Raw genomic sequence first — 72,089 nt, forward strand, 5'->3', positions numbered from 1 at the left:
CTTTCATCCTCCACAAAGAGATGGGCAGTTCTAAAATCATTTTTGCAACCTCAGACAAAAGTGCCCAAATATTTGTCAGACACTAGGTGGGAGGCACATGCAAAAGCAACAGAAACTATTTTGGAAAGTTACAGTGCTATCACTGATGCCCTCAGTCATTTGTACTCTGATGTTAATGTGAAGGGTGATACCACGCTTCAAGCTAACAATCTTTTGCAGAAAATGGAAGAACTGGAATTTGTGTTTATGCTGCATTTTTGGACCCGTCTGCTAGGTCATTTCCACAAGGTCAACAAAGCCATTCAGAAATCCAAACTGTTATTGAATACTTGTACAAGTTTGTACAGTTCACTTCAGGATTTTGTAAGCAAAATTGGAGAAGATTTTGATGAGCTTGAGCAACAAGCAAAGGCCAACTTGCCAGATGTTAACTACAGAACTGTCACAGGGAGACAAAGAGTAAGGAAATGGCAAGGAAATGGTGGAAGTGCACCTGGTCCTGATGCTTTTGGTAAACTCTCTTCAAGAGATAAGTTTAGGATAAAATCCTTTATTCCTATAGTAGATGCACTTGAAACCAATTTAAAAAGAACAGGTACTGTGTACAGTGAAGTTGCACAACAGTTTTCCTTTCTTGCTAATCTGGTCGCATCTAAGCACGAAATTCAGCAAGGTGTTGAACTGTTGATGGAAGCATCCCCAGAAGATGTTGACCTGAAACTTACTGATGAACTTTTGCACTTTCACTCATACGTGAGACAAAGCCAAAGGTATACAGAAGAGCACTCTCTGTCTCATACAGACCATTATCAAATAATATACAAAGAAACAATTCAGATGGCCTTCCCTAATGTGGAAGCAATCTTGCAGCTGTTTCTTAGCTTAATGGTCACCAACTGCTCGAGAGAGAGAGGTCTTTTTCAAGACACAAAAGAATTTAAAATGAATTGAGGTCCACAATGTCTCAAGAGAGGTTGTCTGCAATGAGCATTCTGTGCATTGAGAGTGATAAACGTAGACAAACAGATCTTGGTGAACTTCTGGATGATTTTGCTATGAAGAAGGCGAGAAAAAAACATTTTTGCTCTTAGTGTATTTGTAGTATCTTTATTTCTTAATATTCCACATTCAATTCAAGAGACACTTATTGTCACATGCACCAATTGGTACAATGGAATTTGGGGTCACCAACTGACGTCGGAACGGGAGAACATTCTCAGCGGCTTGGACTTAAGAATCAGCCACTTCCTACCGGAGACCGCGGCTCCCGAAGTCCACAGGCTGAGCTGGGCGGAGATTCAGCTGGCGGCCCTCGGCAAATGGTTCCCAGGGCTCTGCGATGTTGAAATCAGCGCAGCCCGAGGCTGGGAGCTCCATGATGTTGAAGCAGCAGGCCCAACACTCCAGAGCTTCAAACGCCGATCCAGGTAAGGCATCGCCCGCTCCACAGTGAATCCAATATGTATTTTAAAACCAACTGTTTAATGACAACTTACAGTAGGATCTAAAAGTGCCACACTGTCACTGTCGGTAGTCATGGTCCTCTAGTCGTGGGGTGGGGGATTGGGGGGGGGCCTCACAAGTGAAATAGCTTAGGGCCTCTCTTCATCTAAATCCGGCCCTGCCTGGGCATTACAGTTTTCAGGCTCCTGTGCCTTTTTCCTGGTGGCAGGAGTGAAATGAATGTATGGCCAGGGTGGTGTGGATCTCTGATGATGCTGACTGCCTTTTTAGGCAGTGACTCCGGTAAATCCCTTCGATGGTGGAGAGGTCAGAGCTGGTGATGAACTGGGCAGTGTTCACAACTTTTTGCAATCTTTTTCGATCCTGGTTATTCAAGTTGCCGAACCAGGCCATGATGCAACCAGTTCATATGCTCTCGACTGCACACCTGTAGCAGATCAAGAGAACCCTCTCTGACATACTAAATCTTCGTAATCTTCTCAGGAAGTAGAGGCGTTGATGTGCTTTCTTTATAATTGCATCAGTGTGCTGGGTCCAGGAAAGATCTTCGGAAATATGCACACCTAGGAATTTGGAATTTTTGACTCTCTCCACCATCTGATGTTGATCTAAACAGGATTGTGAGTCCTCATCCTCTTCCAAAGTCCACAACCAGTTCACTGGTTTTACTGATATTGAGAGCCGGGTTGTGCTCTCAATATCAGCCATTTGGTCAATCGGTCGATTTCACTTCTATACTCTGACTCATCACCATCTGTAATTCCTCCAACAATGGTGGTTTTGTCGGTGAACTTGAAGATGGAGTTCGCACTATGTCGGCTACACATAGAGTGAGTAGAGCAGGGGTCTGAGCACGCAACCTTGAGGTGCTCCCGTACTGATTGTTAATGAGGAAGAAGTGTTTCTGCCTTGTTAAATTGCCCAACCTACTGAGTATTTCAAGTATTTTCATGTTACAATTGTAAGCAATGCCAAACTAACAAATTTGATACAACCTAAGTTAGAGCCGCAAGTGACTCTACACACAGTACAGCTCAGGAATAGGCCCAATGTCTGCTGAACATGATGCCAAGATCAACTGCCTGCACATGATCCATATTCCTCCATTTGCATCCTTTGCATCCACATGCCTATCTAAAAGCCTCTTAAATGCCATTATCACATCTGCTTCCACCATCACACCTGGCAGCGCCTTCCAGGATCTCACCACCTTCTATGTAAAAAAAATCTACCACCTCCCGTAAACTTTGTCCCTCTCACGTTAAATCTATGCCCTCATGTCTTTGACATTCTCACCCTGAAGAAAGGGTTTTAACTGTCAACCATACCTATGCCTCTCATAGCGTTGTATACTGCTCTCCGTTCCTCCATCAACCTCCAGTGTTCCATAAATCTGATGCCATCCAGACTTGACTTTCACCACATAAGAAAGAAAAAACTTTGACATATCTTCATGGGCCCCACATTCCCCCGCTGCATACCAGCCTTCTGTGAATCATGCACTTGATGTTCAAATCACTGTCTCTCAAATCATAGGGCTATCTCACAATTTGATGAATGTGCATCTTTATTATTTTTTCTTCTAAAATTGACAATTTTGCATATTTCTGCAGTAAACTCACTCTGCCAGATTTGGTCCGCTAACTTAGCTTATCTACATTCTTTTGGTGTCTCCTTATGCCCTCCTTACAACTTACTTTCCTAGGTACACAAAAATGCTGGAGAAACTCAGCAGGTGCAGCAGCATCTATGGAGCGAAGGAAATAGTCAACGTTTCAGGCGAAGAAAGGAAAAAGGAGGAAGAGGAGCCCGAGGGCTGAGGGATGGGAGGAGACAGCCCGAGGGCTGAGGAAGGGGAGGAGACAGCAAGGACTAACAAAATTGGGAGAATTCAATGTTCATGTCCCCAGGAAGCAGACTCCCCAAGCGGAATATGAGGTGCTGTTCCTCCAATTTCCGGTGTTGCTCGCTCTGGCCATGGAGGAGACCCAGGACAGAGAGGTCGTATACGGAATGGGAGGGGGAGTTGAAGTGCTGAGCCACCGGGAGGTCAGGTTGGTTATTGTGGACCGAGCGGAGGTGTTCGGCGAAACGATCGCCAAGCCTCCGCTTGGTCTCACCGATGTAGATCAGCTGACATCTAGAGCAGATCTCACCCAGACCTGCAACGGACCACAACTATACTTCATCCGCCGGAAGATCCACCTCTTCAATCAAAGATTACATAAAGATTCCTGGCCTACCTTTACTCCACCAAGGACTCTAATTTTTTCTCTGTAAAGCACTTTGGCTTCAACATGATTTGATTTAAAAGTGCTATATAAATAAAAATTACTTACTTACTTACTACTAAGACATAGGTTGGTGAAGCACCACAATTATAAACCAAAAGCAATTGGAATAATTGTTACTGGCTACTAGAGTGACTAACATTGATTAAAAGAAACAGCATGGAAACTGTCCATCATTGATCACACGGTCACACCAGTTTTATGTTACCCCACTTTCTCATCCACGCCCTACACACTATGGGCAATTTACAGAGCATATTAAATACAAATCCGAACGTCTTTGGGATGTGGGAGAAAAACGGATCACCTGGTAACAACTGCAATCAAAAGTTCAATGATCCTTTATTCTCACGTGTGCAGAGGTACAGTGAAATTTGATTTACCATACAGTCATACCAAAAAAGCAACAAGATACAAAACTACATAAAGATTAAACATAAACAGCCACCACAGCGGCGTGTGAGAATCCCCAGGGCACAGAGCATAAGCGGAGACCCACTGCCATCAGTTCAATGTCCGGGCCACACACACACGCTCCTTCACTGTGATGTGACCAGAGTTGTATCGACCACTGTCACTCTCTCTGCAGTCCCTGTCCACCCGACCAGTCAGAAAGCCGTCCACACTCGCACCAGACTCCAGGATGTCGTCATGGATGTAAAGCTGCTGGCCCTGACGGCATCCCCGGGCGCGTGCTCAGGGCCTGTGCTGCACAGCTGACAGATGTCTGGACTGACATCTTCAACCTGTCACTTGCCCAAGCAGTTGTCCCCACGTGCCTTAAAACCACCTCCATCGTGCCAGTGCCAAAACACTCCACTGCGGCAAGCCTCAACGACTTCCGCCCAGTTGCACTTACCCCCATCATCACCAAGTGCTTCGAGAGGCTGGTCCTGGCACACCTCAAAAGCTGCCTACCCCCCACACTGGATCCCTATCAGTTTGCCTACCGCAAGAACAGGAGTACGGAGGATGCCATCTCAACGGCACTTCACTCCGCCCTCTCCCACCTCGACAACAGAGACACTTACGTAAGAATGCTGTTCATCGATTACAGCTCAGCATTCAACACCATTATACCATCAAAACTGATCACCAAACTCGGTAACCTGGGCATCGACCCCTCCCTCTGCAACTGGATACTGGACTTTCTAACCAACAGACCCCAGTCTGTTAGGTTAGACAAGCACACCTCTTCAACCCTCACCCTGAACACCGGCGTTCCACAGGGCTGTGTGCTGAGCCCCCTCCTCTACTCCCTCTTCACCTATGACTGCACACCTGTACATGATACTAACACCATCATCAAGTATGCAGATGATACAACGGTGATTGGCCTCATCAGCAACAACGATGAGTCGGCCTACAGGGAGGAGGTCCAGCACTTAGCAGCATGGTGCGCTGACAACAACCTGGCCCTTAACTCCAAGAAGACCAAGGAGCTCATTGTAGACTTCAGGAAGTCCAGGGGCGGCACGCACACCCCCATCCACATTAACGGGACGGAGGTGGAACGTGTTTCTAGCTTCAGGTTCCTGGGAGTCAACATCTCCGATGACCTCTCTTGGACCCACAATACCTCAACTCTGATCAAGAAGGCTCACCAGCGTCTCTTCTTCCTGAGGAGACTGAAGAAGGTCCACCTGTCTCCTCAGATCCTGGTGAACTTCTACCGCTGCACCATCGAGAGCATCCTTACCAACTGCATCACAGTATGGCATGGCAACCGGAAGGCATTGCAGAGGGTGGTGAAAATTGCCCAACGCATCACCGGTTCCTCGCTCCCCTCCATTGAGTCTGTCCAAAGCAAGCGTTGTCTGCGGAGGGCGCTCAGCATCGCCAAGGACTGCTCTCACCCCAACCATGGACTGTTTACCCTCCTACCATCCGGGAGGCGCTACAGGTCTCTCCGTTGCCGAACCAGCAGGTCCAGGAACAGCTTCTTCCCGGCGGCTGTCACTTTACTCAACAACGTACCTCGGTGACTGCCAATCACCTCCCCACCCCCCGGACACTTATTATCACTTATTATTATTTATTCAAATCATTTGCTATGTCGCTCTTCCAGGGAGATGCTAAATGCATTTCGTTGTCTCTGTACTGTACACTGACAATGACAATTAAAATTGAATCTGAATCTGAATCTGAATGGAGCCATGTCCCGCAAACACCGAGATCAGTGGTCTTACGGCACTCCCTCCGAGTCCCCACCAGCACAGGCAGCACGTCCATCTTGTTTTTCAGCGACCTCACATTCCCCACTGTGATGGAAGGCAAATAACTTATACCTCCTTCCTCCTTTTCTCCCATGATCTGGGCGATCGAAACTTTCCGCAGTTGGGGCAATCGATGCTCCCGCTGTCAGCGGTCGAAGACCCCGCAACGGGGCGATCGAGGCTGCCGCGATCAAGGCGGTCGAAGCTCCTGCGGTTGGAGCTCCCGAAGTCGATCCCTAACAAAGGGACCGCCAGCTCCACGATGTTAAGGCTGCAGTGCGGAAGGAGATACGATATGGAAAAAGTTGCATCACCGTCGAGGGAAGAGATAACAAAAGTTTCCCCTAACCCCCACCCCCCGCATAATAAAGTATTAAAGATTCACTAAAACATACAAATAAAACAGACTAAAAACAACTAAAGAAGGGACGAGACAGGCTGTTGGCAGAGCTGCCACTTACGGTGATCACAGGAAGAATGTGCAAACTGCACACAGACAGCACCGAGGTCAGGATTGAACCCAGGTCTCTGGTGCTGTGAGGCAGCAACTCCACCACTGTGCTACCCTTGTTAGGCAAATAAAAACTGAAATTGCTGGAAACATTTGGATGATCAGGCAGAATCTGTGAAAGAGAAAATGTGTTAATATTTCAGGTTGAAGACTGCTTGTCACTGGGAAAAAGAGGTTTAAGGTTAGTTTTAAGTTGTGGGGAAAGTGGGGGAGGAATGAATAGCAGCAGTGAAATACGTCTGATAAGGTGGGAGGACTGCTGAGCATTTACTTTTATTTCACTTAGCTGCAAGTTTGACTAACAACATTTAAAAGACAAGAGGGGCGGTACTGGACCTCCTGTTAGGAAATGAGATGGGTCAGGTGGCAGAGGTATGCGTTGGGGAACAGTTCGGGTCCAGTGATCACAATACCATTAGTTTCAATATAATTATGGAGAGGGACAAAGCTGGACCTAGGGTTGAGATTTTTGATTGGAGAAAGGCTAACTTTGAGGAGATGCGAAAGGATTTAAAAGGAGTAAATTGGGACAGTTTGTTTTATGGGAAAGATGTGGAAGAGAAATGGAGTACATTTAAAGGTGAAATTTTAAGAGTACAGAATCTTTATGTCCCTGTTCAGTTGAAAGGAAATCGTAAAAATTGTAAAGAGCCATGGTTTTCAAGGGAAATTGGACACTTGGTTCGGAAAAAGAGGGAGATCTACAATAGTTATAGGCAGCATGGAGTAAATGAGGTGCTTGAGGAGTATAAAGAATGTAAAAAGAATCTTAAGAAAGAAATTAGAAAAGCTAAAAGAAGATATGAGGTTGCTTTGGCAAGTAAGGTAAAAGTAAATCCGAAGGGTTTCTACCGCTATATTAATAGCAAAAGGATAACGAGGGATAAAATTGGTCCATTAGAGAGTCAGAGTGGCCAACTATCTGCAGAGCCAAAAGAGATGGGGGAGATATTGAACAGTTTCTTTTTTTCGGTATTCACCAAGGAGAAGGATATTGAATTATGTGAGGTAAGGGAAACAAGTAGAGTAGCTATGGAAACTATGAGGATCAAAGAAGAGGAAGTACTGACACTTTTGAGAAATATAAAAGTGGATAAGTCTCCAGGTCCGGACAGGATATTCCCTAGGACATTGAGGGAAGTTAGTGTAGAAATAGCAGGGGCTATGGCAGAAATATTTCAAATGTCATTAGAAACGGGAATAGTGCCGGAGGATTGGCGTACTGCGCATGTTGTTCCATTGTTTAAAAAGGGGTCTAAGAGTAAACCTAGCAATTATAGACCTGTTAGTTTGACGTCAGTGGTGGGCAAATTAATGGAAAGAATACTTAGAGATAATATATATAAGCATCTGGATAAACAGGGTCTGATTAGGAACAGTCAACATGGATTTGTGCCTGGAAGGTCATGTTTAACTAATCTTCTTGAATTTTTTGAAGATGTTACTCGGGAAATTGATGAGGGTAAAGCAGTGGATGTTGTGTATATGGACTTCAGTAAGGCCTTTGACAAGGTTCCTCATGGAAGGTTGGTTAAGAAGGTTCAATGGTTGGGTATTAATGGTGGAGTAGCAAGATGGATTCAACAGTGGCTGAATGGGAGATGCCAGAGAGTAATGGTGGATGGTTGTTTGTCAGGTTGGAGGCCAGTGACGAGTGGGGTGCCACAGGGATCTGTGTTGGGTCCACTGTTGTTTGTCATGTACATCAATGATCTGGACGATGGTGTGGTAAATTGGATTAGTAAGTATGCAGATGATACTAAGATAGGTGGGGTTGCGGGTAATGAAGTAGAGTTTCAAAGTCTACAGAGAGATTTATGCCAGTTGGAAGAGTGGGCTGAAAGATGGCAGATGGAGTTTAATGCTGATAAGTGTGAGGTGCTACATCTTGGCAGGACAAATCAAAATAGGACGTACATGGTAAATGGTAGGGAATTGAAGAATGTAGGTGAACAGAGGGATCTGGGAATAACTGTGCACAGTTCCCTGAAAGTGGAATCTCATGTAGATAGGGTGGTAAAGAAAGCTTTTGGTGTGCTGGCCTTTATAAATCAGAGCATTGAGTATAGAAGTTGGGATGTAATGTTAAAATTGTACAAGGCATTGGTGAGGCCAATTCTGGAGTATGGTGTACAATTTTGGTCGCCTAATTATAGGAAGGATGTCAACAAAATAGAGATAGTACAGAGGAGATTTACTAGAATGTTGCCTGGGTTTCAGCAACTAAGTTACAGAGAAAGGTTGAACAAGTTAGGGCTTTATTCTTTGGAGCGCAGAAGGTTAAGGGGGGACTTGATAGAGGTTTTTTAAATGATGAGAGGGATAGACAGAGTTGACGTGGAAAAGCTTTTCCCACTGAGAGTAGGGAAGATTCAAACAAGGGGACATGACTTGAGAATTAAGGGACTGAAGTTTAGGGGTAACATGAGGGGGAACTTCTTTACTCAGAGAGTGGTAGCTGTGTGGAATGAGCTTCCAGTGAAGGTGGTGGAGGCAGGTTCGTTTTTATCATTTAAAAATAAATTGGATAGTTATATGGATGGGAAAGGAATGGAGGGTTATGGTCTGAGCGCAGGTATATGGGACTAGGGGAGATTATGTGTTCGGCACGGACTAGAAGGGTCGAGATGGCCTGTTTCCGTGCTGTAATTGTTATATGGTTATATGGTTATATGGTTATTTAGTCAAGTACATGGATAGGAAAGGTTTAGTGGGCTATGGGCTATGGGAGTAGTGGAGATGGGGCATTTTGTTTTGCATGAACAAGTTGGGCCGAAGGGGCTGTTTCCATTCTGTATAACTCTATGACTCTAAAACTAAAAATTAATTAGTCTTAAAAGGAAAAAGTCGGCGGTTTTTAACAGGTAAGAAACTACGCGTTTCGTGTGTTAACAGTGTATGCCGGAAGCTGCCATGTTCTCCAGACGGATTGAGCTGCTCCGTGCATCACGCCCTTTGACCCGATGACCTTACGTGCAATCCCCCTAAAGGAAGTATCGTGTGTGAGCAGAGTAAGCATAGGGATCATATAGGTGGTAGAGTAGATATGGGGTGTGTATAGGAAGTACAGAGAATAAAGAGTGTAAAAGGAGTTCTGGTGAGGGTATGAGGATTTATAGTGAGTGAAGTAGTGGTTGAGAAGGCGGGTAGGGGTCAATGATGTGAGTGCTGAGTGTTTCTAGTAGTGTGGGGGTTTAGCTGCAGTGGCCCATTAACAGCGGCCTGCCCGCTTCTGCCCAAAGATCATATGATCTTTGCTTCTGCCGCTTCACGTCAAAGATCCTATAGCAAGCAAGATAGACCACTCGACGAAAAAGACGTAGTACGTTCATGGGCAGATTAATGGATAATTTTCGGCCCCATTTCCAGGGAGGTTAACAATGTTTTTTTATTTAATGTTGTCCCTTGTCTAGTCCGAAATAAAGTTTATCATTGGATATAAGAATCAGGAGAAATATAAATGTGTGTTGTATGATTATATACATCTATATCTCATTCATATATGTGTGTAAGTGTGTTCTTTCCAGCACAATCTAATCAGTTGTATGCTCGCTGAATAAAACCATCCTTAAGTTATACATCATGTGTAAATCTTGCTCAAAACAAATTTTATTTTGTGAAATACTTCATTTAGATAACCCCACCATTACAGACAGATCTCTGGCTATTGGGAAGACCAGACCCATTTTATTGTTGAGAAACAACTCCATAGACACAAAAACATTAAGCAACATTCCAAGAGCAGAGCAACTGCAATCTTCATATTGCTACTATTTTCCCAAATACTGCAGTTGTGAACAGTGTGATTAGATGAATTACAGAGTGCGTGTAATACAAAATCAACTCAAACACAGAACATGAGCCATTTAAAAAGAAATGATGTAAAAAACATTTTAAAAAAAAGAAAGTTAACAGAATCAAAATTTATAAACATATTATTCTTTAACATATTACGCTTTAACAACAATTAACAGAATTATGAATTAACCCTATATCACACACACAAACTGTTCCCCGCAACGCTGATTACACTGTGAGAGGGTCCGGTTACTGAAATGGACGAGAAAATGCCCACGCTCCGCTCTGTAGCGCACTACACAACACGTCAGCCCATTGCATTGGGCAGGAGTGGCCTATCTTGCTCCGCTATTGGATCTTTGCTTCACATTGTTGCATCAGGTGCGGGGAAAGCCGCGATTGGTTTAGTGGTGCAGAGTAACGAGGCGGCGTGGTGACAGTAGAGGAACAGAAGTCGGCGGCCGGGACCGGGACCAGGACCAGTACATGTACAGCGGCCAGAACCAGCGTCTGTATCAGTCCCAGTACAGCGGCCAGAACCAGCGTCTGTATCAGCGTCTGTATTAGTCCCAGTACAGCGGCTGAACCAGCGTCTGTATCAGTCCCAGTACAGCGGCCAGAACCAGCGAGAGGCCGGCGGGGAGAGTCCACGGGTGCGGGTGAGTCACGGAGAGACAGACACGACGGTGTCCCCTGTACTGGGGAGCAGCCTCAGTAAGAGGATTTAAATGTGGCACCGGTAGTGTAGGCGTAAGGGGCGGTGAGCGAGAGGTTGTAACTTGGACTGAAGTGGTCACAGCGGTAGTCGGGTTGCCTGTACATGGAGAGGTAGCTTGGACTGGAGTGGTAGGGGTTGTCACTGGAGGGACTGGTGGTCTGGAGCTGTGAACACATGTGATGTCCCAGTCTTGTCAAAGTTTCTGATCTAGCCAGGTTAAAATGTACTAGTTACTTTTGTAAAATTAAGTTAAAAAAGTTGTTCTAATTTAAAATGTTATTATTTATTTTGGGTGACGTTCAAAAAGTAAACAGGTGAGAGTAACAGCTGTGATCATGTCTTTTTAAACAGATGACGTTGGGCTAATAAACTGATGTAGAATGTAGGCAATGTAGAACTGCAGTTTTCAAGGAAAGTGTATTATTAATTGTACAGCGTTTAGGTTTTGCAGTGAGCCATGCATGGCCTTAGTCATAGTGTCCGGTAATTGCTGTTGTGAACCCACTTGTGTGGGGTTTTCATTAGAAACGTAGAAAATAGGTGCAGGAGGAGACCATTCGGCCCTTCGAGCCAGCACCGCCATTCATTGTGATCATGGCTGATCGTCCCCAATCAATAACCTGTACCTGCCTTCTCCCCATCAAAGATTCTAGATGAGCCCCATATCCCTGGATTCAACCCCTAGAGCTCTATCTAACGCTCTCTTAAATCCATCCAGTGATTTGGCCTCCACTGCCCTCTGTGGCAGGGAATTCCACAACATCCCAGTACTTTCTTGTCGAACAGTGAAGTGCAAGAACTTGCCTGGGTGACCAAATTGTGCACAAGTTTGAGGGATACATTTTGACTGTAACACTAGAAAAAACAACTTTGAATGGTGTCATTGAATCTTGTATAATTAAGAAGGCAGACTGGCAGCGGATTACAGCTCTCGTTCAGTTATTCTAGTAGCAGTGATTAAGCTGCAGAAAAGTGGCATAATGTTTTGATGGAACATATATTAGGTTGGGAGATTCCTATGGCTGTTCACTCAACTCCCTACACTATTGCTATGTTTGTATATCAAAACTTTTGAACAGTTATAAATGAGTGTATATAATTATAAATTAATTATTGACCATTTATAAATGAACAGGTGTCTGGTTACAAATCCCAGTGCCTATAAATAGACTGATAATTCCAAGATTTCCCAAATAGTATTTTAATTGTAATATTAAATAGATAACTTAGATCAACACTCTGCAGAGACACAAAACATTCAGTCATTATCTCAATACGGAAAATAAGGAGCAATAAATTCTGGCCTTTCCAGTGATGCTTTCTCTGATTGACATTACAATGAATATTTGGCTAATAATTACTCTTGCTTTTCACATAACGACTGGCCCGCTGCTAAGACCATTGATTATAAGGTAACTATTAAATACAAAGAGAGTACAGAAGAAAAGTGGTTACTGGTAGACCAGAAGCCAGAACTTCTGTGGAAATCAATTAAAAATTAATAAAATGCAATCAATAGACAATAGGTGCAGGAGTAGGCCATTCGGCCCTTCGAGCCAGCACAGCCATTCACTGTGATCATGGCTGATCATCCACATTCAGTACCCCGTTCCTGCCTTCTCACCATATCCCCTGTTTAAGAGCTCTATCTAACTCTCTCTTGAAAGCATCCAGAGAATTGCCCTCTGCTGCCTTCTGAGGCAGAGAATTCCACAGATTCACAACACTCTGGGTGAAAAAGTTTTTCCTTATCACTGTTCTAAATGGTTTACCCCTTATTCTTAAACTGTGACCCCTAGTTCTGGACTCCCCCAACATCGGGAACATGTTTCCTGCCTCAGCGTGTCCAATCCCTTAATAATGTTATATGTTTCAATAAGATTACCTCTCATCCTTCTAAATTCCAGAATATACAAGCCCAGCCGCTCCATTCTATCAGCATGTGACTGTCCCGCCATCCCGGGAATTAACCTTGTGAACCTACGCTGCACTCCTTCAATAGAAAGAATGTCCTTTCTCAAATTTGGAGACCAAAACTGCCACAATACTCCGGGTGTGGTTTCACTAGGGCCCTGTACAACTGCAGAAGGACCTATTTGCTCCTATATTCAACTCCTCTTGTTTTGAAGGCCAACATGCCATTAGCTTTTTTCACTGCCTGCTGTACCAACATGCTTACTTTCAGTGAGTGATGAACAAGGATACCCAGATCTCTTTGTACTTCCCCTTTTCCCAACCTGACACCATTCAGATAATAATCTGCCTTCCTGTTTTGGACACCAACGTGGATAACCTCACATTTATTCACATTAAACTGCATCTGCCATGCATCCGCCCACTTACCCAACCTGTCCAAGTCACCCTGCATCCTCATAGCATCCTCCTCACAGTTCACACTGCCACCCAGCTTTGTGTCAGTAAATGTGGTCAGTAAATTAGTAAATGTGGCCATCCAATGTTAGATTGGAAAGCCCCATCTAATCAATGTAATGTTCACTGCAATCTTTGCCTTGTCTGCTGCTATGTGTGTGACTTTAGGGTCCACAATGTTATGGTGGTCCTGTAAATGGTCACTTGGTTATATCACCAAATTCCTGGGGCAATAATGGATGGGCACAGATACCAGTTTTGCAAAGATGAATGCAAAAAAATCTTGTAAGATTAATGTGGCAGCTGATGAAAATGGTATGGTTTTAATAAGTGCTTTGGAGATCTGCATTTGTATACATTCACACCATTGCACTCTTTGCATCTTAGATTGTGAACGTTCTGAGAATGAAACCTTTGCATTTCAACCTGGTGTTGATGCTGATTTTTGTCCAGTGTTTCGCTTCCAGTTGGAGTGAGGACAGCAAACCACTGGTGAGTTGGGGAATTTGTTACAGAAGGTGAAAGTACATTTTGATGATGCACATCTAAAAAATTCTGAAGTAGTGACTTTCAACCAGAATCTCTTCAATTTTGTTCCAGTTTGTTTGAATATCCAATGAAAGTTGGTACGTTCATTAGTGGGTCACTGTCATATTCTTAAAATGTACTTTCCCACCAGTCTGTATAATTTGCTTTCTACAAAGAAGTTGCTCTTATAGTGCTGGATCTTGAGATACAGCGGGGAAACGGGCCCTTCAACCCACCAAGTCCAGCCGACCATCGATCACCCGCACACTAGTTCCATGTTATCCCACTTTTGCATCCCACACATGAGGTACAATTTACAGAAACCAATTAACCTACAAATCTTCACATCTTTGGAATGTGTGGGGAAACCAGAACACCCAGAGAAAACCCATGCGGTCACAGGGAGAAAGTACAAACTCCGCGCAGACAAGCACCCATAGTCAGGATCAAACCTGGTCCTCCAGGGAGCTGATTGTCTTTTGTTCTGTGCTACAATTTTGCAAAGAACTGCCGAATTGAGATGAAAACCTGAGAGCGCATCAGGGTCAGAATGCAAGGCAAACCTGCAAATGTAACAAGTTGAGTGATTGCCCATTCCACAAGAACACTTAGCAATTGAATGCAAGCATGTGACTGAGTTTCTCTGCATATCAAAATCCAGTGTAAGTTGCTCAGCCTAGTTTAGTTAAGCTATCTTGACGCTATTCAGCAAGTATTACCAAACTCTTGAAAGATTGATAATGCATTCTGTCCTTGTCTCTAGAATGTGTCTGCTCTTGCTGTTATGGAACGGGCGGAAGAAAATGTTGGAAAAGTAGAAGAAGCAATAGTGGAGGATGACTTGGACCCTGAAGACATGGAGGTCTTTTATCCAACTAATGAATGGCAAATTGTTAAACCAGGTAACACCTTCTTTATGTATCTGAGTGAGCCTGTGATGTATTAGTAGGAGCAATATTGCTTGCTATCATAACTTGCCATCACTACAGTGGGGCATGAGGTAGAGCTGCTGCCTCACGGCGCCAGAGACACAGGTTCTATCCTGACCTCGGTTGCTGTCTGTGTGGAGTTCACAAGTTCTCCCTGTGACCATGTGGGTTTCCGCTGGGTGTTCTGGTTTTCTCCCTCATCCCAAAGACGTGGATTCAGAGGTTAATTGGCCTCTGTAAATTGCCTATGTTGTGTGAGGAGTGGATGCAAGAAATTATATAACAGAACTGGTGAACAGATGGTCGATGGTCAGTGTGGTCTCGCTGGACTGAAGGGCCTGTTTCTGTGTCCTTTTTGCCCTTACTTGTTGTACCTCTTTCATCCTGTCCACTCTAATCTCTCAACTTTCCCAATACTTTTGCAACTGGGTTTGCTGTTTTTCTATCTGTGCAGGTCAAGCAATTCCGGCAGGGCTACATGTTCGGTTAAACTTGGAGACTGGGACAAATGAAGCAAAAATCCTGGATGACGAAAGAGGAAATAGTGCACTGAAGCACTGGAAACAGGGAACAAGGTATCCTGAGTGTTACATATCTGTGCAGTATAACATTGAAGCCTGATCCTGCGTGACTTGCATGAAAAAAAAACCCCCACTGCTGGTATAACATCGTGGGTTGGACAGCATCTCGGTAGAACATGGATAAATGGTGTTTTGGGTCAGAACCCTTCTTGTATGTGAAGGATCAGAAGAATCCTGACCGAAAACATCACGTATCCATGTTATCCAAAAATGTTGCTTGATCTGTTGAGTTACTTCAACAATTTGCGCCTTTTCTTTGGAAATCGGCATCTGTAGTTCCTTGTGTCCACATTTGATTTGCATGCAGTTGTTTCCTGCCAAGAGCTGGCTGGGGAATGGGGGGGGGGGGGGTGGGTCAAAGTGGTGAGGAGGTGATGGACTGTAGGAGCCTCTGGAGGGAGGTGTACATGTATATTAAAAAAAATGTGGAGGAACTGTCAGAGAAGAATTATCAGAGTGACCACAAAACTGATCCTTTCGTTGTCCTGGAGATGAGGGTTGGGTCTCTCTTACCCACCTTTGGCAAGTACTTGGAGTCAGTTGCCCCATGCATTGGACATCTTGTGAGTGAGACCTAACCCCCAAATCCAGGGCAATAAAAAGGGATGATTGGAAGACCTTTGTCATTATAAGGGATCGGCTCCAATGTTAAGTCCACACCCCGCGGTGGGGCATAAAGTCAGTCTGAGGAGGCCTCCAGCTCCATCGTTGGTAGGCTACAGAGCGACCGGAGATGCAATCCGGAAAATAATCGCATCTCCGGCAAGGTACGAAACTGGGGGGAAAAAAATCCCCAACCCCCTCCCCCTCCCCCCCCACATAAAACAAACCGGAGAACATTTACACAGACTTTTAACACGCACTAAAAAAAATTTAAAAGGCGAAAAACAGGACAGATTGTTGGCAGGGCTGCCAATTGTGCGGCGCCCCTGGTGCCGCAACATTTTGACATTGCACTTGTAATCCCACTTATTTTCTATGCATGTTGGTCTCTTTCTGTTGTAGTGGAATGCTTTTGTCAATATACTTTGCCATTCATGTACACTTGATGACAAAGTGGTAATTTTATTTGTTTATGAATGGGCTTTCTGACCTACGTCAAGGGCACAACTTTTCTAGTCTTTGACCCAACTCTATGTATTTGGGTCCCATCAAGCTTGGGTTGGGTACCAGGTTTTATTGGGTTGGTTACATTGACAGAAAGATTTTGTCCTGTTGCAAATATGTTGAAAGATTTGTGGATATTCGGTATGTGTATGTATATATATATACATACACATATATACATACACATATATATACACTCCGACTACAGGAATTCAGTTACTTTTTTCAATATATAATAAGACATGATTAGGAATCCTGGTCATTGATCTGCTTTTTCCCTTTTAGGCAGGGAATGGTGAATACAAACTCCAAATCTTTCACAGCAGAGGAGCTGAAAAAAGCCTTGAAATATATTAAACAAGACGGCAACATAGAGATGGAGGAGGTAATGTTGTTTATAAAGGAATTACTCTGAATGTTGAAGAAAGCCTCCTGTTTGGAGAAGTTCTTAAGAAATGATTTGCCTGATAATGGAACTGTTGTATAATTCTGCATGTTACACCTTTAATCTCACTCTTTCATTAAATATTTTTGTTGTAATCAATTTTTTCCTTAACCCCACTACAAAAGGATATAATTTATTTAGAGTTCACAATTGATGAGTATTGTGAATTAGCCATTTAATGATCTGAAATTCTGGTCTTTGTTTTTAGTTATTGTCCTAACTTTTGGAGAGCAAGGTTCAGGGAAATATTACATAGAAACATAGAAAATAGGTGCAGGAGTAGGCCATTCGGCCCTTCGAGCCTGCACCGCCATTCAATATAATCATGGCTGATCATCCAACTCAGTATCCTGTACCTGCCTTCTCTCCATACCCCCTGATCCCTTTAGCCACAAGGGCCACATCTAACTCCCTCTTAAATATAGCCAATGAACTGGCCTCAACTACCTTCTGTGGCAGAGAGTTCCAGAGATGTACCACTCTCTGTGTTAAAAATGTTTTTCTCATCTCGGTCCTAAAGGATTTCCCCTTTATCCTTAAACAGTGACCCCTTGTCCTGGACTTCCCCAACATCAGGAACAATCTTCCTGCATCTAGCCTGTCCAACCCCTTAAGAATTTTGTACGTTTCTATGAGATCCCCCCTCAATCTTCTAAATTCTAGCGAGTACAAGCCGAGTCTATCCAGTCTTTCTTCATATGAAAGTCCTGACATCCCAGGAATCAGTCTGGTGAACCTTCTCTGTACTCCCTCGAGGGCAAGAATGTCTTACCTCAGATTTGGAGACCAAAACTGTACGCAATACTCCAGATGTGGTCTCACCAATACCCTGTACAACTGCAGTAGAACCTCCCTGCTCCTATACTCAAATCCTTTTGCTATGAAATCCTTTTGCATCTTCTAACATCCTCCGCTTTCATTGCCCGCATTGTACCCTACCCCTCCAATCCCACTATATTTAATTCATTTTAATACGCATATTGACTGCAAAATGTAAAAGTGCCTTTTTTTAATGAAAAACGATCTGCTTCTTGGTTCTTGGTTTCTTGGTCCTCCAAAATATTCCAAATGGAATTTAAACTGGAGGTGGTGTTTAAACTGGAGGAGGTGTATTGTTCTGTATTGAACTTAAGTACTGAATTAAACTGACAGTCATAATGCAATCGGATCTCCTTTCACATATTTCAAATTCATAAATTAGTGCTAGAATTTGAATAAATGTTCACCCTTTTTACTTGGGTATGCTGTCAATTTGAAAAGCCAATTTTTTTTAAATCGAAGGAGACTGTTTAGGGGTATTGGACCAGGGAATTAAGGAGCTTTGATGTGTATTGGCTAGTGTTGCTGGTAAAATGATTGGAATTTGTGAGGTGTTGAAAGGCATACTGCAGTTGATATGTCACCTTTACAAGAAACTGTAGGCTTTTGTTTATGCAGATAAATCGAGTATCAGATATGGATGAGCTCTGTTTATTTGGAATATGTTGGAAAGATTAAGATGCTATTAGGAGGTTATTTCAAATGGTAATTTTCAGAAGCAGATTCACTTCAATGAAACCTGTGGGTTTTTTATACTATATATGGACTTGCTTGTCAAGTTTTAACAGAAAACCTACCACTAACATACATTGTACATACATTATCTTATGCAATTTTAGATTTCTAACAAGTTGCCTAGTCACTCTCAAAGTACACGGATTACACAGAAACGGGCCCTCTTTATAACTTGATATTTATATAGTGAGCTTAGCAATATATAAAGTCCCAAGTTCATCACAGGAGCAATTTAGGACCGTCAACAATGACCTTGAGAATGCTTAGTGATAAGAGGTTTAAAGAGGGAATCGCAGGTTCAAATGCCAAAATTATCAACGTTTGCCTTTTTTGTTTATTTTCATTCAGGACCACCAGGAGAAGGTGATGAAGCGCTTCCGTCCAATAAATGAGCTGAAGAAAGATTTGGAAGCAATGAACATAAGGATAGAGACTGACATGGAAATAATTGATAAACTTGTTGGCAAATTCAACAGTACCAGTGCAACACTGAAGCAGAAAATTGGAGCACTTTATGACCTGGAATATTATGTCCATCAGGTACTGACAATGTTTCTTTTGCATGTGAACTGGCAATTGGTGGTGAGGCATAATCACTATTATGAAGATACAAGGTCACCCATTTATCGTGCTATCCTACACCTCTTCCCTCTACACCTCCCCTGGGGGGGGGGGGGGGGGGCGCCGTCCGTTCCCTGTCCCCTTCTACTCACATCCCTCTCTCTGGATTTCCATTCACTCCTTTGCTCTGCTTATCAGACACCATTTTGTCTCATTTTCATCTCTAGCCTATGTCACTTACTCTACTCATCTGCCAATCCATCCCCCTCACCTTTATCCATCTATCATTTTCCAGGATTTGTCGCAAACTCCCCCACCCCCACCTCTCTTCTCTAGCTTGCTCCCTCCTAGTACAACCAGTGTGAAGAAGGGTCCCGACCCGAAACGTCACCTATCCATTTCCTCCACAGATGCTGTTTGACCATCTGTACGCTGTATTTGTTCATAATTCTTCTTGCACTTGTTCCTAGGTGGACAATGCCAGGCACCTGATGTCCACCGGAGGGCTGCAACTTGTGATCAATGCCTTAAATGCCAGTGAGCCTTTGATTCAGGAACATGCTGCCTTTGTCCTGGGATCCACACTTTCTGGGTAACAACTCATTTAGTTCTCCTTGTGCTGGGAGAGGGGTGTTTGGTACAATGCGCAAAGAATGTAACTGAAAATGTAGGGGTAATGTCTGACTTGTAAATTTCTTGCTGCTGACGTCAGCATAATGGTTTATCTGCACCAACCAAGCAACAAGCCATCTGCACAGGGTTGGACATCTTGTTTTTTTCCCCCATTTTCAGCTAATCTTTGAGCTACAAATTGTTGAAAGCTGATGGAACATTGGAGACCTTTAACAAATGAAGAAGTTATTTGCCTATCTCCTGAACCAATGATTTGAAGGGTGGGAAAGACATTTTTTAAATGGGTGATGGAAATGGGGCAAATTAGAATTGAATTGGTTTCAGAAATAGATACACAAATTAGATCAATGTATAGAAAATGTAATGTAAATGTATAAGATCTTAAGTCTCTATTTTGAACCAGTGTCAACTGTTTTCTTCCTGGACCTCCAAGATTTAGTGGCTTGGAAAAACACAAATCCGCTCATTTATAAGGGTCCGTGCAGTGTTAAGCACCATCCATAAGTTTGTGACACAAATTGTTTGTTTTTACAGCTCAAATGCGGCACTTTAATGGGATCCACAGGGAAGCTAATGACAAAGAATCTACTAAGCATCTCTTCCACAGCACAGATTGACATATAAATAACACAATTTGGACACTTAACTCATTGGTAAATTGCCAGTACATTGGCAGGCTTGACAATAAATTCCAGCAGGAGAAGAGAACAAGTGCTCTTTGGCAAAATCTTCTTGGGATGACTCGAGTCTTGATCTCCATATTATGATCAGTTCTCGCACCGGTTTGCTGTCAATGCTAAGAGTCATTGAGATATGCTGGTAACGTGGGTATCAATACGAATTAGGTTGGCCTTAGTTTTAATAGTCATCTGCGTTTGATTTTTAACGGGACTTTACAGGAGAGTAAAATTCTGAGTTACAATGTTGTGGGATCAAGTGCCACTCCAGAGTTCTGAGCACTTGAGGGGCGGCACGGGTTCGATCCTGACCACGGGGCTTGTTTATGCGGAGTTTGTACATCCTCCCCGTTACCTGCGTAGGTTTTCTTCCGAGATCTTTGTTTTTTTTCCCACATACAGGTCTATAGGTTAATTGGCTTGGTATAAATGTAAATTTGCCCCTAGTGTGTTTAGGATAGTGTTAGTGTGTGGGGATTACGGGACTGTGCAGACTCGGTGGGCTCTATTGTATCTCTAAACTTAAAAAAAAAACTGAGTCTTAACTAAACTTGATTGGAGCTGGAATTTGATCAGTACTAAGAATCTACCGCACTGATAATAGTGCAATTTATTTTTCATGGGATATTCAAACAGTGAAATACCAAGAATACATGTTACCATTTGCAGAAGAACAGATGAGTTCTTGCTATAACCTTGGCCATTATTTTAATAATGTGAATAGAGATTTTTTTTCCAGCTGTTATTCTTCCTGTTTGTGGAACCTCCCTGTGTTAAATTGACTATCTACATTTTAGAGGTGACTGCACTTCAGGCAAAATTGCAAAGCATTTTGTGGAAAATGCGTGAGAAAAGTAGTATAAAATGAAATAGATGTCTTCCAGATGAGATTTGTGTTCATTTCTGAATCCTCCAAACTCATCTATACATTAGCCGCTGAGTTACTCCAGCATTTTGTGTCTATCTTCATCTGTACATTCAGTGATCTCTACATGCGAGACTAAGCATAGATGGATGTGCCTGTTTCACCAATAACTTACTCTCTGTCAGCCAAGGTCTGCTGGAACGCTCAGTTGCTAATCATTTTAACTGCATTTCTCATACCCATATCAACCTTCCTGTCCTCTGCCACATGTACTGATAGAGAACCAACACACAAATTGCAAGAACTGCACCTCTTCCACTTTGTTGGCCTACAACCCAACAATAAGAATACAAAATTCTCAAATTTCAAATAAACTTTCTGACCCCATTTCTATTTCCACCACATCTGTGTACACCTTTCTCCCCTTATCCCGTTCCTTCCTCCCCTCTGCTCATTTCCTACCCCCCACTTCCCATTTATCTCGCCTGTCGTCTCCTCCCTGTCCCCTTATACCCATATTCCTCCCTCCAGTTTTATATTTAACTCTCCTTCCTTCCTTATCTACACTCTTGTCTTCATTTTACATCCAGCTGTTGTTACCATCCCCATCCATTTGCCAGACACCTATTGCCTGTACCCACCTATCACGTCAGTTCTAGCCCCATCCCCCTTTACTCCATTAGACTGAAGGAAGCGCATGACCCGTGACGTCATCTGTCCACTTCCTTCTATAGATTTTGCCTAACCCGCATAGTTCCTCCAGCACTTTGTGTTTTGCATATAAATGAAATTGTTCCCTTGTTTTATTATGAATTCATTGATTTCAATGTTTTCCATGTGAAGCAATTTGACACTAATGTACTTCAAAACTCTGCTATTGGTGTATAGGGTGCATTACTTTAAAAGAACACCAGAATGTTGTTTGGAGTGTGGCAATGTTTGAAACGTCACTACAAGTTAAACTGTTTCACTTTGTTCCCTAGAAATCCACAAGTTCAAATTGCGGCAATGGAAGCTGGAGCTTTGCAGAAATTATTAGTATTGTTGGCTACTGATCATCCTGTGCCTATAAAGAAAAAGGTATGGATGAAAAATAAACCAAATCTGGGCCAGAGGGAGAAGCAAATTTCTGGTGGCAGTCAGTACCAAAATAGAACCAAAATCATAAAATACTAGGAAAAAATCAGCTGGTCAAGCAGCATCGTCAACCTGAAAATTTAACTTTCTCTTTTCATTCAAGTTGCCTGACCTGCTGAATTTTTCTCACATTATCTGTATTTTTTTCAGATCTCCAGCGTTTTCAGATTTTTTTTTGTTTAATTTTCAAAATAATGAGCTGTTTGTAATGGAAGATTTGATTCATCTTGGCAACTAATTCAATGGCAAATAATTCCCCAAACAAATATAATTCTTGACTGTCATTGTAATGTTATACAAACAGGCCGTGCCCAGGTCATTGACATCCCTACACACAAATGAGCTCTGATAATAGTATTAAGTGCAAATGTCGTCCAAAATTTGCTCAGTAGTGGGGTAATGGGTTGCGATTGTGATGAGAAGCCCCTTTGGTGTGGGCTCTCTTGCTGCTTGCTATATACGTTAACAACCTAACTGAATATAAGACATGGACATTAGTGTTGTTGATAGGAAAAAGAGTAGTGAAGCTTCAGAATCATATTGATCTACTGATAAGATGAGCAGAGCAATGGCAGGTGGAATTTAATCCTGATAAATATAAGGTGGTACATTTTAGGGAGTCTAAGGGTAGGATGTATACAGCGACCGTTATTTTAGCAGTGGGAGGCGGGGTTGCATTCCCAGAAAACAGACCGTATAACTATTTTCCACCGTGCGAAGTGCCATCGTTGGTGCATGCATCAAGAAATGCAATAAATGCCATAAGTGTCTTTTATTCTGCGTCTCCTATTTTTGTGTAGTAATTTGAGAATTCTGCAAGGTTGTATGTCCATTATCCGAATGGCGTAATGCAGGAGTCGCCTGTAGTATGAATAGTCAGGCCTATTGGGAAGATTGAGGAACAAATGGAACTTGGTGTACAAATTCAAACATCCCAGTAGGTGGCAGCAAGTGGAGTCAAGTTTATTGTCATCTGCACAAGTACACTGAAGCACAGGCATAAAGATCTTGCTTGCAGCAGCATCATAGGCACAGACTCGAACAACAAAAATAATGCATAAATTATACAAAAATTACACAAGTTTTGCAAGACAGCAAAACAGAAGAATGTGCCAAGTAGTCCAGAATTTGTGCAAAACACAATTTGAAAATAAGACACAAAATGCTGGAGTAACTCTGCGGGACAGGCAGCATCTCTGAAGGAATGAGATAAGAAAAGAGGGCTATGATAATGCAAGAGGTAGTACATAGTGGTTCCTGATGCATAGTTAGGATTAGGGTTGGGCAGGTCAGTTCCAGAACTTTGTGGTTGTAGGAAAGTAGTTGTCCTGAAAGTGGCAATATGGGTGTTCAGACTTATGTTCCAGGCTTAGATGGTGGGGATCTTTAATGATAAATACCACTGCCCTGAAGCAACGTGTCATTTAGATGCTTTCAATGGTGAGGGATGGCTATGGTGATGGATTGGGCTGCGTCCATCACTCTGCAGCCTCTTGCATTTCTCTGCGATAGGCTGGAGAAGAAGACACATGAGATTCTTGCCATCATTAAGCAGGGCATAGAATAAAAAAGCAAGGAGGTTTTTGGGAAACTTTGTAAAACATTAAGTTTCATTTACAATATTGTGTGCATTTCGGATTGCCACAAGATAGGAAAGATGCAATTGCACTGGAAATGACGCAGAGATTCACCAGGGATGGGCATTGAATTATGAGGAGAAGCTGGATACACTGTGTATCTCTTTCCCAGAGCAGAGGAGGCTGAGGCAGGACATAAAATTTGAGAGAGCCAAGTGCTTCATTGTCATGTGTTCTGGAAACGGAATAACTAAATTCTTGCTTGCTGTAGCTTTACAGGCTCATTAAAACAAATGTACCAAATAAATAATATTTATCAATAATCAGTAATACTAGGTAATCACACCATAATAGTGCAAAACCACACTCTGTAATGCAACTAATAATAAATCCATAGAAGATTACAGTTGTTGAGGTAGTTGTTGGTGCTGTTCAGTGTTCAAGGGTCTGATGGTTTCTGGAAGAAGCTGCTCTTCAACCTGAAGGTCATGTTTTCAGGCTCCAATACCATCTATCTAATGGTATTAGAAAGATTGGAGCATGACCTGAATAGTGTGCCTCTTTGATATTAGCTGCCTTTTGTAGATCTCTTTGGTGGTGACCAGGCAAAGTCCACCATTTTCTGCAGCCTCTTTCATTCCTGAGCATTTGAGTTATTGAACCAGGCTGGTATGCCTTTTACTATACATCTGTAAAAGTTTTACATAATTTTTCGCAACTGACGAATCTCCTCAATTCTTCTATGGAAGTAGAGGTATTGTTGAATTGCTTTCTGTGATTGCATCAATGTGCTGAGATATCTGGGAAGAAAATTATTCCTGTGGCAGAGGTTTCTAAGACCTGAGGGCATGGGTTTTAAGGTGAAGACTAACACATTTAGGAAGATCTGAGGAAGAGTTCTTTTCAACCAGATGGTGGTTGCAATCTGGCACACTGCTTGAAATGGAGGAGGCAGGTATTCAATAGTTGAGCATCTGCACATACATTTGCATTACCAATGCATAGTAAGCTATGGACCAAGTGCTGTCCAATGTACAAGGGTGCCTGAATGGTCAGCATGGACATGTGCGCCAAAAGGCCTGTTTCTGTATGAATCTGAAATAATCCTGGCTTATCCACCCCTGTCCTCAGTTCCCCAATCATTTTATTTATCTACCTCCTCTATAATTATCTACCATGATTTATCTTCTACAACTCCTGAAACGATAATTCCAGAAATGCCCCACCTTCTGTAAAAATATATATATATTCTGTGCACCTCTTTTTGAAATTATTCCCCTTTTAGCTTACATTTTTGTACTGTTTAGTCTTAACTTCCACTCAGAAAAGTCTCAATCTATCCAGTCAAACATTTTTTTAATGATCTTGAATGTTTCAATAAGGTCACCCTTTATTCTTGAAAACTCTTTCAATGTCCAGTGAATTCTTTGAAAGATTGTGACCATATTTAATATATAGGCTTGACCAAAGATTTCTGAATAAAAATTTCCACTTTTGCTTTATCGCCCTATTTACAATGAAGGCTGAAATTCCATTATCTTTTATATCTATCCATTACTTTAGCCCATCTGCTTATTTGGATGTTATAAATCTCTTAGCTTAATTGTTAATTTCCTGCCTTTCATAGACATGTTCTAAAATAGAAAAATAAAATGGTAGAACTACTCAAGAGATCCACCTACTGCTGAATATGTCTGTTTTTGTTGGGGTTATCCTCGGATTTACAGCATCTGCGGGTTTTTATCACTTTTATATGTCAGAAAATATTTTAAATTGGTTGTCTATTATATTGACGTACCCACAGAGAACTTTAATCGATGCTAAATTTTGCCCATCCACTCATTTGCATGTAGGACCTTTCTCCTTAATGGAATATACTTTATAGCCAAGCCTCAGCTTCATTCCAGTTTGTGATGTTTCATATTTATGTGGTGATGGAGAAATATATCCAGGCAGTTGAAGGCTGAAATGGAGAGAGGTACAAAATCTTTAAACGATGCATTATTGGAAATATCATTTTTTTTTTTTAGGCACTTTTCGCATTGTCATCAACATTACGCCACTTTCCCTTTGCACAGCAGCAGTTTCTGAAACTTGGGGGCCTGCAAGTACTACGGCAACTTTTTCAAGCAAGGAGAACAGAGTCCCTGCATGTTCGAGTGATAACCCTGCTCTACGATATGGCCTTGGAGAAGGTGAGGAAATGGTCCGAAATGAAGAGTTTGGTGTGAATGATTACTTTTGCCATGCCGTCCTTATTGTGACCATTGCAATCATACAACTTATATCTTTAGTTTATCCACAAGTTATGCTATCATAAGTAGAAATAATCTTGTGTTTATAACAGGCACTGGAGTTGGACTGTACCTGTGAGAATTTCCAAAGCACACGTGAAATGCATGATTGGTAGTACTGAACATCTGACTACGGCAGTTCTTAAATATCTCCCCCTCTGCACCTTTATGAATTGAGATGTTATGTACCTTTTCCCCCAAAAAGTGAAATTATTGTTTCACTTTGGTTATTTAATTACAGCTGAATTAATTTTAGATGTTTTTGAAACTTTGTGGAATGAACTGTGTTGAGGTTAAGTGGATAATAATGCACACGGTTGTAGTGCTGGGTAGATGTTTAGCTGGTGGTTCTAAAGTGAATGCAGTTCATCATGGGTGGCTGTTTATACTGGAGGTTTGGACCGGTCTGCAGTCTCTGCCTCGCACTTGATTCCTGTATTACATGTATTTTCATATTGGGAGCAGAAATTTGTGAATGAAAAATAAGGCCGTAAATTCAGAGATTTGGATGTTGACTGGACGATTGTGTAATTTATTGAGTATTATTTGATCACTCACAGAAGCTCATCCAAGAAAATAAAGACAGCCATACAATGCACAAGGAGGAAAACCGGCAATATGATGAGATTAACTTGCTGCCACCCATGCTGGAACAGGGCTGGTGTGTACTGCTTCCACAGCTCTTGACATCTACTGAACATGACACAAGAGAGAAGGTATTCAAGACCATGAGTATTCTGATGGCTGCCTGCAGGAACCAGTACCAAGCTTTGCAGGGGCTTAGTTCTTCGCTAATTATGCTCCGATCTGAGTACGAGAACCTGGCTGCTGAAGAACTGAGAGAGGGGGAGCAAGATGGTTATTTCCTGGGACTTTTGAACTCTCTCAATAGCATTATTGAGCAGCTGAGATGATTGGTATTGGAGGTGCTTCGAACTTGAACTTTTCAAAACCAAAAGCTATCGAGGCAATATTCTGAAACGTTTACTCCCTGCAGCTGAGGTCAAAATGAATATTGGATATCTGTCAGGATAATACTGCTGTGCCTTTGTACAGTTGGGTTTGTTATCTGTTGCCTGTTGTGTGCCTGACTAAGAGATTAATGTATAATTTATGTGGTATTCTTGAGTAAATTGACAATCCATTGACGTGAAGATTTTTACCTCACTTAAAATCTGATTTTTGACCCTCTACTCGATATAATTACAGAATCAGCAAAGGTAGTCTGCCAGATCTGGATGCTATGGTTATCATCAGATCTGTACTGTTCACATTATCTATATTGGTTAGTAAAGGTTACTGAAGTTGAATGTTACTTTTGCTCTGTTTTCAATGCTGACTGGTGTCTAATTTCAATTTAATACTGTGTATTAATGTCTAATCGGTTTCCGGAAAATAGTGTTTCAGAATGTTTTAGAATTAGGCAAATTCTGCAATGTTAATGTACAATATGCACCTTTTTAAAAAAAATCGCTTTCCCCAAGTTTATTTCAAATGCCAAACTACTGAAATCTAATTTCCTCCACTGTCATAGCAATACAAATTGGATGCAACATCAGTCCAATTAATTTATATTCCACCCAAAAACATTTCAATCTGGTCAAAAGCATCATGTGTAGTGTTTAATAATTCTCTTTAAGATTGATATTTGAACAGAAGGGCATTTGTTTCAGCTGACCAAAAGAAGGAACCCCGTAGTATGATGTATTTCCATTTACAAATCACTACAGCAAATTCTAAAGACTTGCCTCTGAGTAAAGAAATTTATTGTGTATAAACCAACTGGCCTATTCTTTGTTTTGTGACTGAGTCCGTTCCAGATTCCTTGTGTAGGGGTTGAAATGTTGCTCTACTTGACGAAACCACCAAAGTTGGAAAAACTCAGCAGGTCCGACAGCATCTGTGGAAACTGTCAATGTTGAATCGGGGACGTTTCGTCTGAGCTGCTCAGTCATGAAATGTGGTCTGTTTTACATTCTACACTGATAATGGTGCCAGAAATGGTGGCCCCTACATGTGTAATGTATGAAAAAATAATTTCACTATCAAATAAAGCACTATTGAGATGCATCTACAGTCTCTTGTGTTTCCAGCTTCTCCAGTTATTTTTTAAAATCATTGTTCCTTTGTCCACCATCCAAGAATTCTGTATATTTCAATGTTTATAAACTCTAGAAAGTATAGGCCACACTTTTCCTCCCGTGACAGGCTACCAGCACGAGATTCAGGCTACTTAATCCTTTCAACACCTTAATTCAAACAAACTCTTCCCCAAACTCCTGCAACAAGGACTCGGCAGCCCCCTCTGCAATTGGATTGTCGACTACCTGACCCATCGATCACAAGCAGTAACGATAGGTCACACAACAACCTTCATGATAATTCTCAATATTGGTGCCTTGCAAGGCCGCATTCTCACCATAGACTGTCTACACCACCTTTCTGAGGGAAAGCAGCCAATATAATCAAGGATCGTTCCTCCTCTCCTGTCAGGTTGAAGATAACAAGCTTGAAAGCACATACCACCAGATTCAAGATCAGTTTCTTCCCTGCTGTTATCAGACTACTGATAAGTTTTCTCATGAGCTCAAGTATAGTCCCAATTTCCCAATCTACCTCTGCTAACCTTGGGACGTTTTTTTTGTAACTCTAACACTATAATGCTGTAAAACGCTATTCTACACTTGTCTTTTTTTCCTCTTTGCACAACCTGTGATACTTATGTAGAGTCATGGAGTGATAGTGTGGAAACAGGCCCTTTGGCCCAACTTGCTCACACTGGCCAACAATGTCCCAGCTACCCTAGTCCCACTTGGTCCATATCCCTCCAAACCTGTCCTATCCATGTACCTGTCTGTTTCTTAAACAATGGGATAGTCCCAGCCTTGACTACCTCTGTCAGCTTGTTCCATACACCCACCAGCCTTTGTGTGAAAAGGTTACCCCCTGGATTGCTATTAAATCTTTTCCCCTTCACCTTGAACCTATGTCCTCTGGTCCTCGATTCCCCTACTCTGGGCAAGAGACTGCATCTACCCAATCTATTGCTCTCATAAGATCACCCCTCATCCTCCTGCACTCCAAGGAATAGAGACCCAGCCTACTCCAACTCTCCCTACAGCTCGGACCCTCAAGTCCTGGCAACATCCTCGTAAATCTTTTCTGAACCCTTTCAAGCTTGACACTGTGTGGTTTGATTGTACATGTGTATAAGCTGGTTCAGGTTTATTCTTAAGTGTATTGGGGTACAGTGAAAAACCGCCTTTTGCATGCTATCCAATCAATTCAGATACTACTGTACATAAAGGCAATGAAGCCATACTCGAATACAATAGGTAGATCAAAGAGGAAGATACAGAGCGCAGGATATATATCTCTCTGTGTTGTAGTGCATCAATTCCAGAGACCAAGTCCAATGTCTGCAATGAGGTAGAGGTGAATCAGACAGTACCCTAGCTTTTGGAAGGACTGTTCAGAAACCTGTTCACAGAAGAAGCTGTTCCTGAGTCCGATGGTGCACATTTTCAAGCTTCTGTACCTTTTGTCACAGAAGCAGGGAGAAGAAAGAATGGCTGGGTTGGGACTAGACTGAAGAATATACGTAAGAAACGTTTCACTATTTAATGGTACATGTACCCATGATAAATCGTTACCTATATCTTGCTGTAGGAAGGAACTGCAGATGCTGGTTTAAATCGAAGATAGACGAAAAATGCTGGAGTAACTCAGCGGGACAGGCAACATCTCTGGAGAAAATAAATGACAATAGGTGCAGGAGTAGGCCATTCGGCCCTTTGAGCCAGCACTGCCATTCAATGTGATCATGGCTGATCATCCCCAATTAGTACCCCGTTCCTGCCTTCTCCCCATATCCCCAGACCACTATTTTTACGAGCCCTATCTAGCTCTCTCTTGAAAGTATCCAGGGAACCTGCCTCCACCGCCCTCTGAGGCAGAGAATTCCACAGACAAATGGGTGATGTATCTGGTCGTCAGGTCTGAAGAAGGGTCTTGACCCGAAACGTCACTTATTCCTAGATCTTGCTGCCCCTTCTCAGCACATGTAGGCATTAATGATGGTGCAGCACTGTTGGACATCCATTTCACTTGGCCAGCTAACACCCCAGCGGTATGAATATTGACTTCTCTAACTTCAAATAACCCTTGCTCTCCCTCTCTCCTGTTTCCTAGTTCTCTGACCAATCTGACTGTCCTCCTGATTAAATCTTATCTCCGTATGCCTCTTTGTCAGCTTCCCCGAGCTAACAATGATCTATTCTACATTTTCCCTGAGCTTCGTCCCCTTTGATCTCTCGTTCTCACACCTTGCCCTTCCTTATCTTTGTGTCTCCCTCTCCCCTGACTCTCAGTCTGAAGAAGGGGCGATGAAAGAATGGGTCGACTTGGCTTGGAATTTAGAACGATGAGAGGGGATCTTATAGAAATATGTAACATTCTTAAAGGAATGGACTGGCTAGATGCAGGAAAAATGTTCCCGATGTTGGTGGAGTCGAGAACCTGGGTTCACAGTTTAAGAATAAGGGATAGGCCATTTAGGACTGAGATGAGGAAAATAGTCTTCACCCAGAGAGTTGTGACTGTGGAATTCTCTGTCAATTCACTGGATGTACTTAAAGAGAGAGTTAGATTTAGCTCTTAGGGCTAACGGAATCAAGGGATATGGGGAGAAAAGCAGGAACTGATTCTGGATGATGAGCCATGATCATATTGAATGGCGGTGCTGGCTTGAAGGGCCGAATGGCCAACTCCTGCACCTATAGTCTATGTTTCTAAGGATCTCGACCCAAGATCCCTTCTCTCCACGGATGCTGCCTGTCCCGCTGAGTTACTCCAGCACTTTGTTGACCTTCGGTGTAAACCAGCATCTGCAGTTCCTTCCAGCACATCTCTGACGACACCAGGAGTTGACCTCTGACCCCAACCGCTGACGACACCAGGAGTTGACCTCTGACCCCAGCCGCTGACGACACCAGGAGTTGACCTCTGACCCCAGCCGCTGACGACACCAGGAGTTGACCTCTGACCCCAGCCGCTGTCTGACGCAATCCGCAGCAACGCTCACCTTCACGGCGAGGTCCCCCCGGCCTGGGCTGTCCACCCAACGCCAGCGTCTCTGCGGTCACGTCAAGCGCCAAGCGCAGCCCAGCGCGGATTTCCCAGGCGTTATCTACGACAGGAGAGTCGATGTGAATGCGTTCAGTTTTTTCCCTTTTAGTTTGTGAGAGGGGAAAAAAAATCTCCCTGCCTTCAGGCGGCGCTTGGACGCGGCGGAGCGGGGTCCTTGCTGGCGGGGCTCTGCTCTGACGACATCAGCTGCGAGGGGCACGTGTGGCGGTGGAGGCTTCGAGAAGCTCCGTGAGCAGCAGCGGCACCGGTGTCGGGACCTTGCTTCACGCTGCCCCTTGAACCCCGCTCATCCTCCCATCCAGCGGGCAGGCTCCGTCATCCCACCCCGGAACCACTCGCACACGGACTCGGCGGCAAGTCGGACCCGGACCCGGCCGGACCCCAGTGGGCGCGGACACCCGGACCCCTCGCTCACTCACTGCAGCCTCCGCCGTCGCCATGATCCACCTCGTGCGCTCCGCGTCCCGGCGCCTCGCCACCGCCACCGCCACCACGGTGAGTAACGCGGGGCCGCCAATCCACGGCCTCGCCTGCCCGTGGCAGCCAGTGACCTTCAGCCCGTCCCTGCGGCGGGTGGATGGGGCCGGGGGGTGGGTGGGTGGACGGAGGGTTAGTTTTGTCGTCCCGGTTGAATACCTGCGTCGGGCCTTAGCTTATGGACGGTGCCCGGGTGGCGATGCGGGCCCGTCTACCCGCTCCGTCTCCAGGGGCCGCCCTGTAGTCAGTCCGGGGCGCTGCCCCTGTCCAGCCCCAGCGGGAAGATGCCCGGGATGGGGACGGTCACAGTCGGCGCCCTGTGAAACACCTCACACTCTATCTGGCAAGAATCTCCGGGCTTTTGCCCCCTCCCCTCTCTTCAATACATTAAAACAAATCTCTCTATAACGTTGTTTTCCATAAGACAAGGTTTCTAGGAACGTAGTCACCGTGTTACAGCAGAAATATCTACAATAAAACTGCTGTTCCAGCACCTTTGGAGCTTTGGTTGATCCGGGCTAACAAATGTTCTTGACTAGTTGATCGATTAACACCCAAAGTACACTTTCTTACGCAATTGGTTTAAAATGAGCTGGACTCCAGCTCCAGCCACAATTCTACCTCTTCGTGATGCCCCGACTGTGGCTCTGGCCACATGCCTGACCCACAGTCTGGACTCTGGCCACATGCCTGACCCACAGTCTGGACTCTGGCCCCAATTGTACCCTGGAACTTTGGTTCACATTCTAGACAAATGAGTGAGAAAATGCCAAATTATTATGATTTCTCATCATGCTGGATTATTGTAGTTTTACCTCACTATGCAAAAAATCCATTGTGATCTTTGGGTACATGTGGACCCAAACAAAGCTTACTCAACAATTTTATACTGTTCTCAATGCACTCCGTTTTATTTCCTGTCAAGTTGTAAATGGGCAAGATCAGTCATTTGCTATGAATCCTCTGGGACCATTAAACACATTGAGAAGGACACAAAACCTAGTTTACTCAGCAACTCTAAAGTTCTCTCTTTTGTCTCTAATGTTACATAAATCCAGCAAAGAGTGTACCCCCAGAGTCGACCTATCAGCTGACTTTGAATGTACTTTTTTGGTCACTTGTTTTATTGTGAAAATGTAACAGAATTTGCAGATGAAATCACTGCTGATGTGAAGCTTCAGGTTCATTTTCCAATGGTTTTACTGATATTCTTTTCAAAACATTTGACATAAAAGTTGTAGGATATGCCCAGCAGGGAATTTCTTCTTCACTTGGAAGGACAATGGTGGGAAGGGAAGGAGTAAAACAACTGTGGTGGCAGTCCCCTCTAATTCTCTCTGGCAGAGAGAGGGGAATAGTTAGTACAATCTCAAGGTCGAAGACTTGGAACAGAAATGGCCAGTTCTGGTGCAGATGGAGAATGCAAATTAACCTGCAAATTAACCAAGGTTGTAGAATTCAATATTGAGTTTGCAAGATTATAAGGCGCTCAGATGGGCAATGAGCTGTTCTGCAAGCTTACACAAGGCTTTATTGTAAAAGAGGCCACAGCCAAGTCTGATTGGGTTGTGAATTAAAGTGGCAGGCAGCAGTGAGCTCAGAGTTGTTCCTGTGGACTGATTGCAGGAGCTCTGCAAAGTGGTTTACCAATCTATGATTTTTACAGTGGAGAAGATACCACTATATGAAGAAGGGTCTCGACCCGAAATGTCACTCATTCCTTCTCTCCATTGATGTTGCCTGTCCTGCTGAGTTACTCCAGCTTTTTGTGTCTGTCCACTTTATGAATGCGGACTACAATACCCTAGATTGGAAGACGTGCTGGGGGGGTTGCAGCTTCACTTGGAATTACGGTTTGGGTGTTTGTATGGCTGGAGGGGAAGATGTAAAAGGATAAGTGATGGATTTCCTGTAATTGCATGGAAAAGTGCTGTGGCCGACCCAGGCAAATCTGGGAATATGTGTGATCGGCATGTTAAATCATTTCTGGAGATTTCATCACTTTAAAACGTTGGAATGTCTCCAAAAGGTTGCTGTGAGATGTTGCAAGCAGTAGATAAGAGTTCAAAAGAAATGATGCTGGTTATACTAACCACCATTAACTTGGTTAATGAAATGAATAAAATAAATGATGGGTGAATGCTAACAGTAAGATGTTTTCCAGGGTCATTGGAATGGTTTGAACCAGGATGTCCTTCAAACATTGGCAAGACGTAATTATGCGTGAGTATTTTTATTAATCACATGAGTGCAATGGTCTTGTTACCCAACAGTCAGCTTTTGAGCATTAATATATTTCTAGTTTATTGTCCAAATAATCTGGTAACTTGGAATTGTTATGCACATTTATATGTATATAGATTGCTTAAATGTGTAGGAAGGAACTGCAGATGCTGGGTTAAATCAAAGATAGACACAAAATGCTGGCTGTTGCCTCTTCCCATGTGATCTTTGAACTTGAAATGTCATTGCTTCAATGGGGTCTTGCATTATTGTCACCATGTATCAAACTTCAAAGTTCCAATTGTTTGGGTCTTTTTGCAGTTCTTCCATTCATTCTCAGAATTTGGATATTCCAGATACAGAGTCCCAGTAGTGATATATGGCATTGAAATGGGGTATTCCATGTCAGCCCAAGTTGGCATTTTGGGCTAGTCTATTTTCCTGCATTTGGTCCAAATCCTTTGCTCCAAAGAAAAAAAGGCCTGATCTATCCATTCTTTGGGTAACACCTTGGTTGTGCAAAGTACTTATGATACAGAGTCGTCATATATCATAACAAGTACTTTAATTTGTATGGTATACATACAGAGACCATCGAGATGAGTACTGTAGGCTCCGAATCGTGTTAAAACTAAAAACAACATGGCTGCCCGCATGCCACAAGGTGGTGGTGGTGGAGGTGTGGAAACCTTGACATGGATTATGGATCAGGTCATCAGCAGCAAAACCAGACATGGATCAAATCAGCAATACTGTTTAATCTATATCCCCTTCTTGGGCATTCAGGATAGTTAATTAACACAATTGCAATGTATTAGTGTGTGTTACTAAATTGCTCTGCTCTTCAGGAGAATGAAGTGTACTATGTGATTAGTTATAAGTAAATATTAATATGGAGTTTTCAAATTATCAGAAATTTCAGTTATTAAATATTTCCATATTGATATGGAAGTCTTTAGCTGTGATTTGTATTTCTCAGGTCTGAAGCTATTAAAGGTGCTGTTGTTGGCATTGATCTGGGCACAACTAACTCCTGTGTTGCTGTGATGGAAGGCAAGCAAGCAAAGGTAGGTTGCTATGCTAGTTCAAAAACTTTAGCAGAACTTAAACTCCTAGTATATCTCATAGACTTTTCGTTTGAGCTTTTTTAGTCACTTTAAAATGCGACAAATCAGTCAAACTTTTCACAGCATCTCATTAAGAAGCTGTTCGAATTAAAGCGTTACAGCTTTCAAATTTACAGCATAGTACAATTGCTGTTCGTTACTCACGATTACTCGGTCAGTGAAAATTTTCAATCTTCAGATAAGTTGAGTGGCTGTGTCAATTAACCTACCGGCGGGTAGGCTCTAAACTGGATCAAGCTGGCAGAGATTTAGCCTCTTCAGTTCCTCTTCTACGGAACCAGTCCTTCAGGCAGTAATCTCACACAGAGATCCAGCCCAATCTTCTACCTCCTGGTAGTAAGGTAGTTTTTGACTCTAATGTAATGACAGTCTTTACAACGTCTCAAGGTTTTAGCCCTCGATAGTCACTAATTTGCTGACCATGGTTCAGAAGGTAATCTTACGTATTCCACGAGCTCTCCTCAAGAAATTCAAAGCCTTCGAAAGATGAATATTCCAAAAACACTCTTGATTAATAGTTTCTTTATTGTAGTAGTACAAAACAGTAAAATCACTCATAAAACTTATTTTTGTATATGTACATCGTCTTCCAGCATGTATACATTTCAATTATGCTTGTGATCATGGTCGAAAACTAACATTCCCCCCAGTCTTCATCAAACTAAACAAAAAACTATCTGGTCGTCTGCGCCAGAAACCTAGCCACAAACACGCCCCAGACTACGTATAAATCCCATCCACATAATTACAGGCAGATAAAATTAAAGGTAACTGGTTATAATTATAATATACTGAGTTAAGCTAAATGGCTACTACATTCAGAAATACATTATATATAAGACTCTTCGGATCGTTTACCTTGTCGTGGTGAAGAGGCTTGCGTGTCCCCATGATTCCGAGAGCGATGCCGTCGGAAGCACCAGCTTCTGGTAGGGACACCCATGGCAGTAAGGTCGAGGATGAGGGCCCAGACTCAGAACGATCCAACCTACAAGACCTCAGCGGCAAACCAGGCGGACAAAGTTATCTGTAACACAACGGCTGTGAAGGCGGATGAAGGCTGCAACAGATCTATCAGATCCAATCGTCTTGGTTCCCTTGCCATTTGAACGAGTTGATTGATTTGTGAAGGACTGTGTGCTTCTTGGAGTGCAACATCAAATACACGTTAAACAAACACACGACAGACGTCTTCGTTCTGTGAGTAGCACAAAACTTCTCAAGACTTTCGGCAGTCGGGGAAGGGCGACGGGAGCAGGCCACGTGATGGTTGGAAGCTCCTAGTCAAGAACCGGCACGGAAGCGGTGAATGCTTGATTCAATCGCTAAACTTTGGGCGGAAGCAGGAAAGTTGTTCGGTAGCAGTATTCATGTCTGAGCAGCCCAATTTAGGATCCACTCTGCTCACTCTGAACTGGGAAGGGGCTAGAAAAGGTGCCCTAAAAGTAGTCTGCTTCGCCTCATCATGTCTGGAAAGCCGCTGTAATTGCCGGACTCGTACACATTTAAAGATACAACACATCTTTATTAAACTACTTGCAGTATTGGATATGCAGCACATTACGTCCAAGCTTCTGCATCTACTGCCTGATGTAGGCGAGTTCCTAATATTTTAAAGCATGTACTAGGCGGGGCTACTACTAACAAACACTCTGATTGGCTAGCATGCAATAGCCAATTTACAGTCGCATCCAGAGGGATCACCATCATACGGTCGGAAACCATCAAGAAGCGAAATTATGAAGCTCAGAACTTGGAATATACGAACTCTGATGGACAACCCAAACTCAGACCGACGAGAGAGAAGAACCGCCTTTGTTGCTCGGGAACTCCGAAAATTCAGCTTTGACGTTGTTGCTCTGAGTGAGACCCGCAGAGCTGGAGAAGGGCAACTAAAGGAAGAACAAGATCAATACACCTTTTCCTGGAAAGGTCTTGATCCTAAACAACTGAGGATCCATGGAATAGGTTTTGCTGTCCGAAGCGGCCTACTTCAGAAACTGACAGAGCAACCACTGGGAATCATGATGGTGGTTTATTGGTTTTTGACGAGCTGGACTCGTAGAATCCTAAGACGTTCGTTGATTCCCATCGCTCCATAGATGCTGCCTCACCCGCTGAGTTTCTCCAGCATTTTTGTCTACCTTCAATTTTTTTTTTTTCGATTCAGTTCTTAAATGATTTTTAAGTGGTACATTACCAACATCTTTGGGGATCCAATATACAAACAATGCACCTCCAACTATCTGTGTGTGGTCAGTGCTTGAACAGGTTTCTTAGTTATTGCTTTGTATTCAAGGTACTGGAAAATTTAGAAGGTGCCAGAACAACCCCCTCTGTAGTTGCATTTACAGCCGATGGTGAACGTTTAGTCGGAATGCCAGCTAAAAGACAAGCAGTAACCAACCCGAAGAACACTTTATATGCAACAAAACGCTTGATTGGGCGGCGATTTGAGGATTCTGAAGTACAGAAGGATACGTAAGTTTGAATTTTATCTGTAATCAAAAATCATTCTTTTTTCAAGATTGCAATTTTGATTATTCAACAGTAAAACATTTTAACTTTTATTTTAAATGTTCATAGTGAAAATGTGTCCTATAAAATAGTCCGTGCCTCTAATGGTGATGCCTGGGTGGAAGCACACGGGAAGATGTACTCTCCAAGCCAAGTTGGGGCATTTGTCTTAATGAAAATGAAGGAAACAGCAGGTTGGTGCAAGCATGGCAAAAGATTTATTTTAGAACCTCAAGGAGAAGTGGATTACAAGAATGTATAACATCACCTTTTTTGTTTTTAGAAAGCTACCTGGGACAATCCGTGAAGAATGCAGTTATCACAGTGCCTGCATATTTCAATGATTCACAAAGACAGGTAAAAACAATACGCAAATTTAAGTTTTTTTTGACTGACAAAATTAGTTTATGTTTAATGTTGGTAAGTAAGCTACATGTCAGTATTGATTACTTGGGGGAAATTGTGTTTATTTTCTATTTACCTTATTTACTGTGGTATGTATAATCCTCAATCATATTTCAAATTATAACTGTTTCCTACCTGTGCCTTATGAAACAAGTGTTAATTAATATGGCCAAAAACTATTACCAAATATGTGAAGCAATCAAATTTATGGTGTTGCAACGGTGACTGGCCATGTAAACTAGTTCTGGGAGCCACCAATACTGCATATTTAATATTCCATTACGCTCTTGTTCCTTCCAGCTGAAATTATATTTTAAACTAATACAAGTTAGTTTATATATTTTTGAAATATTTGGTGTGTCCATTTAGGCCACAAAAGATGCTGGACAGATATCTGGATTGAATGTTCTGCGAGTCATTAATGAACCCACTGCGGCAGCTCTAGCATATGGATTAGACAAATCTGAAGATAAAGTGTATGTAAAATCAAACTTTTAATTTCTGTTTTATTGAAAAAATGAACACTCTTGAATCTGAATACCATTTGTGCATTCTTGTTACTTTGAAAGATATCAGTGAATTTGTTGCAACAGTATAATAGCTGACATGGTAAAAAATAGTTTGACTTTCAATAGTAAAGCACTCGAAATGTGTGACTTCGATCTGTGTTTCAAAAGAAAGTGAAGAAATTGTGGAATAGACTGTCATGGTGCCTGAGACAGGAATTCTGCTATCAACTACAAAATTTTAAATTTCAATCAAATTTAATGAACAAATTGTATGCTTAAAGCGCTTTCTCACGGGGTGACTTGACGCAAGATGTAACCAGAGTGAAGTGGTCGTGGTCTAGCACGATATCACACGATATAACGGGGGGTAGATAAAGAGTTCCCATGGGTACTCGGCATTTCTGTTATTTGTGCGAGTGACTTGTCCGTCTCCCGAGCTTTCCCGTTAAATCTTGAATGAACATTGTGAATTGTGAAGTGTCATGTGGCAAACCTTTTTAGACAAGCATTACAAGTGAAAATTGCCTGCCCTCATGCATAATTTATTTTATGGCTCTCGTTCCCTTCACATACAGAGAAAGTTATATGGCATCGCTAAAATCAATATGCATTCCGAGTATTAAATATAATCGTTTATACTCAATGTTAAACGATTACAGATCATAGAAATGTAGTGAGTCCAGCGCGACTGTAAACGGCATGGGAAAAGCCGGTTTGTGCCAAGTGTATCTGAGTGAGCCGCATACAGAAAACCACTGAAATCTCGAATTCACGAGTTCAGAATTTATAAACAAAGTACTTAGAGAATCATAGGAACAGAAAATAGGTCACATAATTTATATAATAAGTAACCACCATTCCAAAATCAAATAGTATCGAATCAAATGAGTTCAAAAGAGATGGACAAAGCTTGAAAATAAAGACATTCACCGAGGGCGGCCCGCAGAGGTGACAGCGGAACCTCCGGTCGGTCCTCGAAGAAAGGGGAACTAAATCCCCATTCATAAAAGAGAAGGTAATTGCGCAGGAGGGTTAATAATTGACAATCTGCTGCTGCCTGCCTGCTGAGTTAAAAAGTTCCCACGGTAGACTCACGATATACAGTGTATCGTGAGTCTTGCGTGGGAACTTTTTAACTCAGCGGGCAGGCAGCAGCAGATTGTTGCTCCCTTCAATTTCACCCCACCTACACCCCTCTGCTTCCCGGCCATGTGTGTGACCCCTTCCCTCCCCTCTTCAGCTCCCCGCCCATTGCACCGCCGCGGGGGCTTTGCACTGTCTTCACGTCGGCGATGCCAGCAGGTCAGTGCCAGTCACCGGAGACGTCAGGACCAACGGGACACCGACCCCCAGGCCCACTGCAAGCACTGAGATCCCAGAGATCCACAGCCAGCAGCAGCTCAGCCCCGTTCCAACTCCAGAGGAACACGCTCCCCGTAGGGCCAGAAGCTGATGGTGTGCAAGGTACGTCTTGTTCTTGGGGTTGCGGATGAGGGGGCGCAGCTCGGGCTGTGACGTCTCCGGCCACCCCCCTGTACAGGAGCTGAGACTGGGAACTGTGGGGTTGTTTGCAGTTGCAGAGGGAGGGGGCAAGGGCGGTGCAGTTCCCGGTCTCAGCTCCAGTCCAGGGGGGTGGCCGGAGACGTTCGGACCAACGGAACACCGACTGCAAGCACGGAGATCCCAGAGACTCACAGCCAGCAGCAACTCTAGCCCAGCCCCGCTCCAACTCCAGAGGAACCCGGGTTGCGGATGAGGGGGCGCAGCTCGGCTGTGGGCGAACTGCCACTTGTCGCTGTAGCGGCCCATCGGGGAGCGGGTTCCTGTTGGTCCTGACGTCTCCGGCCACCCCCCTGGACAGGAGCTGAGAGACGTCAGGACCACCAGAAGCCGCTCCCCAATGGGCCGCTACGGCGACAAGTGGCAGTTCGCCCACAGCCCGAGCTGCGCCCCCTCATCGGGACACCGACCCCCAGGCCCACTGCAAGCACGGAGATCCCAGATCAGCAACTCCAGCCCAGCCCCGCTCCAACTACAGAGGAACACGCTCCCCGTAGGGGCAGAAGCTGATGGTGTGCAAGGTACGTCTTGTTGGGATGGCGCAGCTCGGGCTGTGGGCGAACTGCCACTTGTCGCCGTAGCAGCCCATCGGGGAGCGGATTCCACTGGAGTTGGAGGGACAGGGAGACACAGCGGCTTTTGAGAATGGTGGGCAATCACTTCCAAAGTTCTGCCCACACAGTCAGTACACCTCTCCTACACTTGTCTCCCGCACTAAGATCATCTCGCAGAGAATGATCCCAGCCTAACAGCATGTTCATTCCAGATTACTCACCTTCTGTCCCGTCTGTCCAGCTTCCGGGTTCACCGTTCGCAGGAGTTCCCACGGTAAACGCAAGAGTTATTACGGATATCGCACTGGCCACTACGTCCCTATAATGTTGCAATGTTCAACCACAAGTGCACAAGTCACTCTTGGAGAAATTCAAGCTTGCATGAATTTTCTCCCGAGTCAACAAGTTACACGATTACCTGCCGTTAGCGCCACGGTGGTCCACGAATGCCGTACGGTTATCGTACGAGGTTCCCACGATGTTCAACTCTGGTTACCTCTTGCGTCAAGTCGCCCCGTGAAAAAGGCCTATTAGTAAACGTGAGAGGTTGTCTCACAAACCTGATTGATTTTTTTGAAGACGTGACCAAAAAGGTCGATGAGGGCAGAGCTGTAGATGTTGTGTACATGGAATTCAGTAAGGCTGGAAGGTTAGATCGCATGGGATCCAAGGAGAGATAACTCAATGGATAGCAAATTGGCTCCATGGAAGGAAGCAGAGGGTGATGGTGGAAGGTTGCTTCTCGGACTGGAGGCCTGTGACTAGTGGTGTGTCTCAGGGTTCGGTGCTGGGCCCGTAATTGTTTGTCATCTACATCAATGATTTATAGGAAAGCTATTGTAGGCTTGAAAGGGTTCAGCAAAGATTTACGAGGATGTTGCCAGGACTAGAGGCTGTGAGCTATAGGGAGAGGTTGAGTAGGCTGGGTCTCTATTCATTGCAGTGCAGGAGGATGAAGGGTGATCTTATAGAGGTGTATAAAATCATGAGAGCAATAGATCAGGTAGATGCACAGTCGGGGAATTGAAGACCTGAGGACATAGGTTCAAAATGAAAGGGAAAAGATTTAATAGGAATCTGAGGGGCAACTTTTTCACACAAAGGGTGGTGGGTGTATGGAACAAACTGCCAGAGGATGTAGTTGAGGCTGGGACTATCCCAACATTCAAGAAACAGACAGGTACATGGATAGGACAGGTTTGGAGGGATATGGACCAAGCGCAGGTAGGTGGGACTAGTGTAGCTGGGACATATTGGCCGGTGTGGGCAAATTGGTCCGAAGGTTCCACACTGTATCACTCTATGACTCTAGACCTATCAATGTAATCATGTACAAAGTGATCGATGTGCATGCTGATGCATTGATATAAAATCTAGTCTAGAAGTTTACTGTACACAAGGTTATTGGGATTTAAAAAAGCTACATTTGTGCTCTACAAATTGTGAGATGCCATCTAAGATATCGTGTTGCAATTTTAGGAACAAACCACACAAAGTAATGGTCTAAGAAGCATTTAATAAAAGGATTGAGTAGAATAAATCACCTGTGTCCCTAAGTTGGGACTATGTTTACATATTTTGTTGTGCTGCAGCAAGTAAGAATTTGATTGCCCTTTCTGGGACATATGACAATAAAACACTCTTGACTCTCTTCAGTTCTGTTATGTTGAAGGGTTGCTTAGGCTGGGTCTCTATGAGAGAAAAATGCTGATTGTTGCTCCAACAGAGATTTTCAACATTTCTGGAGTTCAGTAAGAAATGTATGTATTTAAAAATAAATTTCTAGTTGTGGGACAACAAAGCTCACAAATATCAATTGGTTGCCAATTAATTCATAGAAAGTTAAAGATTTTTTTAATTTAAATGGTGATCAAAATATGGAACTTGCTATCATTATAGTTGAGATAAAGAGCATTTGTACCATCATAGATAGATTAGTTAAATACATGGAGAAAAAGAATAATACGTTGACAAGATGCCGTAAACAATAGTCAGAGGCTACCATGGAGCATAAGTGTTGGGTTTACTGAACTGAGTTACAAATTCTCTGTATGATGGCCTACTAGAATTAAACCTAGACTGTTTCGGACTGGAGTCAAGAAGCAATTGTTCCATGTAGTCGAAAGCTGGAGCAAGATCCCTTAAGGTTATGATCAAATTTAAACCTAAGCTCAATAGACCTGAGAAAGGTGAAGATATCAAGAGATGAAGCAAAGAAAGGCTACTGCATAGATCAATTGACATTAATAGGAGATTGAAATTATCCTTCTGAAGAATGGTGTTTGCTGTTTTTTGATAGGTATGTGACCAAACAGAGAATGGAAGGGCATGGATCACATGTAGATAGAAGAGAGGTTTCATTTCACAAGCACTCTGGGTCTTTCCTATGCTGTACTATTTCTTCCGTTCTATGTATGCAATTAATTGCGTATAATATGATTGTAAGTGTTTTTTCATTAAACTGGATTAATTTCTGTCTTGTATAGTATCGCTGTCTACGATCTGGGTGGTGGCACCTTTGATATCTCTGTTCTGGAGATTCAAAAAGGAGTCTTTGAAGTAAAATCCACAAATGGGGATACGTTTTTGGGAGGCGAGGACTTTGACCATGCATTGCTCAAGCACATCATCAAGGAATTCAAGAGAGAGGTCTGTATTTACAATGACTATTGAAGTTGATGGGCATGGAAGAATGCATTTTAAATTTGTTAGATTTAATTGTATAATAACATTGCACTGAAAGGTAATGTTATTTCCATTGTAATAATTCTCATGAAAGCCAGTTAATTTATATCAGTGAGGAGTACAAGAGCAGCATCAAAGTTGTATCTCCAGTGACCTGATGAAGCTAGAACTCAACTTCATGCTTGCAAAAAAAACTGGAACAAAGTGCTTCAGAGCTGACTGATCCCACAGTAAATTAAGCACAGTGAGGTTGCAGGTTTAATGAAACAGATGTATATAGAAAGCATCCCCACTGGTTGCATCGTGGTCTGGTATAGCAATTCCAATACAGGAGCGCAAGAGGCTGCAGAGGTGGACTCTGCCTGGGCTATCACAGGCGCAGCCCACCCTCCAAAAGTATTTGCATAAGATGCTGGCTCAAGAATCAGCATCTATCATCAATGATGGTTGCCATCTAGGCACAGCTCACTGGGCACAACAGTAAACTAGCTTGTCACCGCAACCATCGGGCAAGGTGATACAGAAACCTGACGTCTCACATCACTAGGCTACATTCCTGCAACTATCAAGTTCTTGAACCAAACTGTCCAACCTTCAAATTATATTTTTGTACTTGTGTTGATTTTGTTTTGCATGGTTTTTAGAAAATGTCAGTATAATTTATGCATAATTTGCCTTTGTTTGTTTGAGTCTATGCACAGTGCCCTCCATAATGTTTGGGACACCCATTTATTTATTTGCCTCTGTACTCCACAATTTGAGATTTGTAATAGAAAAAAAATCACATGTGGTTAAAATGCACATTGTCAGATTTTAATAAAGGCCATTTTTATACATTCTGGTTTCACCATTTAGAAATTACAGCAGTGTTAATACATAGTCCCCCCATTTCAGGGCACCATAGTGTTTGGGACACAGCAATGCCATGTAAATGAAAGTAGTCATATTTAGTATTTTTTGCATATCCTTTGCATGCAATGACTGCTTGAAGTCTGCAATTCATGCACATCACCAGTTGCTGGGTGTCTTCTCAGGTGATGCTCCGGCAGGCCTGCATTGCAGCCATCTTTAGCTTATGCTTCTTTTGGGGGCTAGTCCCCTTCAGTTTTCCCTTCAGCATATAAAAGGCATATCAGTTGGGTTCAGATCGGGTGATTGACTTGGCCACTCAAGAATTGACCATTTTTTAATTTGAAAAACTCCTTTGTTGCCTTAGCGGTATGTTTGGGATCATTGTCTTGCTGTAGAATGAACTGCCGGCCAATGAGTTTTGAGGCATTTGTTTGAACATGCAGATAAGATGTGTCTATACACTTCAGAATTCGTTATGCTACTACCACCAGCAGTTGTATCATCAATGATGATAAGTGAGCCAGTACCTTCAGCAGCCATTTATGCCCAAGCCATAACACCCCCACCACCGTGTTTCACAGATGAGGTGGTATGCTTTGGATCTTGGGCAGTTCCTTCTCTCCTCCATACTTTGCTCTTGCCATCACTCTGATGTAAGTTAATCTTCGTCTCGTCTGTCCACAAGACCTTTTTCCAGAACTGTGGTTGCTCTTTTAAGTACTTCTTGGCAAATTGTAACCTAGCCATCCTATTTTTGCGGCTAACCAGTGGTTTGCATCTAGCAGTGTTGCCTCTATTTCTGTTCATGAAGTATTCTGCGGGCAGTGGTCATTGACAAATGCACACCTGACTCCTGAAGAGTGTTTCTAATCTATCGGCCAGATGTTTGGGGATTTTTCTTTATTATAGAGAGAATTCTTCTGTCATCAGCTGTGGTCTTCCTTGGCCTGCCAGTACCTTTGCAATTAGTAAGCTCACCAGTGCTCTCTTCCTTCTTAATGATGTTCCAAACAGTTGATTTTGGTAAGCCTAAGGTTTGGCTGATGTCTCTAAGAGTTTTATTCTTGTTTCTCAGCCCTTATAATGGCTTATTTGACTTTCATTGGCACAACTTTGGTCCTCATGTTGATAAACAGCAATAAAAGTTTCCTAAGGTGATGGAAAGACTGGAGGAAAGACTAGATGCTGAGAGCTCTCTTATACCTGCATTAAGGAGACATTTAAACACACCTGAGCAATTACAAACACCTGTGAACCCATGTCCCAAATGTTATGGAGCCCTGAAATGGGGGGACTATATATAAACACAGCTGTAATTTGTACATGGTGAAATCAAAATGTATAAAAAATATCCTTTAATAAAATCTGACAATGTGCACTTTAACCACATGTGATTTTTTTATTTTACAAATCTCAAATTGTGGAGTACAGAGGCAAATATATAAATGATGGATCTTTGTCCCAAACATTATGGAGGGCACTGTACCTATGATGCTGCTACAAGCAAGATTTTACATTCTACTTGTACCTTACCGTACTTGTGCATATGGTAATAAAGTTAACTTGCCGTATAACTTCAATATAATTTATGAGTAGATGTGGCAGGAGTTTGAACTATTCCATACTGAGGTACAAAGGGAAGGTGGGTGTTTCTTAGGTCTGTTTCTTTGTCTTGGGCTTTTCTACCTCCCCATAAAAGTGAGTTTAATTGCATACCTTTTTTTCTTTGTGTTGATATAATTAGTTGTATGTATCTGTATGTTGATTTAATAGCTAATACACCTACTGTTATATTAAATCTTATTTAATTTTTAGTCTGGTGTGGACCTCACCAAAGATAACATGGCACTGCAACGTGTAAGAGAAGCAGCAGAGAAAGCCAAGTGTGAGTTGTCTTCATCCCTTCAGGTGAGTGTATATTTCCCAAGAATATTTACCTGTAAATTTTCACACAGGGGTTTTGGAACTCCAGTTTCCCATACTAAGTTGACCTTGCAAGTAATGTGGATGGGATAGCTAAAGATGTATTGGCATTTATTCAAGCCTGATTGGAATTCAGGGTCACATAAAAATTGCTTTGTTTTAGACTTTGATGAGGCCATGCTAAGAATCATATTAGTTACTGCATTTAGAGAGGATAAACTTCAGGTGTAGTGCAATATAGTTTCACAGAACCAATTTGTGTGGTGAAGGGAGTTGTATAGTGACGAAGGTGTGTACGGAAGGGCATTATTCCAGAGTTCAGAAGAATGACATATTTAGACATTAATGCCAAGTTGCTTTTTGTTAGCGAAATAGACTAAAATTGGGGGCGTTTTGACAATAAATTACTCTGTCACGTTGGACTGAGATGAGAAATGTGCTCACTAAATAGCAAAGCAGGTTCAAGTTCTGTTTGCCCTATGAGTTCATGTTCAGTTTGTGGACAAAATAATCTGATAATCTCAACCTGGTCTATAAAAGGCACAGGTTTAGCAAATAATGCAGGTTTGGTGTTCATTGTTATAGTTTAATATTATGTGAGATTGCAGGAAGTGGAAAATGCAGTATGGAGTGCATCTTGGTTTTGTTTAGAGATGGATTACAAGAAATGTTAGTTGCTATTTCAACAATTCATCTTTGTGTTAATTTAGTCTCCACTAATTTATCATTGTCACCTCCAATATTTAAAGATGAGATGGTGAGTGTTCAATGTCTGCATGTTCCTGTTGGCATGAAGGGTAAGTCAGGCAGGAGTAAGGAACTCTGACATGAGAAAAATCGATGGTCTGGTTTTGGGTGGGGGGGGGGGGGGGTGGGGAAGAGGTAGCTGGGATCAAATGTATTCCCAGAGGAGTATTGGAGATTGAGAAGCCTATGTAAGAAGGAAATCAAGAGTGCAAAAATGGGGCTTGAGATACCTGGCAGGTAGGAACATTAAATAGGGTAACTAGGAAATGAAAGGGGCCCCTCAGAAAACAGAGTGATCATCTAGCTGTGGAGCTGCAGGAGATGGGCGAGGTCCTCAATTAATATTTCTTATCTTTTTTACCTTGGAGATAGAAATGAAGATGAGGAATCTTGGGAAAGTTAACAGCACTATATTGAGAATAATCCTTATCTACAGTTAATGAGCTGAATGTTCCCAATTGTTTGAAGGAAGATAAATCTCTGGGAGCTGGTGAGGTATATCCAAGGGAACGATGGGAAGCTGGAGATGAAATTGTGGAAGGAAGCCCTGGCTACGAATATAAGAATCCTCCTTAGCCATAGGTGGGTTGCTGGTGGACCGAAGGGTGGTTAATTGTGCTCCTTTATTTAAGAAGGGATGCAAAGAAATACATGGGAACTATAGGCCAGTAAGAATAGCATTTGTATTAGACACATTACTGGGAAGATTCTGAGGGATAAGGTGTACATGAATTTGGACAGGTTGTCTAGGAATATTCAGCATGGTTTAGTGTGTGGGGAATTGTCTCATGAATCTGATGAAGTTTTTTGAAAAAATAACCAAGAAGTTTGATGAGGGCAGGGTTGTAGACTTAGTCTATAGACTACCCTTCTAATTGCGGAACTCTTTATGACGGATTTTGTTTATAGCGGACGAAGCATCCCCACTGTAATCAGATACCACTGTCTCTTTAAGAACACAGGCCGCTATCAGAACACTAGGAATTCATTGAAATTGACAAGCAATTGCTCCAATTGACAAGCACTTGTGCAATGATACTCAAATAAACAATGTAATAAAAAGCTTTCAGCATTGTTAGCTTGCAGTAGTAAAAAATATACATTTTAGTTATTAAAAAGAACCGTTTCTATTTGAAAACCACTTGTTTCACAGAGTATATAGACTTCAGCAAAGAGGTAGTTGATTTTTCAGAATGGAGGTCTTTGTTTAGGTGAGGGAAAAGGAACCGGAGGATACAACATTTTCACACGGTGGTGGAACTAGCTTAAGTAGGGCATTTTGGTTGGCACAACCGAGTGGCTGAAGGGCCTGTTTCTATGCTCTGATTAATATGTGCAGAGTTCTAATTAGTTTGTTCAAATAACTACTTGAACCTGGACATTTGCACTCTGGGGAAAAAAATGAAGATTTTACTGTGATTTCCAGCCAGTGTATTGGCCTACTGGTTTTAGAAGTGATTAGCAGAATCTTGGAATGTATATTACAGGTTCACCACCGACTTTCCAGCAACTGATTGCCCAGCACCTCTTTTCATCTGAACAAAACCACGAGAGCGCACTTGAAATCCTGCACCCGCCCACGCCTCCAAAAATAAGGCGGCCGATCTCGACCTACTCAGGACTTCCGCGCTGGGTCGAATTTGCACCCTGCGGCCGGGACTCTGAAACTCCAATCCAGATCGGTTCCCATGTCCAACTTCCGAGACTGACTGCGTTATCTCGGTGCCTAAGAGGACCATTCTGGTACCGTTAGACTCCTCTTGGAGGCCATGACCTCTGTTGGCCAGGCAAAACAGATCATCCAGAAATGCTCTGGAATCAAGGGTGCTGGAAAATCTGTGGAGGACCTGTATTTGTTATTCCAGCAATTTACTAACAAGCGTCTCTTCTACATTTGAACAGACTGACATTAATCTTCCTTATTTGACAATGGATGCATCTGGACCAAAACATCTCAATATTAAAATTACTCGTGCTCAATTTGAGAACATTGTTGGTGATCTAATTAAGAGGACTATTAAGCCCTGCCAGAAAGCCTTGCAAGATGCCGAGGTCAACAAAAGTGACATTGGTGAGGTCATTCTTGTGGGTGGAATGAGCAGAATGCCAAAGGTGAGTGACATTAAGATATTAAAGCCAGTTTGAGTATCATTGAGGGAGAAAGGATTTGAGTATTGTGGTTTGAAATTGCACTGTGCCATGATGTTTTACAAAAACACATCATTCTGACATAAGATTATGGGGAACATCTTAGATAACTGAGCACAGTGTTTACATTCCTATCACCTTTGTGGCTATTATTTACCAATACTCTGGACAAGAAAATCTAGTATTTGTTTTGATGTTCACTGCTGATCTGAGTTTAGGTAGAGAGAAGAAACGTGATATTTTTCAGTTTGCGGGGAAAAGGTTAGGCGGGATTTCTGTGACTGAAAAATATGCATGCACCGGATAGGACTCTGCTGTTGGGTACTCCTTGCTCGAATTTACTTGATAACACTGCTTATCTAGTCCTTCATGTAAGTGGGAGCTATTGGGTGGGCTAACCTTGGGCTGCTGACATTGGAACCTTGAGTCAATGTCTTTGGGTAAGTTTGGAACTAATTTGAGATGAATATAAACTGAACGTAATATATTAGGCTCTGTTTTGAAGTATTTTTTATGTTGTAGCTGCCAAATAATTTTTGTTTGTGATTATAGCTTATCTTTGTTTGTTTCTCTAGGTTCAGTCAACAGTTCAGGAGCTCTTTGGTCGTTCCCCCAGTAGGTCTGTGAATCCAGATGAAGCTGTTGCTGTCGGTGCTGCCATCCAAGGGGGGGTGCTTGCTGGGGATGTCACAGATGTGCTGCTGCTTGATGTTACTCCTTTGTCACTGGGTATTGAGACCTTGGGAGGCGTTTTTACCAAACTCATCAACAGGAACACTACAATTCCAACAAAGAAAGGCCAGGTGTGCAAATGAATAGTTTAACAGAACCAACTTTTATTTAGTAAATGCAGTGTGTTAAATATTATGATCTGAAATTACAAGGCGTTGGGATGTTCCATGCATTATTTTGACCCTGAGTGTTGCAGAATATGTACATGGAAGAAAACTACACAATTTAGTAAAATTATCGCTAATAAAAATGAATACCTGCACTTTATAATCCAATTTAAAAGGGAAAATGGAGTGTTATATATTTTAGCTATTTAATTATCTGTGTGCTAACTCTATTCCATATAGTTCATAGTTCAGCTGATATAGTGATCTCATGACAAATAAAAGTTTTTCTTTAAATCGAGCTTTTGCTTTAAGATTACAGACATCCCAAATTAAATGCATCTTGTATTGACTGTTCATGTGCGGCAGGTCTTTTCGACGGCTGCTGATGGACAGACACAGGTTGAGATCAAAGTGTTTCAGGGAGAGCGAGAGATGGCAGCTGACAACAAACTTCTGGGGCAGTTCACTTTGGTGAGTATGTAAGAAATTTCTCAACACTCTGAGAACCTAGTAATGAAGTTGTGCAGCTAAATTATTTTTGAACCAAAATGACCTTGCATTAATTTGAAAATAACCACAGGGCATAATTGCATGAAAGAGCTTGGTTGGACCTAATACTGAAACTACAGCCAATATTCCAAACATTGAAATATATTTGAAATTAAAGCCAGTTTGAGTATCATTGAGGGAGAAAGGATTTGAGTATTGTGGTTTGAAATTGCACTGTGCCATGATGTTTTACAAAAACACATCATTCTGACATAAGATTATGGGGAACATCTTAGATAACTGAGCACAGTGTTTACATTCCTAGAGTTCTTAAGGATTTTCTTCGAACTGCTTCCTCTTGTAAATTATGGATTGTCTCACAACATCCATCCCTAATTATCTTGAATGATGGAACTGCTTCAGTGGGGTGGAAGATTGCAACCTTCACATGGTCCGCCCTGTTTCGACTAATGGAATCAACTCAACGCGCACAAACGGAAGATCAAATAAACAACTTTAGGCTGTGCACGCCACACGAAAGAAGAAGAAGAACTGCTTCAGTTGTAAGGGCATTCCATTATTGCAGAGAGTCAGGCATTGATTGCTTATCCCAAGTGGATATGCATTTCTATGTTAGGATGGTGTCTGACAATGAATGCTGACCTTGTTCTTCAAGGCAGCGGAGGTTGCAGATTGGAAAATGTTGGTAAGAAACCCATGCTAATATGATGCAGTTCGCATTCAAGATGTTCTTCTTGCGTATGGCGTGCACAGCTTAAAGTTGTAGGACAACTTGTTGTCTCCTATTAAAAAAAATTGATTGTGCGCGCCAGGTTGATTGCATTCGTTGAAACAGGGCGGACCACGGGAAGGTTGCAATCTTCCACCCCATTCAAGATGTTAATACTCTGATTGAAGTACTTGTATCCGAATGTCATCTCAGCATTCTTCTACATTTCACGTGAAATAAATATTTTGGGGCTGTCGAGGATTAGCAACCCCACATTTTGTTGATTTACAAATGGTAATGCTTTTGTTTTGCCAGGTTGGCATGCCCCCTGCTCCCCGGGGAGTTCCTCAAATTGAAGTAACATTTGACATTGATGCCAATGGTATTGTCCATGTTTCTGCAAGGGACAAAGGCACAGGCCGTGAACAGCAAAGTAAGTAATAGTGGTGTGTACAGAGATATTGTCTTTGAAATAAAATATTTGATCTCATTTTTTTCAAAATGTTTTCACTTTTAGAAAGGGGTTTCAAAATGAACATAGTTATTTTTCAAGTGAAGGATCTGTTAAGTAAACGTTGCGAAAAGAAAAGAGATCCTGTGGGCATTGGGTTATTATTTTTTTTAGAGAAGGAACTGCAGATGCTGGAAAAATCGAAAGTATATAATAAATACTGGAGAAAATCACGGGGTGAGGCAAGAAGAAGGGTCTCGACCGAAACGTCGCCTACTTTTCTCCATAGATGCTGCCTCACCCACTGAGTTTCTCCAGAATTGTTTGTCTACTTGGGGTTATTATGTAGGCTATTTGTGATACTTGTAATTTATTTGAACTGCTCGTTGAATCATTACAACTTTCTAAGATTTTCAGATAATGTTTTATTTAATTGAAATTTTGGAAATTATTTCCCATTTCCAGTTATCATCCAGTCTTCTGGTGGACTGAGCAAGGATGATATTGAGAACATGATCAAGAATGCAGAGAAATACGCTGAAGCAGACAGGAGGAGAAAGGTAAGACAGCTTTATAGTTTGGCTCCAAGACAGGAAGAGGATTTTGATCAGAAAGGTTGAAGTGAAGGTTGGTAGTTCCAAATGAAGATGTTGGAGCTGGGGGGAGGATGTGAGTAAGAGTCCAGGCATGAAATTCATTTAATTACAAAGCAGGAAAGGAGGCGACATGCCACCACCTGGTAAGATGAAAGCAAATTTTAGCAAAATGATAGCATTATGTAAGAACAGTCGAGTAATGATATTCAGGTACTGCTTTACCCTTTCCTCAAAACTGGGGTCATTGTGATTTTTAAGAAGGTATTTGCCCTAGAAAAAAAACAAGATAGTAAAATAGATGTACAGGGTATTAAAGGGTCACTCCAGCATGGATTGGAATTTGGCAGAGACAAAAATAGTAGTAATTTCTTAAGAGTAGGTGATTGAACATGGTATTTTACAAGAGTCACATAAATAAGTCTTGGGATAGAAATTATAATTTCCAGAATTGCAGATGAGACAGACGAACTAGCAACAAATGCAGGCCTCTGGAGCGCACGCTGTCATTTAATAAGATCATGGTCAATATTGCTGTGACTACAACTCCCCTGCTATCCTGTCACCCCTTTGCTTGTTAAGTATCATTCCATCTTTTGCCTTACTATTTTGGTTAAATAATGTAAGTTAGGTGCAAAGGGCGGATTTTTGTTCAAAAAAAAAAAGGAAATTTAATCAACGTCGGCCTTCAGGTGGGAAGTGGAAGCTACTTGAGCACAAACAGTTTGTAGGCAGAGTTGGGGAAATAGGACGGGTCTACTCTGAAATATTGTGTGTCGGATTCATAGCTCATTTCTTGCATAAATCTACATTCTGTTTTAAGTGTGAACTCATTGTCAATGTAATTGAGCTTTTCTCCAGATTCTGGTGTTATATTTTAAACATTTTGAAGGCCATTATGTAATTATTCACAATGTACATTCAAAGTTAGATTAAATTTGATAACTAACAATGAATAAGCACAACAAATCTCTGCCCTGCAGTTCCTTGCATTTAAACTCTAACCAGTTAATGAATTTGTGGTTGGAGTCGTTGTGGATAGGCTTTTATTTTGTTGGTTTTCACCACAGGAAACTGTTGAAGCAGTAAACACTGCTGAAGGAATTATTCATGACACAGAGTCTAAAATGGAAGAATTCAAGGAACAGCTTCCAAAAGAGGAGGTATGATTTTAGCATTACAGACTGCCGTTAAATGGGTTAAATTTCAGCAATCGTCAAAAATGGTTTAGTTGATAACTTAGTGAAAATTGTCTTTCTTTTTATATAAACTAGTGTGATAAATTAAGAGAAGAAATTACCAAAGTGAAGGATCTCTTGGCACGCAAGGATTCAGAAACGGGTGAAGCCATCAAAGCAGCAGCATCCAATCTACAGCAGGCTTCATTAAAACTCTTTGAGATTGCATACAAGAAGGTAAAGCTTGATTTTACGTTCACTACTATGTATTTGAGAGTCTAGGAAAGGGATGGTTAATTTTTTATGTTCAGTCTTGTTGTAATTTGAATTCTATTTACTGAAAGTCTAAGGCCATGTTCTAGTTCGTTCTTGAGCATAATTGAAAAACTTTTGGAAACATGCACACTTAATTGCTTTAATCGTTGATTTTCAGATGGCATCTGAGAGGGAGAGCTCGGGCAGCACAGAAAATACAGAAGGTGGAGACAAGAAAGAAGAGAAACAATAAAAGGCTTAGTTATTGCTATAATGAACTGGCAAGGGGACATAAGCTTGGGAGCAGCAGAGACAGCCGACGACTTTTTCCTGAGCGAATTTGCACGATATTCATTCTTGTACTGTGTTTTCTGCAGTATCCTATATACATAGTTTTTGTTTAATGTGAAAAGTATCAGCATTGTCTGCATTTTAACAAAAGTCAGGCGTGTCATTCCTGCAATTTAATTTACCTTGTGTAAGAAATGCATCTCTAAGGGCCAGAGTAGTAGAAGAAATAAACTTTTTGGTTCACAGCCAGATTGTAATTTCCTGTATGTGATAAGTTCCTTTTATTTGCGATGGGGCAGTGAAATGCAGTACTCCATTGATCTCTGCTGGTGTTTTAATTTGAGAGCAGACTGTTATTCATGGAAGAGCATTTTGTGTACAGTCCCAGTTGTAAAACAGAAAGTGGCACTTGTTTGAATATAAACCTGACAAATAATAATGTTTTAGGACTTCTGCACAAGAGATAAAAAATAACTTGCAAATGAATGCTTGGATTGAAAACTATAAGATAAACTCCAATATCTCAAAGGAGAAAGATTTATATTTAACATATTTATGGGAGCCCTCAGCAGCTAAAATGAAATTGTACATCTTTCAGCTCGATGGTGACTGGCTTTCAAATAACTTTCCGGTTTATCATGTAATTTGTTCATTACCAGCAGCATCTCCTGCTCCACAAACAGCTGCTTCAAGTGACACAAAACGACAAGGCATAATCCTTTGTTTATTAATGATCTGTTTAACTGAAATGGCTGCATTCTGGCTCATGAGAAGAAGTTTGATCAAGTTGTATCAGACACAGTTGCTACACTGAAAAGATGCAGGTACTTTCAATAGTTGTTCATGATCTAATCAGTTACATGCACAATAAATCGATTTTTTTTTAGGTTTGAATTCATTTGTCTGCTCTCGAATATTGAAGAGTGGTGGGTGGGTGGGAGGGAGTGGTAGAGAGTAAGGAGCACTTATGGCGCTCCTGCTACCAGTTCTTAATTGTACGAAGTTGTAACTAAATTTAACTGGAAATATTTAGTAATCCCAGCCTTGTGATTTATTTGTAATAAATGTTAAAGATGAAATGACAGGGCTTCTGTAACCTGTTTGTTCCACAAAAAGTGTTTAGTTGAAATTAAGGTGAATAACGAAGTTTGTTAATATTCTAGACGCAGTATGGAACATTAAGTCATGTGTGATTAACGATAGGATGTAAAATAATTTTGTGATGCAGATTAACAATAGTTTAAAATGAATTCAAATTAAATACTGAAAATCTTAAGATCCCTGCCATGACCCTATGAAAAGCTAGCCAGTTAACTTACTGGGCATCTCAGAGACCTTTAAGCTGTGACCTACAACTGCTAAATAACTAGTGTGATCTATCTGGAATTGTAAGTACCAAAACTCTTTTGTTGCAAATGCCTGAGGACAATCTCCACAAGCTTTAAACTAAATTCAAGATCTTCCTGGTGTAATGCAAGAAACAGATCCTAATACAAGAATCTTTAATCACCAGACCTGGCAGGTATCCTATTCTTCCCATGTATAAAAGCTGCTCAATATGACAAATACTTTCCCAAGCAAATCCAAAAGCCAATGGGAACACAATAGATCAGGTGACCATTTTGTCACACATTTGTGGTCTGTCTGCCAAGACTAGAGTTTCTGGTTGCTAACCATTCATCGTCCCATTCCCATACCGACCCAACCACCCCCATCTCAAGAACATTCCCCAGCAACTGCAGGAGATATAACATATTTCCTTTTACATTCTCCCTTGCATCCATGCAGGGACTCCAGTGAGACAAAGTTTCACATATGCTACGTGTAACTTCATCTGCATTTGATTCTCCCACTCCATTGGGCAAGACCAAGTGTAGACTACGCAATCATTTTGCCGAACATTTACACTTGGTCCATGGAGACCTGCTGGATCTCCTGGTTGCTCACCATGTTAACTCCTTCCCATTCCCATACCAATGTTTCTGTCCTGGGCCTCCATTGCCAGTGAGGCCACTTGCAGACTTGAGGAGCAGCACCTCATATTCAGCTTGGGTAGCCTACAACCCAGCGGGACGAACACTGAATTATCCAATTCCACATAACACCTCCCCTTTTCTTCCCTCCCCCCCACCCAACCTCTTTCCTGTGCCCCACCTCAATTGCTCCCCCGTGCAATTCCATATACATCCCTTTCTTTGGCCCCACGATGCCTCTTCTCTCCTTATCTCTGTCCTTTGTCTCTTTTACATCTATGGCCTTTGTCTACCCAGCTGCTAATCAAGCCTTGTCTCCCCTTGCCTGTATCCATCTGATCATTTGTTGGGCTTTGTGCCCATCTATCTTCCAGCTTTCTCCACCTTACTACAATCGGTCTGAAGAAGGGTCCCAACCCAAATCATCGCCTATCCATGTTCTCCAGAGATGCTGCCTGACATTGCTGAATTACTACCGCGCACTTTTTTTGCCCATTCTGACATTTCTGGCCTCGGCTGCTTTTAGCACAGACTGGAAGATCAGCAACTCATTCCGTTTTAGTGGCTTGCATTCCAATGACATTCTCTAATTTCACATACCCCCTCTCTTCCCCTACCCCATATCTACCTAGCTTTCTTGCCACCCCCATGTTTCTTTAGAATATAGAATAGTACAGCACAGGAATAGGCCCTTCAGCCCATAATATCTGGGCCATGCACGATGTCTAGACCAACACATATGCCTGCACAATCCATATCCCTCCATTCCATGCATATCCATGTGTCTACCCAACACTACTAAAGGCCACTCTTTATCTGCCTCCACTACTCCCTGCAGCGTGTTCCAGACACTCCGAGTGCTCCGGATTCCTTCCATATCCCCAATAAATGTGGGTTTGTAGGTTTATTGGTTATTGGTATTGTCAGGAATGGATGAGAAAGTGAGATGACAGCACTAGTGTGAACAGGTGATCAATGGTCGGTTTGGACTCAGTGGGCTGAAGAGCCTGTTTCCATGCTTTATCTCCACAATAAACAAATGCTCAAGCTTACCCTCTCCTACTGCCTCCCCACAAGGCTCCTGATTTCAGATATTCTCCAATCTTTATTGCAAGTCTACAAGAGAGAAAGAAAGCTCTATTTTAGACAATAGACAATAGGTACAGGAGTAGACCATTCGGCCCTTCAAGCCAGCATCGCCATTCAATATCATGGCTGATCATCCACAATCCTGCATTCTCCCCATATCCCCTGTCTTTAAGAGCCCTATCTAGCTCTCTTGAAAGTATCCAGAAAATCGGCCTCCACCGCCCCTCTGAGGCAGAGAATTCCACAGACTCACAACTCTGTGCGAAAATGTTTCATCGTCTCTGTTCTAAATAGCTTACCCTTTATTCTTAAACTGTCCCCTGGTTCTGGACTCCCCCAACATTGGGAATATGTTTCCTGCCTCTAGCGTGTCCAAACCCTTAATAATCTTATATGTTTCAATAAGACGCCCTCTCATCCTTCTAAATTCCAGAGTATACAAGCCCTGCTCCTCCATTCTCTCAGCATATGACAGTCCTGCCATCCCGGGAATTAACCTTGTGAACCTACGCTGCACTCCCTCAATAGCAAGAATGTCCTTCCTCAAATCTGGAGACCAAAACTACACACAATACTCCAGGTGTGGTCTCCCTAGGACCCTGTACAACTGCAGAAGGACCTATTTGCCCCTATACTCAACTCCTCTTGTTATGAAGGCCAACATGCCATTTGCTTTCTTCACTGCCTGTTGTACCTACATGCTTACTTTAATTGACTGATGTGCAAGGACCCCCAGAAGGGTTTCAGCCTGAAAGGTTGCTTATTTCCTTCGCTACATAGGTGCTACTGCACCCGCTGAGTTTCTCCAGCACTTTTGTCTACCATTGTACTTCCCCTTTTCCCAACTTGACACCATTCAGATAATAATCTGCATTCCTGTTTTTGCTACCAAAGTGGATCACTTTTATCCACATTAAACTGCATCTGCCCACTCACCCAACCTGTCCTAGTCACCATGCATTCTCATAGCACCCTCCTCACAGTTCACATTGCCACCAGCTTTTAATATCTAACCTGGCCATACAGCCTTTTCTTACTGTTCAGAGCTTTTATTGTGCATTCATACAATTCAACACACCCCTGTGTCTGAGCAGTAAGTTTCCTACAACTACCACTCTTGAAGATACTGGTTGAAGTATTTCCCACCATCGGTTAGATCCACTATTATGTTGCTGCCAGGGAGTCTTTCAAATGCTAAGTTAAAAGTAAAAAAGATAATTAAAAAAATTGTAGGCCATAGGTTTAATGTGAGGGGAAATTTTAAAATGGAACTTGGGAACTTTTTCATTCAGACGGTACTATTTGGAGCTAACTGCGAGAGGAAGTTATGGAAGTGGATACAATTAACTGATTTGGACAGATAGTATGTGTCAGAATTATTAAATGATCATTAATATTCTCTAAAATTGCTTCCGGTAAGCCTCCATTTTCAATCTATTTTGAAACAAGGACAACTGATTACCCAGTAACTGGTTCTAAAATTACTCAAACTATTCACAAAAACTGGTTATGATCATTGTCATTTAATAGGAAAATAAATTTAAATTTACAAGAATGCACTAAGGTGAAATGGCAAAAAAAAAAATTGACACCAATCTTGCTGGTTTGAGGATTTTTTACAGAGCTTACAGAGGAAATTATGTGTTGACAAGAACATTCAGAGCTTGAGACCAAGCACCCAAATCAGAAATACAACTAGCACGGCAAAAGACGTGTGTCCATATGTGTTACCAAGTCACCCAAGTACTGTTTATACACTCGAGTCACACAGCACAGAAACGGGTCTTTCAGCCAACTCATACATGCTGATCAAGAATTGCCATCTAAGCTAGTCCTCTGGTCCATATCCTTCTAAACCTTATCCATGTACCTGTCCAAATGTCATAGAATCATAGAAATTATGTATTTTCAATGTTGCTTCAACAACTATCAGCTCATACCACTACCATTTCATCTGGCCACTCATGGTTTTATACCTCTATAAGATAACCCCTCAGTCCCTTATGCTCTAAAACTAAAGTCCCATCCTGTCCAAACTCTCCCTATAATTCAGAAGCTGGAGTATTGACAATTCCTGGGCCCAAGTGGCACATCAGGTAGAGTTACTGCCTCATAACACCAAAGACCCAGGTTAGATCCTGACCTTGGGTACTGTATGTGTGGAGTTTGCACGTTCTCCCTGTGTCTGCTTGGCTTTCTTCTGCGTGATCTAGTTTCCTCTCACATCCCCAAGTGTGAGTCTGGAGGTTAATTTGTCCTCTATAGGTTTGTCGGTCAATTTGTTAGTAGTGAGTAGGAACTGAATAGCTCCCTGCATTCACTCCACAGGATCTCATCCCTTTTCCTACATATGTCATTTGTGTCAATGTGCACAGTGAATTCTGGCTGCTCCCGCGCCCTCTTGAGAATGTTCTGCAGCTGCTCCAAGACATCCTGGACCCTGGTACCAGGGAGGTGACACGTCATCCTGGAGCCTCGATTGTGGCCACAAGATCGCTTGTCTGTCCCCTAATTCTCGAGCCTCCTATCACTATAGCCTTGACTGACTTCAGCCTTCCCTTTGTGTATCAGTGCCAGTCTTGGTGCTGAAAACATGTTTGCTGCTGTATTGCCCAGAACGATCATCCCTCACAAGATAGGAATCTTCCAATGCCTCTGGTGACGACACCTGTGCGAAGTGAGTCCAGCTGCAGCTCCTGACGGAACAAATGAAGATGTTGGAGCTGGAGCATCATAGATAAGAGCTTTAATTATGTAGTCACACTTAAGGAAGCAGTTAGGTGACCACCAGGAAGGTTAAAGGGAGTAGACAGAAATCCCTGTGGTCATTCCCACAATGTGAACATCATTGCCAAGAGATAGTGTTATTCTTATATACACAGACAGATGGAACAAATCGAAGGATTTTAGTCATACAATAGCTATTGTATTCCAAAAATTGAATAGTTAAACTTGAGTAAAGTATAATGAATAACCTGAATTTCAAAAGGAGTTGTCGCACTTGTCAAACTTAGTTGAATTAATGCAATATTCCAGACTTTTAAAAAGGTCTCCCATAAGATGTCCAAAAACACTTGCACTGGGTTAGTGGATGTGGGATCAAGGAAGAAGAGGCAATTGGATAGAAATCCAGCTTCCAAGCAGAATGCATGTTGGTCAGCAGTTCACAAGTGGGTGGTGGGAAGTGATGCTTCTTTAGAGCGGGATCACTGAAGTTCACCATGTATGGAAATAGTTTTGTAACTCACAGAAATTTCAATATGCTGTAAGAATTTCCAATGACAACATACGCGAGCATGATGTTCATTTAGATGGGACAAACTAGATTAACTTGGGGGAAAAAAATGTGGCTGCAAGTAATTGAGTGTGAATGTGATGCAAGTTCACACACCAGCAAAAGTGCAATTGTTTCCAAAGAGATGTAAAACTTATGTAGAACACAAAGAGAATCACAATACACAATTCTAATCATCATGTTAGAATCAAGGAACAAGTGCTGAAGCTGTGCGGTGGCAGCACAGTGGCATTGCGGTAGAGTTACTGCCTTACAGCGATAGAGTCCCAGGGTTCAATCCTGACTACGGGTGCTTGTCTGTATGTAGTTTGCATGCACTCTTCAAGACCTGCGTGGAATTTCTCTGAGATCTTTGATTTCCTCCCACACTCTACTCCAAAGACGTACAGGTTTGTAGGTTAATTGGCTTGATGTAAATGTAAATTGTCCCTGGTGTGTGTAGGATAGTGTTAGTGTGCGGGGACCGCTGGTCGGCACGGACTTGGTGGGCCGAAGGGCCTGTTTCCGCGTTGTATAACAGTAAACAAATAATTTTGGACTATTACTCCAGAACCATGAATTTGTAACTACACAAAAAGTCTGGTACTCATTTCTTTGCAAGGTTCCTCTTCAAGGAATTTGAAGTTCTTGACCCTTTCCACCATTAGATATAAACAGGATTGTGGGTCCCTATCCTACCCCTCCCAAAGTCCACAGTCAGTTCCTTGGTTTTGCTGGTGTTGAGAGCCAGGTTATTGTGCTGGCACCATTTGGTCAATCGGTCTTTGCAAGGTTTCTTGAAGAGGTTTCAAGTCAAGTCAAGAGAGTTTATTGTCATGTGTCCCAGATAGGACAATGAAATTCTTGCTTGCTGCAGCACAACAGAGTATTGTAAGCATAAATACAGGACAGTTCAGTGTGTCTATATAGCACAGGCCCCATATATACACATAAATAAACAGAAAATGCAATAGGCTGCTATAGTTCAGAGTTTGTTTGAAGTTGTGTTTAATAGTCTGATGGCTGTGGGGAAGAAGCTGTTCCTGAACTTGGATGTACCAGATTTCCTGCTCCCGTTCCTTCTACCTGATGGCAGCGGAGAGATGTGTGGCCAGGATGGTGTGGGCAGCCTTTTTGAGGCAGCGACTGCGATAGATCCCTTCGATGGTGGGGAGGTCAGAGCCGATGGTGGACTGGGCAGTGGTCACAACTTTCTGCATTCTTTTCTGCTCCTGGACGCTCAGGTTGCCGAACCAAGCCACGATGTAGTTAGTCAGAATGCTCTACTGTGCACCTGTAGATGTTTGAGAGAGTCCTCTTTGACATACCGACCCTCTGTAATCTTCTCAGGAAGTAGAGGTGCTAATGTGCTTTCTTTATAATTGCATCAGTGTGCTTGAAGCAGGAAAGATTTTCGGAAATATGCACGCCCAGGAATTTGAAGTTCTTGACCCTTTCCACCATTTGATATAAACAGGATTGTGGGTCCCTATCCTACCCCTCCCAAAGTCCACAATCAGTTCCTTGGTTTTGCTAGTGTTGAGAGCCAGGTTTTTGTGCTGGCACCATTTGGTCAATCAGTCGATCTCACTTCTGTACTCTGACCCGTCACCATCAATGATTCGTCCCACAACAGTGGTGTCGTCGGCGAACTTGATGATGGAGTTCGCACTATGTCTGGCTAGGCAGTCATGAGTATAGAGTGAGTACAGCAGGGGGCTGAGCACGCAGCCTTGAGGTGCTCCCGTGCTGATTGTTATCGAGAATGACACATTTCCACCAATATGGACAGACTGTGGTCTGTGGATGAGGAAGTCGGGGATCCATTTGCAGAGGGATGCGCAGACCCAGATCTGAGAGCTTGGTAACCAGCTTGGAGGGGATGATGGTATTAAATGCTGAGCTGTAGTCAATGAATAACAGCCTGACATATGAGTTTCTGTTGTCCAAGTGCTCCAGAGCAGAGCCAGTGAGATCGCATCCACCGTTGATCTGTTATGGCGGTAAGCGAACTGCAGTGGGTCGATGTTCTTGTCGAGGTAGGAGTTGATATCACTCTGTAACTTTGCTTTTGCTCTAATTATTGTACTTGAATTTGAACTTGTATCTTTGTATAGTATATCCAATCTATTTGGACAGCATGCAACACAAAGCTTTTCACTGTACCTCAGTACATGTGACAACAATAAACCGAACCGTATAAATACAAATCAATTATTAATTAATCTAATACAGAACTCAGGGGAAAAATACTTATTGCCTTGCAATTAGAATATGGAAATTGAAAGCACATAGCTTAAATGCATTTAAAGTAAAGCTAGAGACACGAGGAAGAAAAATAATTACATTAAGCAGGATGGCCATTGTGATCTGCAACGACAATATTCAACTTTATTTCTTGAGTTTACTCAAATGTAACAAAATGCAGAAGCTGAATTAGAATATCAACAATTATTCATTTGAAAACTGCCATAGCTATTTGATCCATACTGCAATGAATAATTAATCTGCTTCTTGGTGATGTTGGTCGAAAGAATGTTGCCCCAGGACACAGCAAAACCTTGTTCCTTTAATCTTGCTCCCTAAGCAGGATGACTCAAAATGATTCAAATGGTGGCAGATCTGACAATCTGGTAATTATCCCAGTATTGGTCCTGTGGCAACTGATTTACTTTTTCTTTCCCACGCTGACAAGATCGAATCAAATCCCTATTGAGAACTGAGGAAAGCTGATGCATGTCATGATAAAAAAAGTTAGAGGATGAGATTACAACAAGAATAAGACCTTTGAGCTGCAAATATTGATTTGGCCAACTTTGACATAGCAAATTTCATTTTGATTTTTGCAGTCTGCGTTCAAAGGAAAAAAGTGCTGGATTGCTAAACAAGCTTACTGTCATGTTATTGTTTAATAGACATTTCATCATCGACCGAAATAAACTTCATTTTTCATCAGCACAAAGATTAGAACAAACCAGTCAGTAGCTTCTGCTGAAGTAGTGCTCAGTGGAACTTAACTAGAATTTGTTAATTCCCGTTGCTGGTGCCTAACTTTGGATTGATCAAAAGGGGGGCAGAAGAGAGAAAAGCTATCTAGCACTACTGTTCCTTACACTGAGCACAACCATGCAAATCCCAGCAAGATAAATTAATTGCAGAGGCCAGTACCTGTTAACATATTCCCTGAAGACATGCTGCATCTGAGAACCTTGAGGCACAAACCCACATAAATTAAAGTCTCTGTATTTAATTGATTGAACATCCTGAAATACTATGGTGCAAAAACACAAAGTGCTGTAGGAATTCAGCAGGTCAGATAACATCTCTGGAGGACATGGATGTTTTGGGTTGGGACCCTTCTCTCTTGTTCCGTGTGTCTGAAATAGAGATCTATCCCTATGGCGAAGTGTTGTTTCCTATACATAGCTTTAGACCACAACTACAAATAGTTTCACTGGACGCTATTATTTAGGATTTAAGTAGACTATCACCTGAAACTTGGCAAAAACACTGGGTGCAAACTAACTCCTTTCTGATTCAATTTCCTTCCCAACAATGCTGAGGGGGATAACTGGCAGGTCCACGCTACACAGGGCAGCAAATCTTGGAATAATAGGTAATTATAAACATAGCCACCAGAGGGAGGCATTTCCTCCCTTTTGTCGCTTCATTTGGCTGCAAAGGTGAGGAATGAAGATAGACACAAAAAGCTGTAGTAACTCAGTGGGTCAGACAGCATCCTTGGAGAAAAGGAATAGGTAATGTTTCGAGTCGGGACCCTTCTAGAGATCGGAATTCTTTGGAATGGAGCCACCAGGGTAATAGAGGTCGGGGGGGAAGAAGTATTTTAGATTATATATCGCATCAGGACAATTACTATGTCTCTTGTCCCACCAATGGCCAGAATACCCTTGACCACTGCTACATATCCATAAAAAACACCTATCGCTCTTTTCCTCAGCCCCATTTTAGAAGATCTGATCATTCAGCTGTGGTTTTACTCCCTGTATTCATGCCTACTATATTCTGTTGTGCTGAAGCAAAGCACGAATGTCATTGTCCTATCTGGGACACATGACAATAAACTCTCTTGACTTGACTGCTTACAAACAAACACTGAAGCAGGATGCTCAGGTACAGAAAGTCGTTTAGTGCTGGTGTTCGGAAACAGATGACATCCTACGTGACTGCTTTGAGTCAGTGGACTGGCCCATATTCAGGGAATCTGCAGCCAACCCGTGACTGACTTGATCGGGAAGTTTGTAGAGGAATGCATGACGAAGAAAACACTCACAGTGGCACAGTGGTAGAGTTGCTGCCTTACAGCGCCAGAGATCAGGGTTCAATCCCGACTACGGGTGCGGTCTGTACGGAGTTTGTACGTTCTCCATGTAACCGTGTGGGTTTTCTCCGAGATCTTCGGTTTCCTCCCACACCAAAGACGTACAGGTTTGTAGGTTAATTGACGGTATACATTTAGAATTGTCCCTAGTGTGTGTAGGGGATAGCTGGTCAGTGAATGGCCTGTTTCCGTGCTAAAACTAAAAAAATCAGAAACCATGGATTCTTGAAACCATGGTCCATTCTCCATGGTCCATTCTCAATGGTCCATTCCCAGTGAGGGACAAGACCGCTGCATACAAGTCAAACAATCAGGAATGTCAAGAGACAATACTGGGACAAACATGAATCTAAGTATAATCACTCAGACTGCCAACAGTGGCAATGCCTGAATTCCATAACTATCTGCAAAGTGAAGTCAGGCAGCATCTCTGGTGATAGTGTGGCCCTCCCTAATGAACTTAATGTATTCCATGCTCGCTTTGAGCACAAGGCCAACAGGGTGATGACATCCATCCAGTCAGGCTGGAGTGTGCCGTTTCCCAGGGTCACTTACAGAAGTTAGATCACTGTTACTGAGGGTGAGCCCACGGAAAGCATCTGATCCAGAAGGAAACCCTGGCCTTGTCTGTAGGAACCACAAACCAACTTCCCGGAGTGTTCACGGACACCTTTAATCTCTCCCTACTCTCCTCTGAAGTACCCACCTGCTTCAAGAAGGCCACTATCAACCAAGTGCCGGAGAAAAGCAAGATGTCATGCATTAATGACAACTGTCCAGTGGCCTTGACATCGACCATCATGAAGTGCTTCGAAAGACTGGTTATGGAACACTTTTAATCCAGTCTACCAAGCGGCCTTTATCCATTGTAGTTTGCCATCTGCCACAACAGATCCATGGCTGATGCCATCTCCCTGTCCCTACACTCATCCCTGGAACACCGGGATAAGAAGGACATCTATGTCGGACTCCTATTCATTGACTATAGTTCTGCTTTCAATATCATTATCACAACCAAGCTCATCTCTAAACTAGAAGACAGATACAAAATGCTGGAGTAACTCAGCGGGATAGACAGCATCTCTAGAGAGAAGGAATGGGTGATGTTTCAGGTCGAGATCCATCAAACTTGTGGAACATGGAGTCAGCGCTCCCCTCTGCAACTAGATCCTTGACCTCCAGAGGGTCCTCAACGTTGGAAAATGAGGCAGGGCAAGTGACTGAAATGTCAATGGAGGAGCACTTTGGGATCAGTGACATTAATTCTATCAGATTTACTATAGTTGTGGAAAAAGACCAGACTGGTTCTCATGTTAAACCCCTAAATCAAGGCAAAACTGATTTTAATGGTTTAAACATGACTGATGGAATAGGGGAGGGAACGCTGGAAAAGAACTCTCAGGCACTTCCTCATACCTACCCGTTCACCATAACCCATCTGATGAATACCAGGCTATCATCTTCCAGGCAACTGAAATGTCCTCTCACCAGCTACAGCGTGATCCCAAACTACCATCTACCTCATTGGGGACCTTTGAACTATCTTTAATCAGACTTTATTGGGCTTTATCTTGCCCTAAATAATAATATACCCTGTGTCATCCTGTATCTGTACACAGTGGATGGCTTGATTGTAATCATGTACATTCTTCTCGTTGTTGGATAGCACGCAACAAAAAAGCCTTTCATTGTACATCGGTAGACATGACAATAATAAAGTCAGCTAAAACATTTAACTGGCTCAGGTGATCTCCCCTCCAAGGCCTCAAACCTTGGAGCTCACCAAGCCCATTTCTATTGCCTTCTGCAAATTCACAAGACTCATCTGACTGATTGTTTCTGCCTGCTCCTGCTTCAGCGAATGCATCTTCAAATAATTTGACTCTATCTTCCATTCAAGGCCAAAACAAGTGACAGAGCACAGCGGCAGGCCTTTCAGTCCACTGAGTCTACAGCCAGTTTCATCAATCCTCTGTTATTCTTCCCAAAGTCCCACCAACTCCCCTCAGATTCTCCCCCTCGCCTACACACAAGGGGCAACATACAGCAGCACATTAACCTACCCCAATCTGCACGTCTTTGAGATGTGGGAGGAAACCAGAGCGCCCGAAGGAAACTCATGAGGTCAAAGGGAGTGCATGTAAACTGCACACAGACAGGGCCCAAGGACAGGATTGAACCTGGATCGCTTGAGCAGTGAGGCAGTAGCTCTACTTGTGGCACAATTGTGGCATCCTGCAGTAACAAGCAATAATACACCATCCCTTTTATACCGCTCAATGCCTCTTTAAGGAGTGATGAACCATGTCCACCGCGACCTCCCCTGCTGGTTGTGCAGCTGGCAATTAGCATAGTTGGCACTGGCAGGATTCAGAAACCATCATTATTAACCAGGCAGTGTGAAGCTGGTGTGCATCTGGATAACACCAAGTGAGCACAGGTTCATCACACTTTGTGATTCCTCCACATGTTGTCGTATGCTAACCAATTTTATCCCCAGATAACTCTCAGACAAATGCAGTGTCGTTGTCGTGCTACAATGGTCTGTCAAATGCAGGGTTTTGAAATGTTGATTCTGATTATTGATGCAAAAACACACAAACGGTAAAACCTCCCTCCAGGTGTCGAACCACATCTAGATCTGGAATTTGGAATGGCCCAAACATGACTTTCTGCAATTAGCAAAAGTTTTGTTTTTACGAAGAAAGGAGATCTCCAGAAATTAAAAAGGTGAAAAAAATCTGTCATTTAAAAAAATCTTGCAAAAAAAACTTCTGGTATTTAAATACCTCTGAAATAAATTAGATTAGCAAGAATATTGTTGATTTCAAGTACAATAGGTAGAGTGAAGGGAAAGATACAGAGTGCAGAATATAGTTCTCAGCATTGCAGCGCAATGGTTCCAGAGACAAAGTCCAATGTCTGCAATGGGGTAGAGGGGAATTGGACAGTACCCTAGTTAATGGATGGGCTTCAGCTCACCATGATGGTGCCGATCAGCCTGTAACCGTCTAAACTGATCCCATTTGCCAGTACTTGGTCCACAGCCTACTATGCCTTGGCAACAATGTTTGGAACAAACTGCCAGAGGAAGTAGTTAAGGCACAGACTATCCCAACATTTAAGAAGCAGTTAGACAGACACATGGATAGGACAGGTTTGGAGGGATATGGACCAAATGCTGGTAGGTGGGACTAGTGTAACTGGGACATGTTTGCCTGTGTGGGCAAGATCCCACACTGTATCTCTCTATGACTCTAATTCAAGTGATCATCCCGATACTTTTAAAATGTGCCTGCCTTCACCACTTCTCAGGCAGTGCGCTGCAGATTGCAACCAACTTCTGATTGTAAACATTTCTCCTCAGCTTTCTTCTTGTTCACTTACTCCTCACCATACACCTGTGATCTTTTACTTTACTTTTCCTCCGTTTTGAGGAAAAGTATCTAACTACCCTATTTTTGCCCCTCATGATTTTGTACAATTCCATCAGGTCCTGTCTCAGCCTCCTACGGTCCTAACAAAACAAAGCCAGAGTGTCGTGTGTTCCCTCATAACTGAAATATTCCATCTGAGGCAATATCCTGGAGAACCTCCTTTGCAAGCTCTCTAATGCAACCAATCCCTCCTATAGCCTTGTGACTAGAACTGCACACTGCACCCTAACTGTGACCTAACCAATATTTTATAAAGTTCTGTCATAACGTCTTTGCTCTTCTACTCAATGCCTTGGCTATCAGAGCAACTCACACACTTTCCTCACCACCCTATCTACCTGCACTGCCACCTTCCAGGATCTATGAATAGGATCTATAGATTGATACACCTAGATTGCTCTGTTCCTCGATACTACCAGACCCATGTCATTCCTGTTGCATGTCCCACCTTTATTATTCCTTCCAAAGTACATTACCTCACACTTATCACAATTACATTCCATTTGCCAAATCCAGTCTGCCAATTTATCAGATGATCAATATCATTCTTTAAAGACGATCCTCTATATTATTAACACCACCATCAATTCATGTGTCATCCGCAAATTTGGCAAATATACCTTCTATATTCACATCCAAACTATGAATGATGTACAGTGAAGGTCCCAGTACCAATCCATATTGATCACAAAAAATAAATCTCCATTATCACCCTTTGCCTCATATTACTAAGTCAATTTTTGGATTAAATTTGCCAGCTAGCCTTGGTGCCATACGGTCCATTGAACCAACCATCTAATTAAAGGGCTTACTGAGGTCCATGCAAACCACATCAAATCTCACTGTCCTCGTCAATATATTTTGTTAATTCTTCAATGTATTCAATCAAATTAGTCACAATTGACCTCCCACTAACATAGGTGTGCTAACTGTCCCTAATCAATCCTTGTATTACCTTGTGTAGATTAAGGCTGTTCCTCTGAATTTTTGCTGATACCTTCCCATTACTGGCTATTACTACCTGGCTTATTTCTCCTAATCTTCTTAAATAAAGGTATCACATTTGTGATCCTCCATTCACCCACCTATTGTCAGCAAAGATTAATGGGCCTGTCCCACTTAGGCGATTATTTAGGCAACTACAGGCGACTAGTTTGTCACCACATGTTGGCCGGTAGTTGCCGGGTGTAGTCTCCTCAGTTGCGCAAAAAGTCGTAGCGTCTTTCTGGTCGGCGCTAAATTTTCAACATGTTGAAAAAATGTCCGCGACAGTGGGTTTGATGCCAATGAGCAAAGCCTGACTTCTCCTGACGTAGTTGCTGTCGTAGGTTGTCGCCAGGATGACGTAGGTTGTCGCCGTTTTTTCGGCGGCCTGCTACGACTATGACAGTCGCCGGCAGTTGCCTAAAAAATTGTCAAGTGGGACAGGCCCATTAGAATTCTATCAGGGCCGCTGCAATCTCGTCCCTTGCTTCCTGTAGCAACCTGGAATATCTCTCATCAGGCCCTGGGGATTTATTCCCCTTTATTGCCTCAGAGACATCCAAAGTTTTTAATGTTAACATGCTCTAAAATATTCTCATCCACTTCTCCAACATCTGCAACTACAATGTCTTTCTCCTTAGTCATCACAGCTGAGAAGGATTCATTTAAGAAACATGTCCTCGGGCTCCACACTATTTCTGGTCCTACTCTTTCCCAGGTTCCCGAGTAACAAAACACATAAAATGCCTTGGGCTTTTATTTTGAATCTTGTCTGCCAGGGATAATTCGAACCTCCTCTGCCCTTGTAATCTCTTCTCTTAATGCCCCCCTACACATCCAATACTCATGAAGCTCCTCATTTGTTTTCAATATTCTATATCGGCTAAATGCTTCCTTTATTCCTCCTTCTGTTACCGACCTCTTGAAATCCATTGATATCCAGAGGTCCCCAAACTTGTCATCTGTACTTTCACCATTAAAGGAAAATACCGGCCATGAACCTAGCCAGAAACTTTGACAACTAATAATGTTAATACCTTTCTAATGTAAGGATGAATATTGCAATGGCAGCCTGATTGGCCCCAAAATTGAACAAATGAACCTTTCATCGCCTGTCCCACTTATGCGACTTTTGCGGCGACTTCTGACACCCGTCATAGGTCGTTGCATGTTGAAAATTTGGCGGCGATCAGAAAGATGCCACGACTCTTTGGGCGACTGAGGAGACTACTCACGACCATAAAGGCGACACTCTGGTACATGTCCCAGGGTGAAGCCTGTACATGAGTAGTCGCCCAAAGAGTCGTACCTTGTTCTGGTCGCCGCTGACTTTTCAACATGTTGAAAATTTTCGGCGATCGGTAACAACCTATGACGGGTGCCGGCAGTCGCCTAAAAAGTCGTGTAAGTGGGACAGGCCCATAAGTCTCACACATCCTGGTGGTAAATTGTTCTTAAGAGCTGAAGGATATAAGAAAAAAATAGTTTCCTCAACTCAGCGTGAAATGTTCTGCTCCAGGAAGGTCACATCCAATAAACCTGCCTTGAAAATGCATCTAACTTTTGCTATTCAAATTTGACTGGTGCCAGAGGAACTTAATGAATGGCTTACTAATGTGGCTTGTAGAGTTGCTGTCTCACAGTGCCAGAGCCCTGGGTTCAAACCTGACCTCAAGTTTTGTTTGTGGGGGGTTTACAATTTCTCCCCATCCTGGCCTGGGCATTCCCAAACCCAAGGTCCCCCATTTCGCCCCACCAAAGAAGTACAGGTTGGTATTGGTCACTATAAATTGTACCTCATGTGTAGGTGAACGGCAGAGGTTGGCACGAGTTGATTGATTGAAACGTACAGCATGGAATCGGGCCTTTCAGCCGCCAAGTCCACGCTGACCATCGATCACCCGCTCACATTAATTCTATGTTATCCCACTTTTGATGGGAACGTGGGGGCATACAGTGGATGGTGGAGTCAGGAAGCAAAAGGGCCTGTCCCACCAGCATGCGATTGCATGCGATTAGCGCAACCAAACGTGGTGGCTTGAGGCGTACGGCCTCGCGGGGCCGGTCCCACTTCCAACCGCGGAGCCGTCTGGAGTTGTGCGGGGCTGGTCCCGACATCATTCTCACCAATCAGCTGGGCAGGAGGCGGGCCGACTGAATTTGGACGTCGCACGGTATCGGGCGGTTACGCCATCACGCATCGGCACGCCGGGCGGTGACGTAATCGTGCAACGCCACGCGCTAGGCGTACGCCGTCAAGACGTTGCGTACGGCGTCAAGATGCTATGTACGACGTCGAGATGCTGCGTACGCCCGTCGAGGCGCTGCGTACGGCCTCAATGCGGCTGTGGGCCGACAGGCCTTTGTCGCACGGAATTTTTGGACAGTGTCAGTTTTTCGGAACCCCGCGCGATGTCGGGACCAGCCCCGCACAACTCCATACGGCTCCTGCGATCGAAGTGGGACCGGCCCCGCGAGGCCATACGGCTCAAGCGACCACGTTAGGTCGCGCTAGCCGCATGCAGTCGCATGCTGGTGGGCCAGGCCCTTTAATGATCAGCATGGGCTGGGTGTGATGAAGAGCATTTTCTGTGCTGGTACTACGAGTTTGCTGGATTTCAAAGATTAAGCATGTCATATATCAGAAATGTTATGCTCATACATCAGACTGGAAATAGGACACCATTAGCAATACTTCTCCACCCCACACTGACAACAGTAATTATTCAAAACATTGATCATTATAATAATTATCACAAGCACTTAAATTACAGTGACTTCCTCCATCACATTGAAATTAGACAACGAAAGCCAGCAGAAAAAGATTAACAGTTTGCATTCATATTTTATGTTACATATTCTTCAGTAATTTTCACCCCTCCCCTGACAGACGCTGGATAAATGCTGGAATGCGGTTTGTGCAGTTCGATCTGTCATTTTATTGTGCCATCCCAGAGGCCATTCTTGGTACAAACGTGACGTCAAAAGAGGTTGTGTCGGAAAAGTTTATGAACCTCATCCGACACTAGCATT

The 72,089-nt window shown here is 42.7% G+C and overlaps 2 protein-coding genes and 2 non-coding genes across 7 annotated transcripts; all 4 read left to right on the forward strand.

The window, feature by feature from the left end:
* Positions 1–10,620: 10,620 nt before the first annotated feature.
* On the forward strand, positions 10,621–28,335 carry sil1 (SIL1 nucleotide exchange factor). 4 transcript variants are annotated; one of them, XM_033029929.1, is made up of 11 exons: positions 10,621–10,814; positions 10,862–10,939; positions 13,756–13,860; positions 14,660–14,798; positions 15,280–15,400; positions 16,799–16,898; positions 18,861–19,052; positions 19,544–19,665; positions 22,232–22,328; positions 25,993–26,157; positions 26,817–28,335. In XM_033029929.1, the coding sequence occupies exons 1-11, from the start codon at positions 10,767–10,769 to the stop codon at positions 27,168–27,170; spliced, it is 1,521 nt and encodes a 506-aa protein (XP_032885820.1). In that variant the 5' UTR covers positions 10,621–10,766; the 3' UTR covers positions 27,171–28,335. The 4 variants fall into 4 exon arrangements, with proteins under 4 accessions (XP_032885820.1, XP_032885821.1, XP_032885823.1 ...); XM_033029930.1 differs by having other exon boundaries at positions 10,624–10,768; positions 10,871–10,939; XM_033029932.1 differs by lacking the exons at positions 10,621–10,814; positions 10,862–10,939 and adding an exon at positions 10,965–10,994.
* A 3,244-nt stretch (positions 28,336–31,579) lies between these two features.
* On the forward strand, positions 31,580–55,036 carry hspa9 (heat shock protein family A (Hsp70) member 9). Its single transcript, XM_033029933.1, has 17 exons — positions 31,580–31,899; positions 34,046–34,104; positions 35,084–35,171; positions 37,531–37,712; positions 37,818–37,942; positions 38,032–38,105; positions 38,523–38,629; positions 43,263–43,425; positions 46,129–46,221; positions 48,886–49,095; positions 49,707–49,934; positions 50,337–50,441; positions 51,505–51,622; positions 52,106–52,200; positions 53,304–53,396; positions 53,508–53,648; positions 53,845–55,036. The coding sequence occupies exons 1-17, from the start codon at positions 31,843–31,845 to the stop codon at positions 53,917–53,919; spliced, it is 2,013 nt and encodes a 670-aa protein (XP_032885824.1). The 5' UTR covers positions 31,580–31,842; the 3' UTR covers positions 53,920–55,036.
* LOC116978836 lies at positions 49,178–49,250 on the forward strand. Its single transcript, XR_004413578.1, has one exon. It is a non-coding gene; the product is annotated as a small nucleolar RNA SNORD63 (small nucleolar RNA).
* Positions 50,696–50,768, forward strand: LOC116978838. The gene has a single exon (XR_004413579.1). It is a non-coding gene; the product is annotated as a small nucleolar RNA SNORD63 (small nucleolar RNA).
* Positions 55,037–72,089: the final 17,053 nt, after the last annotated feature.

Source organism: Amblyraja radiata, chromosome 11 (genome assembly GCF_010909765.2).
Source record: "Amblyraja radiata isolate CabotCenter1 chromosome 11, sAmbRad1.1.pri, whole genome shotgun sequence".
NCBI classification, from domain to species: domain Eukaryota; kingdom Metazoa; phylum Chordata; class Chondrichthyes; order Rajiformes; family Rajidae; genus Amblyraja; species Amblyraja radiata.

What these genes read in the sequence shown, in the direction of transcription:
- hspa9 (XM_033029933.1), top strand. Translation starts at nt 31,843, where the DNA reads ATGATCCACCTCGTGCGCTCCGCGTCCCGGCGCCTCGCCACCGCCACC. An exon ending in AGTTGTCTTCATCCCTTCAG is followed by an intron (nt 46,222 to 48,885) that starts GTGAGTGTATAT and finishes ACATTTGAACAG; the next exon opens with ACTGACATTAATCTTCCTTA. An exon ending in TTCCAACAAAGAAAGGCCAG is followed by an intron (nt 49,935 to 50,336) that starts GTGTGCAAATGA and finishes CATGTGCGGCAG; the next exon opens with GTCTTTTCGACGGCTGCTGA.
- sil1 (XM_033029929.1), top strand. Translation starts at nt 10,767, where the DNA reads ATGTACAGCGGCCAGAACCAGCGTCTGTATCAGTCCCAGTACAGCGGC. An exon ending in GGGAGAGTCCACGGGTGCGG is followed by an intron (nt 10,940 to 13,755) that starts GTGAGTCACGGA and finishes TTTGCATCTTAG; the next exon opens with ATTGTGAACGTTCTGAGAAT. An exon ending in TGGAATATTATGTCCATCAG is followed by an intron (nt 19,053 to 19,543) that starts GTACTGACAATG and finishes ACTTGTTCCTAG; the next exon opens with GTGGACAATGCCAGGCACCT.